Genomic DNA, 72,089 nt, shown 5'->3' with positions numbered 1-72,089 from the left:
CTATTTTGTCGTATTAACTTTTCTTTAAAGTAAGTCTGACAGTTGTATTTCCTTAGAAGACCCAATTGGTCTGACCAGATTTCATATTAAATATGGAGTCAAACGTTTTACACCTCAACACAACAGCACAAGAAAAACTAAGTTTTTCCATATCTATAAACTCTACCATATTTCACCTAAAATTAAGTGGGTTCAGGGTTCAAATGTGTGATTACTGCATTTACAGTTTTAAACACAGCTCAATTGCGAAGTCTGCTCATCTTCTCAAAAATGTAAACGAAAAGGCCTATTGTCCCAATCAGCTTCTGATTATTCATTACAGAGATCTATGGACATTCTTTCATTACCCAAATATATTACATATTTTTTTTCATCTGAAATGGGCAGGATTATGTAAAATAAATAAATAAATAAATGACTTATGTGCACTTACCAATGCAAACTGCACCTGCTCGGTCCTGAAATAATAGATACATAGCTCCATACATACTACTAAGGGGTGTGTGTTTATATAGATATATATATATGTATATATATATACATATATGTATATATATATATATATATATACATATATATACTATATATAGTATATATATATATATATATATATATATATATATATATATATATATATATATATATATATATATATTTGACCTTAGTATGTACATCACAGTTTTGCTGTATGCAGTATATAACTAATCAAACTCTCAGCTACTGAAGAAGAAGGAGAGATGCAGTTGAAAACTCCACAGTAAGAAAGTAAGTCAGTTGTTGCTGTTGTTGTTACCCCTGCGCACATCCTCTTCTAGTAAGTCAAGAGCAAAACACACATCTATATTAAACATTCTAATAAGACATAAATTAGCCACCACTTTTATTTTTCTTTAAACACATTTAAATCTTTACAGTGTGTCCTCTCTTTCCCTCATTCACAATCAATCAATCCCCACTCTGCCCCGCAGTTAGTAGGAAATAACAAATTCTGAAATAATAGCTTAAATTGAAGTATTACTTTAATACTTCAATTGAAATAACCTGGTTCCAACATTTTGAAAGGAGCAGGCTTGGTTGCCCAAGGCTACACTGTAATGTGTGAGTGAAAGTAGATGGGCTGTCGCTTCAGATTAGAGAACAGTCTCAGTGTGCCTTTGACGGAGAGGCAACAGGGGTAATGGGAGGTGGAGGGGATTAGAGTTCATAAAAATCACATATGAATGGCCAACAATGAAAGATGTCATTTTCAGCCCAGGGTACACAAACCAGTCTGAATTACACTGTGTGTGTGTGTGTGTGTGTGTGTGTGAGTGAATGTGTGTAAATACTGGCACACGGGGGAAAAACCTGCAACGGTATTAGAGATTTTATTTGTAATGCTGCTCTCCTACATCTGCATAATTGCATTGTTTTCTGTACAATTCAAATGATTCAACAATCAAGGATTCTGAGCTTTGAGAGAAGGCTCTAGGCCCTGTGCAGGTGGCATCTTGACATCTTAAGCATCTAAGATTTGACAAACTAGCTAAAAATACAATTTCATGTCATTTAACCTTCTAGTCTGCCACCCCAATCTTGGCTGCAATGGTTTCATAAAAAAAAAATAGCAGTGTTATTTTTTGTAAATGAAAGGACATAGGTTTCTTGTTCTCACTTACAGTTTTTTGTTTTTTTTTCTTGAATGTACACATTCAGAAACATACAGCCTCTGATTACGGGGTCAGAACTGTTCCATCAATGTGATTACAGATCATCATAAGGCAATCTCGATATCCTAAACTCATGAATCTATGCGACCAATAACCATCCTTCCAGGTCAACACGCCCTCTCCTCTTTCCTGGAAAGCCTGAACCAGCTGAGAGACAAGAGATGATGACGGATCGTTCAGTAGCATAGATCTATAGTCTTAGTCATAACTTTTCTTGTTTTGACCTCACTCAGACTGTGATCACTGACACTCGATGACAAGGACAATCCGTGTCACAAGAAACAAAAGGCTCTACTCCCTCACATCCTTGCCTCAAGGCTGAGAGCAGATAGGTGGTGCAAGGGATGTCACAATGATTCTGCAAATTCTGGAAAATGTTTTAAATGGGGATGTCCTGATCAGGTTTTTTGTCCCTCCCGATCCCAATCCAAGTCATTTAATATTTTGTATCTGCCAATACCGAGTCTCGATCCGATAACTAATGTTTTCCTAGATAATACAGCTGCATTAGGGGGAAAAAAAAAAAAAAGTAAACACAGTCAGTAACTTAAAAATGTCTTTGGCTCTTATCAATTCCACTTAGTGCAGCTTTGTAGTGAAACTATAACACTCAAGTGAAGAACATCACAATTCCACTTAAGTGGTGTAATAGCTCATTGTAACTTTGACATTTACAGTTACAAAAATACATATCAAAATTCCACTTGGTTCAGCATTATAGTAATACAAAAATACTTGAACAGAAATCTCAATTCCACGTAAAAGTGGTGTAAACAGCTCAACCTGTCACCTGTCAGAATCAGAATCAGAATTTCCTTTATTTGTCCAGCAAAGGGGAAATTTCTTCATCAAAGCAGCCAAAGGACAGGGTATTGTAATAAACAACAATAATATTGAAAGAATAAACAATACAATAACAAAGTAAGAAGAAGTAAGAAATACAAAATAGAACTCTTATATATATTGTAGGAACACCAGCCCTTATGTCTCCATCACGAGGCTCTGCTCCCTTTCCCCATCCTCTGACCTCTCACATCTCAACCACAAGACAAGACTAATTTAACAAATAAAGCATATCTGTTTGACTGAATATTTGCCTCTTCTCCCCCCTCACAAAGAAGATGAAGTCCTTCTTCCTCAGGCCAAACTATGGCCTCTTCTCCCTATAGATTAGGACGGTGTGTTGCTCTTGCTATAAACAGATCATTGGAGACGTTTTCTTATCAATTTTAACGACTTACTACAATAGAGTCCTCTCTCTCCACATCAGATGACAAGAAGTGGGGGTTGATGTTGGTTGGGGTAAAGATGACCCAGTCCTCCCCCCTCACAGGCCAAAGCGTTTTACGACCCTGTCTGTGACATTCCAATCTTTGCTGCATCCCAATCCTATACTCATCCACATTTCAATATGTTCTGAATAACTATTAACTACAATTTCATCTTCTTAATTTTATCAGATTTCCAAATAGCCAAGAAAGTCATACAGTAGATATTTTCCATGTTATTGTCAAGCCCAAATGAAGTCTATTACTTAATGAATTTGGGGTTTGAAAGAAACCAGCCCCACCTTTGCGATGGACACAGACTTGCATATCATGATCGTCTTTGTGTGTAGTGCTTGTGTTATTCACCAGTTACATGTCTGATATGTTTTGTTAAGATAGAACTACAAGGAATATCTATAAGTCCTTGGTCCTATTGTGTATTGAATGCTTTATGGTTTATGTTGTATACTATTGTTTTATGACTTAATCATGTTTTTAATTCTTTAATTCTTGGATCATATTCATGTTACATCTTTTAACGAAGACAAAAATTCGACTTTTAAGATGGTAAAGTTTTTGGGAAGTTCAAACACGATTTTGAAACATTAAAGCAATAGTTTAGTTAGATTAAAGTGTTGTGGGTCTAAAATCCAAACACAGAAGGAGTATTGTCAGCCAGTCCCACCCCTGTTCTCGGTGTGCCTGCTGTAAGGTCATAAAAACAGAGAAGATGCTCTTCTCTTCGCTTACTCTTCTCTTCTCTCATGCTGAGGCTTCGCTCTCACTTTCGGGTCCTGACTTCGGTCAGGACTTTGACTCTTCACTTCGCTTCTTCTCTTCGCTGGTCTTCTCTCATGCTGAGGCTTCGCTCTCACTTTCGGGTCCTGACTTCGGTCAGGACTTTGGCTCACTCTCTCTCTCACTTTTGGGTCCTGACTTCGGTCATGACTTGGAGTCTTCTTCTCCGGGCTCTCTTGCCCCCTGTTTCTCCTCCTGACTCCTTCTCTCTTCCCTTCTCTTCACTTCTTTATTTTTAATTTTAATTTTATTTTAAAGTAATCTTTACTTTTATTTTTGCAACAAGCTCTAAGAAAGCGAATTGAATAACTACTTTAAGTGCTCTACTTTTATCCAAGTCTTTAATAGGACAAATTCTTTTCTTTTTGATTTTTGATTTGATTTTAATATAACTTTAAAGTATCACCGCCTGATCCAGAAGAAGTTGAATTAGTTAAAGGATCAGAACTTAAAGAACTTAAAGAACCACTTTGAAACATCAAAGAAAAGTCTTTTTCAAGACAGTGATCATCTGATGAAGAACGTTGCAGTCCATCGTCTGCCTCAGAAGCCGTGCAAGGAGTCTCCACAAAAGGGATTTTGTTCCCAGCCGAGATCGACTCTGCCCCCAGCGCTCCCAAGGCGGAAACCCCGCTGGGCCTTCGGACCAAGAGTCCCTCAACAGAGTACCGGCCTTCCCTCTGGCTACTGGACCGACGCGCCGTGCCGTGGTCCAACCCAGAACTCTCAAAGAGACCAAGCTTCAGTGCCTCCTGACGCCCAGACAAAACAGGCTGAACGTCTTCATACAGTTGGATCCACACACGTGAGAATGAGTGGTGTCTAAAATTCTGACTCCTGTCTAAACTTCTGACTTCTGTCTAAGGTTCTGACTTCTGTCTAAAGCTCTGACTTCTATCTTATAAACTTAAGAAAGTTGAGGTTAGGGTCTCGTTAGTATTAAAAGATTACTCCCGTTAAACTTAATATATAAAAACCCGACCCTTTAACTTTACCATCTGCCAACGGTCACGTGATTTATTTATTTCTAATTACAGTCTTTACCTTTTCTGTTATCTGTTGTTCGTCCTAAAATTGTCCGTTCATTTATGTTACCCCAAATTATTTAGTCAATAAATATATATAATCATTTGTTTTTGTCTGGAACTTAATTTTGATGTGGAGAATCGATGGATACGTGCAAAGAATTCACTGCTTCAGAATATTGAGATTGAATAAATTGATTTGAAATTGATACTCTAGCTGCCCAAGTCAAACTTGTACAGTTAGATGTTTGGAATAGTTCCCTCCAGCCTATTCTAGTAAATCAAACAATGGAGGTGGTGCCCCTTCTACGAGTGTAAAATTAATCACCAGTGATTAATGACCTTGATTATCAAGCAGTGATAGTCCCCTACATTTATATCCATGGTGCCGTCCACGTGAGGCCCATAGCCTACCTACCTGTCCTACAAATTTGTGGTGCCCCGTGTGAGGCATAGTTGATTACCAGTGATTAATTAATTACCAGTAATTAATTATCCCTTTTTATCAAAGTAGTGTCTCCTACAATATTGTATATAAATAATGTTTATAATGTTTAACTGTTAACAGTGTAATTGTAGCGGATATCGGAATGTTCAAAATGAAGTGAAGGTTCTTGTCAAGCATCGAGAATAGAGAAACTTGGTAGCAACAGCAGCCAGTGAGGAAAATCAAGTGGCATTTGCCCTCCAGTAATCTAGTGGATTGTCTGATCTTGGGATGGTTTGCTCTGTAAGGTAAGTCTGCACCTGATCAACCGCTGATGAGGTGCTCACAGACCCTGTCTCCGTCTCCCTCTCCCTCCAAGATCTTGTCAAAGACACTGTCCGGGCTGCTGCTTGCTATGTTTTGACATGGTGCCTTTTTCCCAGGCTCTGTCTCCTCTGACACTTCACTGGGGGTCCTCCTTACCCCCATCTTCTCCAACTCTTGAAAAGAGCATCCTTAGCAGGCTTCAGGTTGTCTGACTTGGTGAAATACCTAAAAACAAATGAATGATGTTAAGTGTCCAACCATTAACAGAGCTAAATCTACATGAAAATAAAAATAAAAAGGATTTGGCTTAAATGCTGTGCTGACTTACATTTGATTCATTATAAAGTATTATATTTGATTCAAGGTAAAGTTTAGATTCCCTGCCTGAGCCCGAGCCCAACCCGGCCCTTGATGAAGCATTTGTGTGTGTGTGTGTGTGTGTGTGTTTAATAACTCAAAATAATGACTGTATTTCCAGCTAGAAAACGCGCATCTCTCTCCTCCCTCCACGTTGTTTGTGTCGCTGGGTGCATAGACATAATATGCGTAGACGCCTCATGGCGTGCTGGAACATAATCCTGCATCGCCGCCATCTTGGTTGGGTCACCTCACTCTAGGCTAGCACCTGAGTCAATCGGAATCAACAGAGAGCGAGCAACTATGCCCGTATTTTGTGCAGTTTACGGTTGCAATAACCGGCGCAGTATTGTTACCAGATCGCGGGGGATTACCTTTCACAAGTAAGTTTTTTTTTTTTATATATAATTTTTGTGACAGCGCCCTGTATCATAACTAAATCTCTGCCGTTTGTGACCGTGTGAAAATCCAGTAAAAATTTGGGGAGTTATGATTATTGTAGTTGGGGATACACCTTCCTCAGTAGAAATAAATGCAGGGGGGGGGCGCATTGGGGACCCAGCCCAGATGGTGGCAGCGCTGACACTTCAGCTCCAATAGGCAGCGTCAGTCTATGAGGCGTCTACGTATATTATGTCTATTGCTGCGTGGTGTTACACCTGAGTGTTCTCGTGCTGAAAACGTGACTTCTCGTGCACGTGATTTCTCGCGCACGTGACGTCACTCCCCAAGACGAAGAAGAAAGCAAAAATATATATTTTTACTAAGGAAAATTACAAAAATAATAGTAACGCACATTTGGTACTTAAGTAGAAGTATAGATACTTGTGTAAAAAATTACTCTAGTAAAAGTAGAAGTACTGATTCAGCTCCTTTACTCAAGTAAAAGTAAAAAAGTACAGGCTCTGAAAAAAGTAAAAAGTAAAAAATATTTCCGTCAATGATACACAATACCTCTTTTGATAACTCAACAAAACGAAAAGTTCTTGGCACACAAAATAGGAAAGTTTTTTTTCCTTTATTAAGAACCTGCACAGTTGTGGTACAGAGAACAATAAATAAATTACTGGTCTGTTTGCTGCAAGTTAAATTTCAGACAGAATAATCAAGACTGAATTGACCAGAGGTCCTCATGAGCACCTGGATAATTCAGCTTTATAACAGCTTTGGTACTCTCAATACTATACTTAACATATTACTTTTAACAGAATTTGTATCTTTTAACACTTTATATAGAAAAACTTTTGTTTTGACAGGCTTAATTTACGCCAATGTGCAAATCAGTTTTCCATTTCAGCAACAGAACTTAAAACATTATGATCAACATGGAAACTAGTTTAATCAAGTTGTTTTTCTTTGTGAGATATTCACTCATCTCTACAGGAATCCCAAAATTATTTATTTAGCCGATCTGGTTCTCAAAGTTCTTTGAATCCAGGCATGTACTTTTGGGTCTGAAAATCAGTCCTGCAGTGCTAAAAAGCCTCTGGCAGGCAGCTGAGGCGGGTGGAGCTGTGTTGAGTTTCAGTGACACGTTGCAGACTGCTGGGAAAGATTTCAGGGCATCCATGGTATCATTCCGGGCAGGCCAGGTAGGACTCTAGCTTGGTTTCCTACAGTTTATGCTGCTTGGATGGGCCTTCATCTGAGGTCGACTTCCTAGGTGGGTGCAGTGAGGTTTTTGTATCACTCATAGTGACTCACGTGCTTTCTGTAGGAGTGACAATACACACATATAAGACACAGACGTACACAAAGATAAGAGAAAAGTGCTTCACCTGACAGAATTGTTAGATAAATGTTTAACATTGTCTTTGTGCGGAGTTGACGTAGATGTTTAACAACTACTGGCACACAGGGGACATTAGCCTTCAGACCTTTCGGCTTAAAAGCCTTTTCTGACGGAAAATGTATTTATTTTAACCTAAATCACCATTCAACCCCTAAACCTCCCCAAGAGGGGCTTTCTGGCAGAGAGCCCTGAAGAGTAACATCTCACAACAGTGGCAAAACGGCAATTAATTGAGGATTATTGAAAAGTTGTTGTTTTTTTTAAGCGAGCGCTAGCTAGTGTTAGTGCTATAGTATCAAAACAATGTGTTCCCATAGCACTGCTAACGTTGTAAACTGGCCTACTAGAAATGCTAAATGAGCTAATGATAACAACTGAAAATACACCTTACCTGGGTGTGTTTATTCAGATTTGACGGAGAGTTCTTAAATGCCAGAAGCTCGTAGTTTTTAGGTTGGCACAGGACACAACGCATTCGCCATGAATCATTCTTGAAGCCGACAACCTCAAACAGTTCTCTTAAATAAGGTCATGGAGGGGAATGTCTTGCTTCTGATATGATGCGTCGTCGTTCCCTGGTTGGTTCACTTTCTTCCTCCATGTCGCTGCTGCAAGTTTTCTCTCTAACATAACCTGTAACTCACGGCGCTTCTCTCCGTGGTTGACTTTCCCTCTCTAGGTAGTTACGTCTTACGTCGTGTCGTCAACTGCGGAGGAAAAAAAAAAAAGTAACGAGCCTGTTTTGACAATGTAAGGAGTAGAAAGTACAAAAAAAAAATTTAAATGTAGGGAGTAAAAGTAAAAAGTCGTCAGAAAAATAAATACTCAAGTAAAGTACACATACCTGAAAAATCTACTTAAAGGTGAAATATGGAATATGAGCTGAATGCCGCCATCTAGTGTCTCAAGATCATAGTCGCGACAACAAAAAGGTAATTCCAGCGGTCGGGTTGCCAGGTTTGGACAGGGCAGGAGGATTGAGCCGCCTCCGTTTCCTCCGTTTACTGGCTGTGGAGGTCGATGGGTCACGATCAGTATTCTCACATCTAGGATCAACGTGACATAATGAAAATAAGTATAGCAGAGGAGTTTGACCGACTGGTAACGTTAGATAAGTAAGCAAGCGAGTTAGCTTACCGATCCAGGAGAAAGTTCGCCATTTCCGCACGTGTTTTGATGCCATGGAAATCCTTTACCTGAGTCCATCGAGCGTATGCTTCACCGATATTTACTCTGGTTTTTGCTCTTCTCCGGTCACTCAGCTGCTGGGACAGATAACGCACCGTTTGCTGGGGCTCTGAAGAGCTTGCAGACTCCGCCATTTTACCCAGTGTCAGCCTAGCTGTGCCGAGCTGTGCCGAGCTTTGCAGAGCATTGCCGAGGTCGCAAAATTGGCAACCCGCAATGCCAGCCGCTATTTGGCTGGTACGATGTAAACAGGAAGTCATTGTCGTACCCGTCAACATTTCTTAAATTATTTATTTCAGACTAAATATAATTTTTCAAGGAAACGCATTACTTTTAATCTGTGCCCCTCTAAACGCCCCGTGGATGTATTATTTTTGAAAAAATATAGCTTTTAATAAGCATATTACATATTCAACCTTTAAGACAGTAACAAAGTATTTTTACTTTGTTACTTGCCACCTCTGGTAGTCCCTGTAGATTACTCGTTACTGAAAAAAGTGGTCAGATTAGAGTAACGCGTTACCGGCATCACTGATTGTGTAGTTTAAGTGCAACACGGAGCTTGAGAACATCAGTTATAACAGCCCACGCATTAAAAAAATGTAGGGTTTAAATCGGGCTCGGGATCATTATTACAGTTAATGTGTCGGGCTGGGCCGGGCTCGGACACAACGTGCACGGGCTCGGGTCTTATGGATGTGCAGATCATGTCTATATTGCGTCCGTCAGTCCAAGACCAATTCTGGACCTCTTCACGACGTGCAAACTAGGTCCACAATTTGGACGTCTAATCATGACCCCACTTGGACGTCAATATGCAGTTGAACATTTAAACGTCGGGCTAGGTCACTTTTTTGGACGCCTAAGACAGGTGCAGGGAATTGACATGATGTATGTAATTTATTTTTTTATTTATTATTATTATCATTATTATTATTATTATCATCATAGGAGTAGTACTAGTAGTGTGGACATGATTATTTTGTGATTAAACATTATTTTTGAATAAAAGTAATGTTATTGTTTGTTTACATTTTCCTGTTTTTCTTTTCTAAAACAGTGTAATTCTGTTTAATACAAATATATATACAGTCAACGCCATTTTGATTGGCTGAGGCATTGCGTCATTACAACGTACATCCTAATAGCCACTCCCATTGGCCCAGGTGTTTGTCTTCGTTTGAAGCAATTGGCCGCTCGGCTCTGTGCACCGTTGACCTATAGCAGTCCGAAAATCAGCGTCAACTAAATTGCAGGTGAGTTCGGTCAGCTCATAGATCCATAAGTTAATTTTATGTTCATTTATGCAGCTTTTGAACACAGCCAACTTTGTTTACAATGAAGCCGGCGAAAAATCAATACATAAAGTGACGCGCTTGAGCCGTGGGCTGTTACCGGACCATCGTCGGCAACAGGAGCCTCCAGTGTTAACAAGCAGGAGGGCCATTGTGGTGAGCAGGGAAGCGGGTGTTAGCAGCGGATGTTTACCGCTCGTCGAAGTTAGCATAAAGCTACCTCATCACAACGGCCATCATACTTGTTAAGTTACCGGTCAAGGCTTTTTTGTCGATGACGGCCGTGTATGGGTCCGCGGCTCCAGCGCTTCACTCAGACTGTAGTTATTTTTCTTTGCGGTGCTGCTGCTGACAGAGACATGCCTGCACTTGCTAACATCCGGGACAGCTAATGGGGCTAGCAGCACAACAAAACAAAGCAAAGCAAAATACTAATATACAGGCGGGAGGAGGGGGAGCTTCAGACACAACCACGTGGGGGTTCGCAGCCAAATGCATAACAATTTAGTGCAATGGAGTACTGAGTTAAGTATTGTGAAGCTTTAGTTGGGTGTTTCTAAATCAGTCTTATCCTTTTGTAAGGTGGTGTTTGGTCCTCTTCGCCACAGACTCCAGACACAGTTTAACAAGTGACAGCGTTCCTGAGACACATGGTTTTGATTTTGACACTGATGTGGACTGTTTGTCCACTGACTCTGAATATGAACCAAATGATGATGAAGCTGAAGTGATCAGCAGCCTTGAAGATGACCTGAGACAGTGGGCTACAGACAAAGGGAATGTGTGTTTGAAAATTAACGATTTAAGTGTGGAGAAAAAAAAGCCAGATTTTTGTTTATTTTCACAAGATGAATCTGGTAAGCCCTTTAATTTTTCTGTGTTCAGTTAGATTTTTACCCCAGTGTTCACACTTAAAAAATAAATAAATAAAAATATGTATATGTGTTTAATTGTTTTATATTTTGATTGTTCTTATATTTGTACATAGTCACTCAGGACTAACCCTATTTTCGTAGTACAGACCAAAGAGGTGTAATTTTATTAATTGTATTTTACCAAATTTTTTTCAAACTTAATTGCAGGTTATGCAGCCTGCTGTTAAGAAGTAGTAGCCTAGTAACTAGTATTTCTCAACTGAATCCTGGAGATTGGATAGTGATTTATTATTTTTAACAGCATGCCCCCTTCTGAAATGGGACTACATTTATGCATAGAAACTAGAAGCAGAACAGTATAAAAACAATTTCGAATGTGTTCTAATTTGACGTTGAAATGACACCCACAAAGACCATATTTGGACTAGAAATAGCTCCTGTAGGAGGTACTGTGGATGTCATAAATGGACGTTAAGTGTACGTCGAAAAAAAGACGTCGTCTGGAGTAACAGTCTGCACCTTGAGGTGACCAAAATTAGACGTGCAAAAATGACTTGGGAAAGACGTCGTTTGGACGTCTCTCTGCGCAGTGGGATCCCCTCCCCCCCTAATAGTTAAAATTTATATGGCCACTACCGTATTGACTCGAATATAGGACGAGGTTTTTTTCGATGAAAATTATGTGGAAAAAGTGGGGTCGTCTTATAATCGGGGTCTAACCGTTGACGCATGCTGATAGTTGTCTGGGTCGCTACACGACAGCAACAGCAGAGGGCGCCAGCTTATTGTAGAGACGTCAATGACACTGTGGCTGGGGTTACCTGTCAATCACAGCGCCAAACAACTTTCAGCCAGCAAAGAAATATGGAGTTACAGAGTGTAACGTCCGAAGATGGCGGGTCCAAAAAGATCGTCTGAAAACGCTAACAGTAAGAGAAAAGCTTATCGTGGTCCTCTAAGCGGCTGCTTCCAAGAGACTGACAGGAGGGTATGTGAGTTTGTTATTGAGAATGAATTTTGGTTATCAGAGTCTTTTTCTGAAGTCTTGAAAAGAGGGGCCGTCTTATAATCAGGGTCGTCCTATATTCGGGTCAATACGGTAATTCACATTTAAAGCACTGTAACAATGTAGGGTAGGTAAGTAGATTCATGAGACAGGAAGACGTGTTAGTGTCTCATAGTGAATAGTAGAACGTCTCTGATGATAGTAAGCCATGGTAGTGTCTCATCACAGAACCATTTTAAGACCTCACCTGAAGCCCTGACAGTCCAGCTGTTGCTTCCCCAACCTGCACTACATCTGTACTGGGTATCTGAGCTTCCTGAATGTATTTAAAAATAATGCATCAATGAATAAAATGTAGACCTTATATGATGCATTACACTTGTCAAATTTATTGGAAAGAACTTTCGAACAGTACAGGAGTAGCCAAGGTTTAGGCTTTATGGAACCCACGTAGTTTATCATTCAAAAAGAGAAAAAGAAAAACATCTCCTGATAAAAAATGCTAGTGTAAAAAAAAAAAAAAAAAAAAACATCCTTCAATTTCATTGATGATATCTCGTCACAGAACTGTTTTAAGACCTCACCTGAAGCCCTGACGGTCCAGCTGTTGCTTCCTCAACCTGTACTACATCTGTTCTGGATTTCTGAGTTTCCTGAATATATTTCAAAATAATGCATCAATGAATAAATTAATACATACATTTTTAACATTTGTTTAACTTATCAGAAAGAACTTTTGTATGTTAAGGGAATAGCTAAGGTTTATATGGAACCACCTTTGTCATTCAAAAAAAGAGAGAGAAAAACAACTCATGATAAAGATGCTAATATGAGGTAAAATAAAACCCAGACATCCTTTACTTTCATTGCTGACATCTCATCACAGAACCATTTTAAGACCTCACCTGAAGCTCTGACAGTCCAGCTGCTGCTTCCTCACCCTGCACTACATCTGTACTGGTTTCCTGAATGTATTTCAAAATAATGCATCAATGAATAAAATATCATCTTTATATCCATTACACATATCAAACTTATAAGAAAGAACATTTGGGTAACATTTGAAGAATAACATCTTGACAGCAATGCAAATCCAACATTTATTTTCAAAATAACAAGCATGATGATGAGATTCATAGGTTACAACTGCAAGGCATCCTAAAACAAAGAACTGCAATGCTCATGCCATCTTTATTCCAAACAAAATTGCTAAATGACATTGTCAACACTTCACCTGAAACTCTGTACCTGATTCATCATCAGCCTGCTCTACATCTTCATGTTGCTGTTTTTTTCTGTGTGCAGTGATTCAAAGTTACTAGCCAGTTACTCACTAGTTTAACCCTTGTAATTGTTAACATTGGTTGAAAGACTATAGGGGACACAGTTAGCTTTATTACTCCCCTCGAAAATTCTACTTAACACCAGTTATGTTTTACACAGTAGAAGACTGGTGATATTACGCTAGGCTAGCATGTTTGCGTTTGTGTGGGACCGCATCCGCTTGTCTTCAAATCGACCGGCAAACATAAAGAACCCACAGCCAGTGAGCTTTAATATTAGCCTACGTTCACTACACTAGAGCACAGGGCACGTCAGAAAAATATCAAATCAAATCAATTTTATTTATATAGCCCAAAATCACAATCACATTGCCTTAATGGGCTTGACAATCTGTACAATGAACGACATCCTCTGTCTTTAGACCCTCAATTCGAGAGAGGGAAAACTTGCCATGTTGATGGAAAAAATACCCTTTTAACAGGGAAAAAAAACGATGGAGGAAACCTCAAGAAGAGCCACAGAGGAGGGATCCCTCTTCCAGGACGGACAGACATGCAATAGATATCGTGTGTACAGAAAAGAGCAACAAATTACAGTTTACAAGTTACATTAACAGAGAGTCTGATACTAATAATATGTAAAGTGAGTGGATCCATGAGACGACTGAGCAGGATGAGGCTTCAGCAAGTGGTGCCCGAGCTACACGACCTCCTGTCCACCCTGGTGACCTGGAAGAGGGCAGGCCACACAAGATAGTTAGTTATAGAAAGAGAGAGCCATCAAGATTTACAGAAATATGGATATGAGGAGATAGTGAAACAGAGGAGAGCAATGATCCAGCAGAGCCCAGGGTGTGACAATCCAGATCCGGCAGTATTTCAAGGCAGCTGGAGCCCAGGAAAGGTAGATGGTCTCAGGGGCCCGTGGTCCATCAGAAGTGAGCCTGATTGAAAGAGAGGAGGAGGAGAACGATGAGGAGGAGGAAGTTATAGAGAGTGTAAGAGTGTTTTGAGTTTAGATTTAAAGGTGTCAACAGAGCCAGATTGTCTGATTGACCTAATTTTAGCTATATTGCGCAGGTAGAAAGTGATCTTGGTAATTTCTTTGACGTGCTGATCAAAAGAGAGGGTAGAATCAAAAATTACACCTAGATTCTTGACGGTTGAACTTTGAGAAATAACACAGTTGTCAAGAGTTAAGGTCACCTGATCAACATGGTGTCTCTATCTAGCAGGGGCGATGACCAGCATCTAAGTTTTATCCGAATTCAGGAGCAGGAAGTTTTCTGACATCCTTTTCTTCACAGCGTATAAGCAGGTCTCTAATTTTGTGATTTGAGATGTATCATCAGCTTTTATGGGCACATACAGCTGAGTGTCGTCCGCATAGCAGTGGAAAGGTATTCCATAACTCCGAATAATTTGGCCGAGAGGTGAAATATATAAAGAGAAGAGCAAAGGGCCCAGAACAGAGCCCTGAGGAACTCCATACTTTACATAAGCAAAAATTGACATAGTACTATTGTAAGAAACACATTGTGTTCTATCGGACAGATACGTTTTTAGCCAGGCTAGAGCCAGGCAAGGAGAGGCCAAATTCACTTTCAAGTTGGTCTAACAATATGCCATGATCTATAGTATCAAATGCAGCACTGAGATCCACTAACAGAAGCACTGAGGTAGAGTTAGAGTCTAAAGTAAGTAAAATGTCATTTACCACTTTAGTGAGGGCAGTTTCGGTGGAATAACAGGCTCTGAAAGCTGATTGAAAAATAGTTCTCTACATATGCTTAATACTATGAATGACTTTGGGAAAAAATATTATATTCAATGCATTATGTAAAAAAATGTAATTCTTATATTAAAACATATCAAAATATTGGTAGGGACAACTCTGTCTTTCCCAAACTGTGGTTGTTACTTGACCCCATCCTATGCAAACTTACACCCTTGATTTGATTTAATCTAAAGGAAAACGGGCATATCATGCTTAAATGTACATTATTTACTTGGCTTTTTTTGTATTTGTATTTGGAATCCACCAAAGTTGCAATTGAGTAGAGTGTGTCAGTCTAAACCTGGCTGAAGCGTCTACCCACTGCCTCTAGGAGGGTGCTTTCCATGGTCTTGACTCCCTGGTCAGTGGTCTGCTCTCGAGAAAGGACACGTTTCAGGACGGTTATGGCAGGAATTACGTCAGCTGTAGTTGCAGTTTCTGCACTCACAACCCTTGTCAGCTCCTCAAAGGGAACTAAAACCACTACTGTCTTCTCCATCAGTGCATATCGGTTCGCTGTCAGTGTAGCTGGGAGGTAGTGGTCAACAGCATACACACTTAAGGGGTGCTTTTTGCTCCAGTAGGCTCTGGATCATGTAGAGTGTGCTGTTCCATCTAACTAGCAAATCTTGCTGTAGATGCTTGACAGGCATCTTCATTTAATTCTGGATATCTTTCAGGTGTGAGTAGGCCTGTGGTGAGTGTTTGATATGGCCTACAATCTTCCTTGCAATTAGCAAATGCCTCTGTGATGCTGTGCTGTGATAGCAGACCCTTGTGTACAGCCAGCTTAAGTGTGTGTGTGACGCAGCCCACACTTGGTACCTCCATATCTTCCATTGCTTTTCTCATATTCCTTGCTTTGTCACGTTAAATTACATAGACCCGTTGCTTTTCTATTTCCCGCGCATTCAGCACCTCCCCGGTTGCCTGTTTAACATGGTCTGCTGTATGAGATCCATGAAACGTAGCTACCAGTGTTTGCTGTTTCAGTGCCTTTGCCTGTGTTGCTTGAGTGAACTCATTGTGTTCCTTTGGGTGTTTGTTCTTTATGTGCCATATCAATTTGTGGTATAAAATGCAGCTCTTTTGTTACCCCTTCGCGAAAGGGATGTATTGCAAATATTACACGTTGCCGTTTTTCGCTTTCTAATTTAAAGTATTTCCACACGGCAGACATTTTATCCACAGGTGTGCCAGAGTAACTTTTAGCGCGCGTCTGTGTCCTGCCACAAATTGTGGTCCATTTACGACAGCTGACGTAAAAATGATTAGGCTTGGGTCCATGTTCAAAATTGCCGACCATGATCAGTGAAAAAGTGCTCATATCGGCCCCGACACCGATCCTGGAGATCAGACGTCTAACATCATCTTGCAGCTGCAGATTTCTGAAAGGGGGAACAACCCAGGAAGTTGCCACCAAATTACCCCAGACTTGGATGTTCTGCATAAAACTGACCGCAGAGATAGTGTTAACATAAGAGAAATACACTGGCAGCGTACACCATAATGGGGCAAGGGGCCGTTTGTGAGTCCAAGAGCTACTGAAAAAAAGTGGAGTACCTGATTGATGGGGCAAGTGGCTGGATTTTCCTGCCTTGCCTCTAGCTTGCACTCTGCATACTTTGCCTTCTTCCTGTCTTCAGCCTCCTAAAGGTGAATTCTAATAAAAATGACTTTTTCGGAAGCATCAGACTACCAATTCTATCTTTAGTGTTTGTCTAGTTTGTCTCTTTGTTTAGTGTTTTAGTTGCTTTCGTAAGTCAACCTTAATTTCAAGTAGGCCAGTAGGGTGGCTTTGCAGCTCATAGTGATTCTCCCAAGCCCTGATGAAAGCGATGGTCCTTGTTGGGGCGGAATAGCTTGCAGGGGCAGATCCTATTGTAGATGGTGTCCAATATGGACAGGGTTAGGGTTAAGGTTAGGGTTGCCTCAGTGGGGAACCATGCATGATTGAGAATTGCATTTCGACCGCAACTAGGCTACCTGTGTGAAGGTGTGTCTTGTGACTGACCTGCTTGTCTCTATTCCTGCAGTACTATCTAAGGATCACCATTAACGAAGCATAAACAACATAAAAACACATAATTTTGTCATTTAAATGCTTTTATTATGAAACATTTTTACCAGCAGTATCAAAAACATGACTCCTGAAACAGCTGAAAGCAAACATTATGAAACAGTAAAACACAGTAGCTGTTTGAAAGTACAAACAAGATAAGAGAATCTAAAGAGATTAATTTAGAAGCTACAAAAGTACTGAGAGCTGAACACAGAAAAATATTTTTCTCTTAGGTTTCCTGCAGAGACAAGAGTTGAATATCAATATGCAACATACAGTTGTTTGATGGAGAGATGGGTGCTTGCCATAGGTTAGCTGCAGTTGCTAGATGTCACAACATCTGGCATCTTGGCCATACTCCGGCCATACTCCAGAGCAAGGCTATCGAAGGTGGGGCCTGGCTCAACTCGGTATCACAAAACTACCGATAGAAAAGCATATTAGTGTGGTTTGGTTTGACTTCGCGGCACCTTCCTTCCAACAATTCTTCATTTACAGGCTGTTGATGGAAAAGTTCAGCTTGTTGTTACACCAATAGAGTGAGACGCTGCTCAGGCTCTGAGTTATAGTCCCAGCAACTTGGAGGGATGATCCTCCTCTTAAAGCTCTCCACTGTTGAGATTAGGACCTAACCAAGAGGGCCAGAGAATATCTTGGAGGATGCCAGCCTTAAACCAGGCTTTATACTTATCATTACAAGATAGTGGAGGACTTTTGGTCACAGCAGTTTGAGCAAAACTCTGCAAAACAATTTCAGACACTTGTAGCCAGTGTAACTTACTTTGACCACTGATAATAGGGTATTCAGTACACACTGTAGTTGAAAAAGAAGAAAAAACCTTAATATCACAATTTGGTAAAAAGGTTGTGAGGACCCAAATGCAGAAACACACGAGAGGGGAGCAAAGGGCGAGCTTTAATTAACAAAAGCTGAAATCCAAAAAAACATATAATCCGAAATCCACAAAGAGTAAAACTAAAGTAGCAACACAAAAAGCTTTAAAAGAGTACAAAAAAGTACAAAAGTACATAACGCAGGATAAGCATTTTGTCTTGTTTTCCCCCTCGCCCTTTTTGTTTACATTTGGTTACTATAGTTTCCGTTCCTCATTTCCGCTACACATTGGGGTGGTCCGGTACAAAAGCAATAGTCCGCCCGCCGGTTCTTCCTCTGCGCTCCCATCGTCACCTGCGTCATTTCCGGGTCAGAGGTTGTGTGCCCGACAGGTATGGCCACACGCTGCTTCACCTCTCTGCTCGTTTTATTTTGAACATTATGATCAAGGCATTTGCATTGTGTTGTAGGGCAATTGTGTGCTGCTCCGTGCTCTCTGTCAATGTGTGATCCTCTGTGATTATTTGGCAGTGGTAAGTGTCATCTCTCTCTCTCCGTTGCGGTTGATGCTACTAGGTGGCTAATGCTAGTGTAGTCAGAGTTAAATGCTGGCGGCTGCCTGGAGTCCTTTTTCCCTCCCTCCTTTTGTGAGTGTGTGAGTGTCTGTGCTACTAAAAAGGTATGTAGCCTATATGGTAACACGTAACCTCATTATTTTAATATACTTAGCCAATGCTAATGATGATTTTACTCAATTAGGTGTTTCGGTAGCCACCTCATTGGGCCGCTGCTGCTTTGTGCTTTGTGTTTACTACGTTCATACCATTCATATTTGCTGCTGCTGCATACCGTTACGGAGTTGTCCTGCGACCATTGGAGGTTTTGCCGCCACGTCATCTTGCACAGGACAAATGGTCAGCCGCACGCAGCGGGCCGGGCACGATTATCTTTTTATCGGGGACTGGTCCCCCTTATGTTGAATGAATGAGTGTATGAATGTGTGGATTCTGTTTCATTATTTTTGAGTGTGTGTTTGAGTTCATTCTGGATTTTGTTTATGTAATTCTATTTTGTAAATGTTGTTAATTGAGTTATTTTGTAAATTAGGTAATTGAGTTTTGTTTTCTTTATTTATTTCTTTGGTTATATTGGGCAGTTATTTGATACATTGTTTAAGCCTGTGATCTGTCCGTTATGTATGGTTTTGTTAGGTTTTCTTTCTTTTTGTATGTGTGCAACCCCACTAATTTGTTATTTCCTCCCTTTTCAGTTGCTGTAGGCCGGTGGTGGCGGTGCTGGTGATCTGGTGGTGGCATCCTACCGTCTTGTCTTGCTGTGTCCCTGGGAGTGGGTTTTTCTTCTCTAAGAATGTGTCTGCTATGTGTGCCCGGTGACTTAAGTTTGTTTCTTTTTTTTGGTGGATCCCTCACCTGCACTAGCCTTCTTCCATCCACTTCGGCCTCAGCCCTGATTAGGTTTGCCTTTCATTTGTGTGAATGAGTTTTATTTGTGACTTTTAAGAACATATGAAAATAAAGTGTATTTTAAACTTTGAACCACGGCTCTCGCCCTGGGTGAAACTCCCAGGGTGGCGCTGTTGAGCTCTTAGGATTATTATTATTAGTATTTTCCCTTTCTCATCTTTCACCTCCTCCTTGCCACATACACTCTGTGTGAAAGTTTCAGATAGGGTGAGGAGTGAAATTTCGATGTGCTCTGATGCACCTCCGGAGGAGGCATCAGAGGTGCAACAGACTTTAATATCAGCTGGCAACAGTAAACAGGTAACATTTACCATTTTAACATTTTTAAAAACAACAAAGAAGATGATGGCTGGAAACTGGGGAGACAACAAGGTTCACAAGCTCCTTACTTTAACAGAATTTAACAGTCACCTCTCAGGGATTGTAAAGGATGGCCTGTTGCTGGAAAGGCTGGCGAAAAGACTCAATGACCGCAACTACGCAAGAGACAAATGGCAGGTCACGACCAAGCTGAAGGCTCTAAGGAAAAAAATCTCCCTCCTGCAGCAGTGGCATGGCCACAGATGAAGTTACCAGCCTCGACACTGTAGGAACTGTTTTCTGTAGAGGCACCTTGCAGTCTCATCATGTCTTCACCTGGTAAGGAGAGGCGATGTTTGCCTTGCAATAAAACTTTCAGTTGGATGCGTTCCAGGAGATTCCCCCTTTATTATTTACAACTTGATACCACCATTTGTCCTCTTCCCCCCCTCAAAAGAAAAGCACTCCTCTCTCTCAGGTCAATCGAGGCTCAGGACTCAGGAATCCGGGATCCAAGCATCAGCAGTAAGACAGAGAACTGTTTTGTGACAAAGATGTGTTATAATTGAATGTCCTTGCAATTGTAAATTAGGTAACGAAGGCTGCTGGTCTATGGCCATGTCCACACGTACCAAAACATTCTTTTTTCCCCCCCGTCTTCCTTGGCATCGTTTCAAGAATATTTGTGTCCAAATGGATCCATTGTAAATGACTAAACACGCTGTAGTTCAATATTCCAGGCCTATAGGTGGCACTTGGAATTCACCAAAAATGGAGAAGAAGAGGCCGAGCATGCGCATAAAGCTTGCGTGCTGTATACAAACAGACAGTAGAAAGAGGACGAAAAACAGAACAAAGTTCTGTTTTTTGTTTGTTTGTTTTTAATGTATCGTTAAGTATCACCGCCTGATTCAGAGGAAGTGAATTTAATTTAATTCATCTTGTATGGAGTAACGACGAAAGATCCGCCAAGTCAGCGTGTCATCCTGCTGTCAAGAAGTTAAATTAATTTACGAGTCAGAGCTTAAGAACCACCACTCGAAGCAATGAAGAAGAAATCTTTATTAAGACCATCATCACTGATAAAGATGTTGCAGTAACTGGCTGCTTCAGAAGCCGTGCAAGTGGTTTCCAACGAAAGAGAGACTTTTGTGCCAAACCAAGACTGGCTCTGCCCCCAGTGCTCACAAGCGGTGACTCCCCGCTGGGCTGTGGACCAGGAGTTTCATCAACAGAGTACTGGAAGAGCCGCGACTTCCCTCTGGCTATCGGACCGAAATTGCGAGCCCACAGTCCGGCAGTGCAGACCAGAGAGGAGACCAAAGCCGTGGACCTCCCGACCCTCCAGACAAAGTAGGCTGAACGTCTTGCACACGGACGTAATTTTGGGGGGGGGGGGACACAGGGGACATGTCCCCTGCACTTTTTCAATAGGCCGTTTATGTCCCCTGCAGTTTTTACTGTCCAAAAACCATGTTACGCTATAGTAAACAGAGACACGTCAAGCACTAGGACCAAGCGGAACACTGCCACTCAAGCAGGAGCCTGTTTCCCTGAGTTAAGACCCGCCCACAAGCTCCTCGATTGGCTCTGCCGTTTCTTGTGTGATTGGCCATCCCCACTGTCACTCCGTCTTTCTTGCACACCGGTCTGCTAGTTCCCCAGGAGTCCTTATTAATCTGCCACTGTACATTGGGCGTTTGTTCTGCCTGGGTCATGTCCGCTAGAAGGATTGTAATATCAGAGGTTTCATTTACATTAACATTTGAATTGGTGTCCATGTGCGTATGTGCGTACGTGATCTGTGTGTGTGCATGTGTGTTTGGTAATTAGGCGCAGCCAGGATGTCAAAGTGTAAGTTACCATAAATTACCAAATAATAGCTGGGCGTTTATTTGTTTCAATCACTTAACAGACCAGGCGTTTATTTGGGATCAGGCATTTAATTCAATAGTTGTGCGTCTTCTGCAAGTGAAGTTGTTGGGGCGGAGGAAACGATTCAGCCAACCAGCACTTGCTGCAAACTCCTCATCTCTGCTGTCACTCACGGTGGCGTACATTTGTTTCGCCATCACCCTGATCATTTTGTGGGACACTCTCTCTTGGCGTGCCTGTTTGCTGATAACTCATTCCCGCATGTTTATCTCAGGCTCCTCGCTAGCCTTCTTCCTCCCTCCACCAGGCAGACGCTGAAGCTCAGTTTTATTTTTTCGCCAGTCTCTCACTCTGTTGGGGTCGACAGAGAAACATCTAGCGGCTGCTTCTCCCGAGTTTTCCTCTGCATATTTTACAACAGAAAGTTTAAATTTCAGGTCATACTTTTTATTTTTTTGCTGCACCGGAGCCATGGCGATCATCAATGTGATACTGACTGACTGAAAGCAAGCACAATACATGAAAAATGAAGAAGAAAAACGTGCAGTGTCAGTGGTCACTTCTTCTTCCTTGATTAAAAAAAATAAATAAATTAGATCCGACATTTATTTGGAACCGGAGGTTATTTACCAAAATATACACCTGCATCCGGCGTTTAAAGGGGACCCTGCGGTTAATTGAAACCCGGCTATTATTTGGTAATTTACGGTACTCAGAGAAATGCGTTACATCCATCCTGTAACACCTTCACTGGCTCCCAATAAAGCAGCATTTCCACTTCAAGATCCTCCTCATCAATTACAAAGCTCTCAATAATCTTGTAAAGTGTCTTTGAGTTTTATTGAAAGTGCTAATAAATAAAATGTATTATTATTATTGTTGATAAAAAAAGCTTATATTTAATGCCAAAGAGATTAACTTATTTTCATGTATTATTTAAATGTTGAAAGGCAGCAACTGTTTAAAAAAAAAACACCAACAATGAAAGATTTAGGGAAGAAATACAGTAAAACCTCAGATTACAAATGTGATTTTATACATCCAAACTCATGAGAATTGTGAAACTAAGTTTTTCCTCTATAAAATGAGTTCTGTTTACCATATATTCCAAAAATAAGTGTAAAATTGGTGGTACTGAGTTGAAGTGAAGTTGACTAACAAGGTGAAACACAGAATTGGGTGATAATGTTTTGCTACATGCTTCACAACCAGTCAAACCAAAAAAGGGAACAGTAAACTTAAAAGTAGCAATAGGAAAACTATAAGAACTACTAGAAAACACAGTGAACTGAAAGAGGTGGCGTTTTAGTAAAAATACTTGTGTCCCCCCCCCCACCTCTGAAATCAATCTTTCGTCCTTGGTTTTGCATACAGCTGGATTCACACACATGAAACATGAGTTGGTGTCTTAGGTTCTGATTTCTATCTTTTGAGATTAAGAGAAATTCAGGTTAGGGTCTCGTTAGTATTAAATTGGCTTCCACCCAACCCATAATTTCCACATCTGCACATTCATCACATTTTCTGTTATCTTTTGTTATTCTTTCAAAATTGTCATTTAAATTATTTACCCTGAATTATGCAGTAAATAAACATATTTAACCATGTGTCGTTGTCTTTGCAGGTTTGTATTTAATGTGGAGAACCGATGGAAACTGTGTAAGAAGTGACTTATGACTTATCACTTATGATATGATTTTGAATATATCAATTTGAAGTTGATTAGAACTGGTACAAGCGAAACTTTTCCAGTCATATTTGGTTAATTTCCTCCGGATTATTCAAGTAGATAAAACAACAGAGGTGGTGCCCCATTTACGAGTGTGTTATTAATTGCCAGTGATTAATTACATTTATTACACCGCTCGTCTTAATGCTGTAGAATGCTCCATTCACTTGAATGGGCCTTCCCAACATTCGGCGGTCAATTATTTTCGTATAATTGACCCCTGCTAAGCATATTTGACCGTTGTCAAGGAAAGTGGCCTTTTTGCCTCTGATTCACGTATTTCGTAGCACTCCGGACTACTTGCGGAGCAAAGATTTTAGAGCGCGGTCACTTATCACCCCAGCGTCTTCGGCTGTAGCACCTTCAGCTGATCTGTAGCCTACTTCATACTGGAAAAAATGTACTCCTAGATCACTTGTATGGATGAGTTTCACATAAACTTTAACAATTTTGGAAAATGCAGTGATTTCAACTCTTGGCAAAAGGCTGAGTTGTCATCACCTGTCAAGAAAAGAAAAAGAGAGGAAAGCAGCGAAGAGGGATAAGCGAAACGGCGTTGGTTTGGCGAACTATATTTCTCTGCTGAAAAACACTATGAACGGTAACAAATAAATTGTAAAAAGACACACTGTGTCAAGTTTCTTTTCGTGTTGGCAAGTAACCGTGTAATAAGCGGGACATTAACCCGCCTATTAAACAGTTACTTGCCAACAGTCATTATTGGGAAAATAAGTCCCGACAGGACGAACCGATTCGCGCTGGGGTCTGATTCGTCCTGAAGGGACTTATTTTCCCGATAATGACCTCCGTTCTATACAATAATATTACTTATTATAGTAGTGCATCTCCTATAACACCAATGCCAGTAAAGAAGGGGATCCCTTTCATGACAAACCAGGTGAAACTCGTGTTTTTGTCACGTGTTTTTCTCTGTGTTCTTTTCTATGTGTTTGCCAACAAAGGAAGCAAGACTGGCTACACCTTGAGAGAAAAAGAGAGGCAGAGAGGGGGGCACAGGAGGCTGCCAGACAGGAGAGGACTGGACAGATTAACGTGTTCAATCATGATTCAGTGTCTTCTTGTTCTTGTGTTTTATGTTTTATGTTGATATTATGCCCAGATCTGTAATTTCTTGCTTTTCAGTTGCTCCTGTGTTTTTCCTTCTCAGTGTTTTTCTGTTCGTTCCCTCACCTGTCCTTTACCTCCTTACTCCACCTGGTACTGATCCCTCTATTAGTGTGTTTGTGTATATAGTCTTTGTTCTCCCTCAAGTCCTTGTCAGTTCGTTCTCCTAAACCTCTGTCTTTCTCAATGTTACTCCGTCTGCGTTACAGGTTGTTTCATCTTCCCCGTGTTCCCAGCTCTTTTTTGGTTTGTACTTCATGTAGTTTTTTTTTTTTATTATTTGCTCCTGCCTGCTCTTGTTTTGCCCTGGTAGGTTTCTTGTTTGTGTTACTCTTGTTTGGTAATTGATTTGTACTTGACTTTCGTTACACTTTGAGCTTTTCGTTGCTACTTAATTTTTTGTCCTTGTTACTTGCTTTTGGTTTATCTGGATTCCTTGGTTTTTGTATATTCAGCTAAATCTTTTGTTTTCCCCATCCTGCCTCTTGTGTGCATTTGGGTCCTCATGTAGTTTTGCCCATAAACATAACATGTTATGGAACATGTTATTCAGTACCTAGATAAATAACAATGCACATTTATCCATTTATGCAAATTTGAGCTTTTTTATGTATTTTACTTTTGGAGGAGGACACAAATTACATCAAATGAGCAAGCTGCTCACAAAATAACAAATCATTAAATTTGAACACTGTTTCTATGGGCAAATACTATGAAATGTATAGATCTGGTCAAATTCTACAGATGCACTGTACCCCAATTAAAGCGTTAATTCTGAAACGAGTACAGCATTTTATGCAGCAACGCTTTTATGCTTTTGCTTTGTTAAGTATAAATAAGCCTTGTGATGTTTTTGACCCAATAGAAGATCTGTCTCTACTGTTAACAGTTCACAGAATGGAAACGATGGCTTCACAGACAGCCTGATGGCCATGTGCTTGTGCATGCTGATGTGCAACTTGGTCAGGCTCAGGGAGAACAGGTTGTTCCATGTTCCATTCTGGCAAGAAGTGTTCCTTGTTTAGTTCACGGACACTGTGTTGAACACAACAAGCAACAACATCTGGCATATAAGCAGTTGAAATGTATTTTTTCTTGGCCAGGCACCTCCAGCGACCCTTGAGACGTCCAAACTGTTTTCCACCACCATCCTCGCCGAACTCATGATAGTTGAAATTACGCTGCCGCTGATCAAGTGCATGGTAGCTGAAGGGGTAAGCAGGGTCTCTGATGATGTGGACATGGACTACCACTCCATTAATGTTGATGGATGTGGGCAGAGCAATGTAGATGTATCAGTAGATGCATATCTGTGAAGCAGAAAAACACATGAACAGTTGGTGTATAGCTTGACATAAAAAAAGCCTATGTTGCACAGGCCGTAATCCTTACCAGTAGATGTGGTCCACAACAGTTTGAACAATGGAGTGCGTACCCATCTGAATGTTTTAGGCTTGTTCATCTTCATCTTGTCGTTCCACAAGCTCCAACACAAAGTCAAATGTGTTCTGCGACATACAAAAATGACTCCGCCACTCAAAATTGTTGGACATTTGTCCAGAAACGGGCCTGTGTGGTCTCCACCTTAACCACATTCTCCTTGACCAACCAAACATCTTTTTTTGTGGCTTCTAAGGTCCGTACACCTTTCTGCTTGAAACTGCTCCCTGCTTCTCTTCAATTGCTCATCCAATGTAGATCTGATAGTACAGACACACAGCTAACTCGAATCCGCCATTGTTCGCATCATGTTGTAGAGGATAAAGAGCGACTTTGCTTGTGTTTGCATAATTTGCACAGCCAGCAATACCATATGTGGCGAGAGGCACTAGGGAGGGAAACTCAGGGGGTGAAGCCAAAACACCACCTGGGGACTTTCAACCCCAAGAAACCTTGAACCCCGCATATAGGTTGGGAAATAAAAGGACACACAGGCTCTTTACTAATAGGCAGAGACGTGTTATTTTAAACAATAATCAATATAAACAGGGGTTGGATATGCTGAGGGAAAAAACAGGTTCATGAGCAAATGACAAAACTCTAAAAATCAGTTAGGCGTATGAAATTACTTTATTATTACACTTATTTATGTGTAATAATAAATGATATTATATGTGAAATAGCAGAATGCAAACTAGATCTAAAAATGTGGACAAAACAGTAGTGTTAATGTTCAGTTAAACCTGAAAAATGGGAAACTAAAATTACCTAGGTTCACTGCAGTTAAAATACATTTAAAGCTAAGCCTAGTCACCCCTCATGCAGAAAATTCTCGGTAAGGGCAAACAGGGATTCCTCACTGCCAGCCACAGCAGAGACAGAGCAGGAAGCAGAGGTAGAACAATGGCACACGGGTGCCTCATAGCTTGGTGCTGATTAGTGAATTTGTAGGAGGAGGAGTTGGGCCAAGGCTGCATTCACCAACACTACCCTTGCTCTTCATTGAGGGGAGTCTATCCCACCACACATGGCACCGAGTTCTGCCATTACACAACACCAACACCGCAGCTCCCAACACCTCCTTTCTCCGCTGATTAAGGACTCAACCATACACCTCATGTCAACCTTTTTTTGTTCTTGTTATTTATTGTCTCATGAACCCTGCACATTGCACATTTGCACAGGCAAAAGTATATACATATGTATATATATAATATATATATATATATATATATATATATATATATATATATATATATATATATATATATACATATTGCATAAGTCATGAACATTCAAGGACAGTTACTGTATATAGATTGTTTGACTTTATCCTAAAATGTTTTATTATATTTTCTATTCAAATTTTATTCTTTCCCTCTGTACTAATGTGTTACCTGCAAATGTCTCCCAAGTGGGATCAATAAAGGAACATCTTATCTTATCTTATCTTCTGTGTGAACAAACAAAGGCGGAGAATTGGCAAACCTCCACTGCAGAGATAATGCAGAGTATCTGTGAGAAAACAGCTGGGGAGACACTGGAGGAAATGGGATCAGGTGAAACAAAGGCAAATCAGACAAGAGAACCAGAATGAACAATCTGTCAGTTTCAAAAATTCATATATCCACTTGTTTTCACTGTTTTGCAAAAAAGTTTGGGTTATGTGTACTATGAATGTAGTTTAAATCTAGAAATGATTTGGTCTTGCTTAAAAAACTGAGTGCCACAGATCTTATTGAATACGCCTTCAGAGCTGAGAGAAGATTTGACTGTAGATGTTCACAAAAGGATTATTTTAATTTCCTTGGAACTTTTGTACATGAAAGTGTTGAAATTCATCGCATAAATGAAAAATTTAAATATGTCATATAACTCCGTCTTAGTTTGTAATTTTGGGAAATTTTTCACTGGCTGGTTTAATTTCATCTGTTCCTTTGTATGTGTGAGTCGAGCTGCACAAACATTCAGTCACCACTAGAGGATAGTGCTCAACTGTAGAAAATGTGTGTTTAACATCTCTAAAGTGGTGGAAGGAGCAGTCTGTTGGTTGTACACAAAATCATCTTTAGTGACCTGTAGCACTACATCTTTGCAAATAAGCAAGCCCCTTTATGCAAATATTCCTGTTTGTTTTCAATAGCGTCTGTGTCAGAAACAGCTGGAATTGAAGTGTAAGGTTTCCTAGTGGGGTAGTATCTTTTTTAAATCTGATTTAATCTCTCCCAGAACAATTCAAAGATATTTAGGCTTTGGGTTTTTATGAATATTATTATTACCATTAAGATGATCCTTACTTCTGAATTTAGAGAAACATTAATTAATTGTTGCATGCTATACCAGACAGTTGCATGCTATCCCCAGAAAAAGACAGAAACTTCCATTATAGGGCACGAGCAAAAGATTTAAAGATACAATTTCACCACACACATGTTAATACAGTTAAGGTTTACATTTATGTTGAGGCTTCCTTTTTGTCTTTAGGTCACATCAGCAATGAGCTGACTGAATAAGCAGTTTGGGGTCAACATGAACTGCTGAAAAGTCACAACTAGTGTTAAATAAAGTTAATAAACTTCAAAAGGAAAGTTGTAGTACAAACTATAATATGGACACTGTGGTACACAGAATAAAACAGATAAAACAAATAAACAAGCTGATGCTAATAGATATAAATAATATAAATATATCACAGTTTTACATGCTGACATTCAGTCATGTTTGATAGCAGTAAGTAAGCCTAGGCTTGGTTTTGTCTAGAAAAAACAGTCATATGTGCCATGTTTAATAGCCAAGATGATAATCCTGTTAATAATTTTAAGGTATTTATTTCTCATTGTTTTATAAAATATATATTACACGCACATACAATTAAATAAACAGATATCCAAATACTGAAACAAATAGTTTCAACATTTCACCATGGACCTGTTACTGCACTCGAAACAGTGAACGCACCGACACTGAATATCTGACGCGGTGTTTTACGAGCAGTACTTGAAGGCAGCATTAGAAAATCCTTCAATCATCGGCCCGCGTTGATCACCTGACCTATACTCAAAGTCACGTGACTGATATTCCATCTTCGCCATTTTGCAATGTGGGAGAGAGGGAGGCCACTTTTTTATGGTTAACGAATAACACAAAGCAATTTTATGTGTTGAGGACAAAGAGCGTCGAGCCATTCCGTGTCAGTGAGTATATTTTCATTCAAATACAGCCATGTGCGTCTCCGTCACTTATTAACCGAAAACATCATTAAAATACCCTTGTACAGTCGTGTGTAACTGCAAGCACTGTGAGAGACTCGTGTGGTGTCTGTCACTGTGTGTGTGTGTGTGTGTGTGTGTGTGTGTGTGTGTGTGTGTGTTTGAATAGCAGGCAGCAAGCTGTGAAGCTAGCAGTATGTGTCCTGTTGCCTTTCTCTCAATGTTCGTCTTTTTAATTCCGTATGAAAGTCTTTAATTAGAGTCGTAGGAGCTCCATTCTGTCAGCTAACATTAGCCTGAGATTTGGGACAAGTGGTTATTCGATGCTTCGGTGTGAGTTGAGAGGCTGCGTTCAACTTCATCCTACAGGGGAATGAAAGTGGATGAAATATTTTTAGATTGTGACATAGCAGGTGCTCATCTGAGACTGGTTACAGCCACATGATGGGGTCTATGGAGAGACTTCCCTGATCAGTCACATTTAACCTTATAGAAATGTGCCTAATTTACCACAGAAAGCCTAGCTGTAGTCTGTGCGAGTAACACACTTTACGTTTTTTGACAGTGAGATGTTTGTTGTGGCATATTTACATTGTTGGGATGAGAGATTTTAGATAGAAGACGTCCCATTATTCTTGACTGAATTGTTCTTGGGTCCAGTGTTTATAACTCGAGGACAGTTTTTGTGTTGCTCCACTCCTTTTTTATCCTGGTTTACAGCCAATAGTTTTTGGATGAAATAGTCCTCCAAATTTGTATCCTACAGTTATGACATATTCATACAGATGCAGAAGTAGGAGAAAGAGGAAGATGATTTGTGGTCAGAAAGTAAGAAAGCGGAAAGTGTTGGATTTCCTGATATGAAAGGAATTTAACCACATGAGTTGTATAATTTATCTCAGCGAAGTCTGTAAACAGATGCACATGGTGCTGTTTGAAACCCTGTCTGTGGGCCAGCAGTGGCTGAGCTTATCAAGAATGAGTTGACCTATCACACTTATCATAGTGGTCATTTGGGCTTCTTCCCCTTTCCTCCAAAAAGCCAATCCCCTCAGCCGTCTGCTCCAATGTCAGTATGGTCAATTATGTATTTGTTTGTAGCTGGAAAAAAAACACCCCTTTTTTACTCAACAGATTTAATTAGCGGAAAATGCAATTGATAGAACCAGTAAAACACCCTTTTCAGTTGCTTTAGCTATATTTACTGTGTAAAGCTCTAAATGCAAAGAGCTAAATTTACTAGCAACATTCTTTTTTTTCACAAAGAATGCTGTGCTTTTGACAGGGGAATTCCAGCTCAGAATTTGAATGTTAACAACGTTAAAAAAGTAATATTACAAACTCGCAAATATAAAAATCTTTCCATAACAGCATTACTGAGCTGTTCTCAGGCCAAAATAAGGTCCCCAGAACAAAACACAAAGTAAAACAGTAGGAAATTGTGTTGTCCTTTAAGGTCAGTTTGTGTGTTGTGTGTTTCCAGGAGGTCCATATTTCTGTATTATAAATCCTTATTTTGATTGATTGATCTACTTTGAGATAATGGATTTTTTATTCTCATGAGTTGTAAGCGATAAGCATCAAAATTAAAATAAAAGAAGGCTAGTAATATTTCACTTCATGTGTAATGAATGTAGAATATATGAAAGGTTCACATTTTCTTTTAAAAAGTAATGGAGAGATGGAGAGTCCTTTTATATTTAGTGCCAATACTGAGTCCTGACTTAGGCTTAACTAATATTTTCTTGGATAATACAGCTGCATTAAGAAAAAAGTACCTGCATCCAAGCTGTTCCATAATATTTCTTTTTATTTTGTTGAAACAAAGTATACTTTCATATGGCTCTTTCTTATTCTGCAAATGCTATTGCAACATTTGCAAGACGCAGCCCGTGCTTGGTACCCTGGATTCAAAAACTCCAGATGACGAAGAAAACCCTGTTCCTCTACCACGGAGATGAGCTGGTTATCCAGAGCGATTGATTTAATAACCCTCTCTGTAATATTTTATTGTACCAAATGAGTAGTATTAAATGCAGCTTTTTTGTTACCCCCTTGCACAGCGGTGCTTTCGCTTTCTACTTTTAAGTTATTTCCACACTGCAGACACTTTATCCACAGGTTTGCCAGAGTAACGTTACGTGCGTGTGTGAGTTCTGCCTCAACTTCCTAGGGACATCCCTAATAATTAATTTATTATCTAGGTCTTCTGAATATGTGACCAAATCTACTGGGTCAAAAATATACAGTAAATGTTATATTTGATGAAATGTCCTTTGGCCAATTTCACCTTAATTAGGTGCATTCACAAGCCTCCTGTAGGCCTTGGCTGAGTTCTTAACTACTCCACACAACAGAAACCGTTAAGTTCAACTACATTTGTTGAACAACTTGAACTTGTTTCTTCAGCATAGTCTACAGCCTCTCAGCTCATGTTGATGCAAAACACATGACTGTGGACACTGACACCTGTCTTCCACCAGATTTTTGGTGGTTTTTGGTTGACTCTTGACCATCTTGACCAATTTTCTCTCAGCAGCAGGTGATAGTTTGTGTTGTCTACCTGATTGTGGCAGAGACACTACTGTGCCATGCACTTTAAACTTGCAAAGTTGTTGATCTTGGGGCCTGTAACTGCTTTGCGATGGCTCCAAGTGACTTGTTCAAATCAATACTGCCCCCTTTCAGATCAATGCTGAGATCCTTAGAATTTCCCATTGTAGTGTTTGTGGCTGAGTCTAATGGATGTATCAAACAAGCCCTATTGAAACAGGCCCTGAAAAGTAATCAGCTGGAGAAATCACTGGAGCTCAAGACTGCCTTGATGTACATCGCTTCACAAGTGTACACTTTTGACCACGACGAGCATATTGTGGTTGATACAGAGCAGAAACTCTGTCAGTCATTATTTTGTCTATGAAAGCAGTATTTACTGCAGTGTTACATCTGACTCGAGACTGAATTATTTATAGAACAGTAATACAGTTTATGCATCAATGATTCAAATTCAGATACAAACACATCCATGTACACTATTGTGGTGGCCTCATTAGCTTACTGTGTGATGTATTACAGCCCCTCCAGTAGTTTGCAATGTTGCAATTGCCAGTCCCCATGAGTTCTGCATGACCTTCTAATTTTGTCCAAACACCGCATCATTACTGTGATTGGATAAAATTGCAGATTGTCAATTGTCAATCCACATTCTGTGGAGGGACTGGTATTACCTTGGAATGCAACATTTTGGCACAAAAGTGTATAAATAGTATTTTGAAATAATGGTATCCATATCAGTTGTAAAAAAAAAAAAAAGGAATGCACCATTTAGCAGAAACCAGTTAACACACTTATTTCTTTGTTCCCTCCTGTCTGTCAGGTCATGGAGGAGATCAGCAACGTAGCTGTGCTTATCACACACTCCTCCAATGCTGCCGCCTCCTCCTCCTCCATGCCATCAGCACTAGGATCAATTTCCCAAACCCAAACACAGCAAGTGGTTGAGGAGGACACCTCACAGAGTTTTCAACAGAAACAAGCTGCAGATTCTCTTATCCAGGTCATTGAGAAACTCAGCAAAATTGTGGAGAAGCGGCCCCAGCGCCGCTGTAACTTTGCAGGACAGAAAAGAGCTATCCAACATGCTGCTGCTCTGGGGGGTGGAGGAGGTGTGGAGGTGATGAGGGGGAGCAGGGGAGGTTCTCCCTTGAAGAAAATTAAGAGGAACTTTAAGGAGCAGGAAAGTGTAGAGGATGTGATATTAGATGGCAGCATGGCCGAGGTCGCTCTCTCTTCACCTGTGTCAGGTGACAGTAACAACAACATCACCTCCATGGTAACGAAGGTAGCCAACAGCCCCAACAACAGCGACCACAAGAGAACAGTAACATGCTATCAGTGTAGCCTGTGCCCCTATCTCTCCCAAACACTGCCCCTGCTGAAAGAGCACCTGAAACAACACAATGAGCAGCACAGTGACCTCATCCTCATGTGCTCCGAGTGTCGCTTTACATCAAGAGACCAGGGGCAGCTGGAGGAGCATGTCAGGCTGCACTTCAACAATGATGACAACCTGAAGAGTAATCCTACTCTGTCGGATACCTACATTGAGGGCATGGACGAGGTTTTAAGAAAGCAAGATGTGGACTGGACTGGGGACAGTGACAGTATAGGGACCGAGGTGATCAAAGGCCCAGTAGACAGTTCCAAGGAGCTAACACAGAAGAAGAAATGGTATAGCTATGAGGAGTATGGATTGTATCGCTGCCTGATCTGCAGCTATGTGTGCAGCCAGCAGCGAATGCTCAAGACCCATGCCTGGAAGCACGCTGGCCTGGTCGACTGCTCTTACCCCATCTTTGAGGATGAAGACGGGATTCTCACAAGGAGAGAGGCCCAGGCTGCAGCTAACACTGTGGGAAGCAGAGAGGACATAGTCGTTCTTTCTCCAGTTCCTCAAGATAAAAACCTGCAAAAGCTCCCCACTGCCTTCAAGCTCCAGCTGTTTGCTAGTCCATTGGCTGTTGAGAACAAAGGGGACATATTGACTCATCCGATTTCTGATCTCAATGAGAATCCAAAAATAGTAGCAAAGGAAGAGGAAAGCGAGTACCCCATCAAAGACCTGGCCTCTGAGGAGCCCATGGTGGAGGTCCAGGTGACAACAGAGGCAGAGTCTGAGGTAGAGATTGATAGTCACCATGACAGCACCTCTATTACAGACAGCTTACTTTCATCAGCTCAGAAGATTATCAACAGCAGTCCCAACAGTGCTGGCCATATCAACGTGATCGTAGAACGCCTTCCTTCCGCTGAAGATTCAGGAATGGCAACTAACCCTCTCCTTCTCAGCCCAGATGTGGACAGGGCCACGAGTATACTGGATCCAGAGGAGGAAGAGCAGGATCATGTGATGGCAGTGAAGGATGAAGTGAAATCTGGCTCCAGTACAGGTAGCATTGCTGACAGCCAGCCAGAAGAAGGAACTAATATTAAGTCCAGTGTTGCTGTAAGTAGTGATTCTCCACGAGATGAAAACATCCCCCCTGCTGGTCGCAAGAGGACACATTCTGAGTCCCTCCGCCTGCACTCTCTGGCTGCTGAGGCCCTGGTAGCTATGCCTATGAGGACACCCGAGCTCACCACCTCGAGCACCAAGGTAAATCTGAAGACCTTTACAGCCCAGGCACAAAGCCAAAACACAGGCCAGAAACTGGTAGAGGTGACTGCAGCTGGACAGAAGGTTTCTGATGTAGGGACAACAGGCCTGATGGACTTGGAGATTCAGAGCAAGGGCAGAGAGGAAGATTTGCAGTCCCTGGGTCTTGGCGAAGGAGATGAGGAGGGCCCTGCCACCAAAGCTGGCATCAGCCTGTCACTGCTTACTGTCATTGAAAGACTCAGAGAGCGCTCAGACCAGAATGCCTCAGATGAGGACATCTTAAAAGAGCTTCAGGACAACGCACAGTTCCAAAATGGAGCCATGGCAGGTGTGGTCACAGGGAACGGAGCTGGGAGTTACATGTGTAGCATCCCAGGAATGGACGGGTTGGTTGCCTCTCCTGATGGTGGTCTAGTGGACTACATCCCCAGCAGTGACAGGCCATACCGGTGCCGCCTGTGTCATTACAGCAGTGGTAATAAAGGCTACATTAAACAGCACCTTCGGGTGCACAGACACAGACAGCCGTATCAGTGTCCTATCTGTGAGCATATTGCCTCGGACAGTAAAGACCTGGAGAGCCATATGATCCACCACTGCAAGACCAGGATGTACCAGTGCAAGCTGTGCCCAGATGCCTTCCACTACAAGGTGAGGAGACTTCAAAGTTCACATAATGCATTTAATTATTATGTCAGATGTAATCGAGCAACCAGAATATTAAAATTGTGTAAGATTTGTTTTATTATGTTAAGGGGTCTACCGTTACGAATTGCACTAACCCAAAGTAGTGCTTGTCAAATCCATCAAATATCTCCTCATGATCCACTATCAGTTCTCTTCAGTGTGCTGACAAGAAAATCCAGTGTTCCTACACAGCCCTGATTATGTAAATTATAAACAAAGGCCAAAGAATTACCACCCTACTCCTCTGATAGGCTTACCCTCTGTTTTTTTTTTTTGTCCTAACCCTAACCAACCATTACTCTCCCCGCTTGAGCCTAACCAACCCAACCTTTGAGTACTAGCTAATGAAAGGAGCAGAGTAAATTGGTAAATCTGGCACATGCTAATATTGCAAAGAAGGAAAGATGACTTTGAAACAGCTAAAGAGGTGAAAATAAGAACAAAAAATTCAAAAGAATCGTTATGATCAGGCTAAGGTGAAGAGACGTGTCACCAGTGATAAGGCATTCCAATGGTTGAGACTCCATACAGAGTTGAAAGGCATTAAGATGGATGGGTAGTTTGCTCTGTTTCTCCATGTTGGGTAGAATTAGTGTTGCTATGTTTTCCTAACCTAATGTTTGTGACTTGTGTGGCTGGTAAAATTGAATAACTTGGCCACATTCACCATTACTTCGTTTTTGCCAAGATATTCTGTCATTATGATACCTATATTTTGCCCCATACTTACAACTGGCCTTCTACAGTTCTGAATGTCATTTCGGCCATGCCCTTTTTTTTTCTTTCTAAAAATACATATTACAAAAATGTTTAATGTGGAATAAAGATATAGATTCAATTAGAGTGAGGAATATAGTAATATACACCATAAGATGATAACAGCTTTTGACATGTTCAGTGTGTAGTTATGTTGTAAAGCTGAAGCAATTTATCAATGAGACATGTAGTCAATGGACGGAAGCATTTTGATCTACTGTTATTTCTTTAAGTGAAGTATATTGTCTGGTCCCTGCGTCTCAAATATGAGGATTTGAGGCCTTTTAGTTTTCATGACAGTGAGCAAATTCATGACTTTTTGACTTTTGTTAGAATAAGATAAGTGGTTTGACTGTGTTACATCTGCTGTAAGCATTGTTTTAGCTAACCTTTCTGTCTGTATTGCAGATAGCAATCCCCTCCCCTTCCTTCTAGGGTGACTACTCTTTTCTTTCTCTTCCTGTCTTTTTCTTTCGAGGCATTTTTTTCTCCCCTTTCCAGAGTTTTCTTTTCTTCACATTCTTCAGTTATTATAAGTTACCATAAGTAGTTTTTCTGCATTTTGTTTGACTACAAAAGTATTCACATTTGGCACATTTGACAACATAAATGGACACATCCGTATTTGTGGTGTACCGATCAGCCACAACATTAAAACGGCTGACAGCTGATGTGAATCATATTGATTATCTTGTTACAATGCAATGATCTGCTGGGAATGTGCTATCTGTTGTATGTGCTAAAACAAGTGTGATCCATGGACGCCCAAACCCCCCACATAATGTGTAGGACCCAAAGATCCATTAAAAACATCTTGGTGCCAGGCACCACAGAAAACCCCCAGAGATCTTATGACCATGCCTTGACCTATCAGAGCTGTTTTGACTGCAAAGTAGAACCTGCACAGTAGCTGGTTTTAATGTTGTGGCTGAATGATGTATATCAGCTATTGGCCAATACCAGCCAATAAAATTGCCTGGTTGCAAGGTAAGGCAACCACAGAAAAACTGCTATATAATTGAGGGTGAATTTTAAATGGTAAATGCCAATTGAGAGCAATCAGAAATCCTACAAGTTCATGGATTTTCTTGTGCTGCCCGCAGTCATATCCTGGCTCCCTAAATTGGCACTCAGTCATCAAAACCTGTCAAGAGATAAGTTAAATTACCTGTGTGAAGTGATAGACCTTGTTAGTAAAAGATGAAAGTTGGAAGAGCCAGCAGTCACAGTGTGCCTTGGTTTGATGATACAGGCAAAGGAGAAAACTATTGATTCCACTGCTATCATGGGGCTCCAGCAGAGATCTGCAGCGAAGATTATTCATCATTCATCAAGTTTATCATATTATCCAAAAGATTCAGGAGTTAGGCAGAGAAAGTTTCTAATCGTGAAGAGTGAAGGCTGGCTCACTAGTGAATTAGAGGGCATGATCCTAAACGGTGCATCACTGAAGATCACTATGTGTTAATCAACACTCCACTAAATGTCCATGGTTCAGATATTTCAATAAAAAGCAATAAGGCTCTCATCGCAGCCTCAAATGGCCCGTTTAATTGAATAGGTAACCCATTTATTTATGTATTTCATATTGTCTTAGATGAAAAGGCTCTATTACTTATACATTAACACTCCTATGATATACACAGAAAATATCATGGCAGTCTTAACTTCCAATAATTACTACAGCTCTCATTTACTGTGATGGAATCAGTGGAACACATACTACTTTGTCACTTTGTCTTCCAGAGTGATTACGATAGATAATGGCTGGTGACTTTTTTCTTGTTTTAAATGGGGCTTATTTGATACACCCTTTAGACTCAGCCACAAACACTACAATGGGTAAGTCTAAGGAGCTCAGCAAACAGAAAGCAAAATCACCTGCTGCTGTGAAAAAAATGGTCATGGGTCAACAAAGAAACACTAAGAAGAAGTCTGCAATGAATTGGAAGCTGTTTGAAGACAGGTGACAGAGTCCACTGTCAAGTGTGTTGCATCAACATATGAGCTAAGAAGCTGCCATGCAAGAAAGAAGCCCTTGCACTAGTCACTGCACCGTAAAACTCGACTGAAGTTTGCTGATCACATGGACAAGGAAAGTTCTGTAGTCGGATGAAACAGAAATGTCTGTTTTGCCAAAATGAGCAGCAATATGTTTAGAGGAGAGAAGATTAGATGTTTACCTCAAAGAAGACCATACCTACTGTCAAGCATGGTGGTGGTACAGTGACATGTGGTTAGGTTCATGACTGGTGAGGCACTGACTGGAGTCGGATGTAAAAATATATGAACCCAATTATGAACCCAAAATAGTAACTTATACGGTGGTACCTTGACTTACGAGTGTCCCAACTAACACATTTTTCGAGATAGGAGCTGTCTCTCGGGCAATTTTTCGCATTGAGTTGCGAGCTAAAATTCGGGTTACGAGCCAGCTTCAGATACCCCACCACTAAGTTGGCATAGCGAACGCCACAGTGAATGCTGTAACATCCGCCCAGCATCCCATGTCTCACTCGATAGCTAGACGGACATGCATAGGGCTGGGTATTGTTAAGAACCTCACGATTTGATTTGATTCAATTCTATTTCGATTCTTTAGGTCGCATTTCGATTTAATATCGATTCAATTCAATATTGATTTAAATGCTTCAATAGTCGATTCTGTAATAAGTAGTAGGCTAATAAACATAATAAATTATAAATCATTCCTTTAGGAAGTTCTAGTTCGAAGTGAAATGTAAAAAAAGGCACACGATGTGTTTAGTTATAAATTAGTGAAACCATAGTAAAGCTGAGAAAGTGCCATTGTTTCTGGGACTGCATGGTTCATTTTTGTCCGACATAAACATAGACATAACCGTGGTCCCTCTGCCCTCTGGCTAGACGCGAGGGGGTAAAACGTTGACACTGAACCCCCCTCCCTCCCTGGAGGAGAGTGGTACCAACGGGCTCACGGTGCAGTGGCCAGGGTGAGACCTGCGGCGCTGGGAGTTTCACACCGCTCTCTGAAAGAGAGCCACCCGCCTCGGCAGCTATGACAGTGTTTTCACGGCGCATCACCCTCCGACCCTCGAGCGAGGACGCGGGCAGAGGATTTTCTGAATTGATATTGAATAGGGAAAAAAGTTATTGCAGTGCATTATTTTTACCCACCCCTAGACATGCACGTTAGCAAATTGATTTGATATACGAGCTCCGTCACGGAACGAATTAAACTCATAAGTCAAGGCACAACTGTATTTCAATTTTCTCTGAGTAGAAGAAGAGCATGCAGCGACATGCGTTGTGCCTATGGAGCTCCACACTGCCCCCTATCAGTGCGGCATGGTACTTTCTGCGTCACCCTGTGCATTTTCACTGCACCTTTATGGCCGATCAGAAAGCCTAAATATGTCACACACATTCATTAAATATATTAGACAGACTGTGGAACCTCAGCATGTGTTGCACATGTGTAATCAAACATGTATAATGGCAATATAAAGAGAGACAGCAATGTGCATGCACCAACTGCCTGTCAGTCAGTGTGTGTGGCACAGCGCCGTCAGATGTGAGGCACAGCTCGTCGTTGCCTCACCTCACTGTTCTTTCATGTATTTGAACAGGAAATGCGTAAATTTAGCGAATTTCCTCCTCTTAATGAATGAATTAGCCACAGCAAGTTTTTTTAAATTTCCCAAACTAGCATCGAAAGTGGTAAAGCAATGGCAAAATTAGGCTAGAATTGAGGTTTTAGAATGGTCTTCCCAAGTCGTGACTCGAACCCCATTAAGAACATGTGGACTGTGCTGACCAAACAAGCAATTTACTTGAACTTCACACAGTGCGTTTACATGACACTCAAGAAAACCGAATTACTGCATTAGTCTGACTATGAACGGATTTTTAAGATGCATGTATACACCTTAGTCTGACTAAAATCGGACCGGATCGGATTTCTCATAGTCGAATTACACCACGTAGATTATTCGATTGAAAGTCGCATTACTCCTGCATGTATACGTTTCCAGCAGATCAGATCGGATTTTGCGTTCTGCGCAGGCGCGAGATTTTTCCCCGGGGCCGTGAGCCGGAAGTAGACGGACGGCAGCGGCGGCGGCGTCTTTCCTCCGAAATCACCGCAAGAAAGAGCGCCAGAGTGCACCTAGTTTGTGTAATTATCATGTACACCATATACGAAGTGTACAAAGATGTAGCTTCGTCTCGCTCTTCGTACGCCATCTTTCTTGAATGCCGAGGCAGCTGGTGATGTAAAGAGGTCAGCTGGAGGTGCGCCGTTAACACTAGTTGAAATGGGTAGAGCGCCACCTAGCGTACCGGGGTATGACATGCTTTCGGCCAGTAATTCGATTTTCTCACTGGCATGTATACTCGGATAATTGCAGTTGTCCGATTGAGCAGCATAGTCGAACTATGACTGTAATCTGACTAAGCTGTGCATGTAAACGTACTGACAGATACTTTTAATAGGTGTAGTTAAAAATTCAGCCAGAAGCCTGCCAGAAGCTTGTTGATGGCTATCAAAAGCAGGTAACTGAGATGAAAACTGTATACTGTATGTATATTTTCGGACCCATAATACATCATGATTTGAATCAAACATTCATGAATATTTTCTGTGACAAAGTAGTATGTGGTCCACTCATTCCAACACATAAGAATAAGAAATTGTTACAAGACTGCCATGATATACATTTTCTTTACTTGGTATATGTAAACTTTTGACCATGACAAGGTAGTTAAGATAAAAATCAAACGTCCGATAGGGCTCAGTCTGTTTGGATGACAGGTGCCAAGTTGGTGGAAATTTGTGTGAAATGCTGTTTTTAATGTTAACTGCATATATCGTAATTTTGTGTAGATATCTGATGGTGTCTGTTATTTCCTTACTTAGAGTCAGTTAAGAAATCATGAAAGGGAGCACCATAGCTTCACCAGTGACATGGCCGCACTCACACCGGTCACTGAAACCATGGCCAATGTTGAGGAAGTTGAGCGGGTAACAGACGAAGGTAAGATTTGTTTCTATGACCTCAATATCTGCTCAAATGTAGAAAGATATTTTGATATTTTTGTAGATGTTTCAATTCATAGCTAACAACCGTCAGTTTCCACAAAGTGCCTTGTGATTTATGTCAGTGTTCTTAGAAGGTTATTTGTCTTTTTATGTTGTGCTCTGTTACAGAATGTGGTGTGCCGAAGATGTATAAATGTGATGTGTGCGACTACACCAGCTCTACATATGTTGGGGTGAGGAATCACCGACGGATTCATAACTCTGACAAGCCTTATCGGTGAGTTATAAAAAAATAAATAAAATAAAACTTGTAGATATGCACCACTATCATCTTAGTACAAATACTAACACCATTCACTGACCATTACAATTTTATTGTTGTCCTCAGGTTCTGAGTGAAGTCTTTGAATTGAACTGATTCAACTTAAGGCCTGTAAAGCATAGTCCCCTGGTGATGGCTTTGGGTTCATTAACATTTTGATTTTTTTCCTTTAATAACAAAAGATAGTTTAAGGAAACTTCATTTAGGCATGCATTTTCTTACATATCCACAGTATAGGAGTACATGAAGGAATACATATGTATGGTGCAAAGTAAAGTTTTAAAGCTTCAGCGATAAGAACATCTGTGTTAAACATTCTAGATATGGACTGAATTGGATGATGGCCTGATTTTAGTTAACAATCAATTGACTGAGGCGTAGCTGCTAATTCTGCACAGTGTCTCTAAATCTTGTTTATACTTAAAGTTCAGAGCGAGACTCTTGCATAACTTTAACCATAACTAACTTAGCACACCGCCTCCATTGCTTTTGGATCCATGCTTGTGAGGAATAAACAAAAACATTATGTCCGACAACACTGGTATGACTTACAATGCACCCTTAATTGTAAGGATTGGAAGACATTTTGATTTTAAGGGAAAGTAGGAAAACTGGGCAAAATTCTGGTCATTTGTGATGTCTGTTGAACAGCCATTAAGTTCACCGGTAGCACGTTGGTAACACTCACCTGGAGAGACGGCTTGATGAAACTTATGTAGGCTGCAAGGAGTAATGAGGGACTCAGAGCAGCGATGGTAGAGGGACAGCTACAACGTCCGCTAAAAAATTCCAAAGGGGTTGCATTGGTTTCTGTGTCTACTGCAAACGTTACAATCATGATTGGAAACGGCCAAATCCACTGGCCAGATTTTTACACAAATAAACCTGCCCTAACAAGGGTTTAGGATACAGCTTCACATCATCAGTTTCAGGGCCTGCAATCCTTTAAGTTTTAAAAAGCACAACTGAAATGAGGTGCGTGGTTAACTTGTTGTCGGTAGATTCAAGTGAACAGAATATCTTTTTGAGTTCACTAACATTTGTATTTTTTCTGTTGTGTTCTGTGTTGCAGTAGTGATAGTGATCAGTGAAGATTTTCATTTACTGTTTCAGACATTGAGCTCACCAAATAGATTCCAGACAGTGAGACTTCTTAAGTGCTTGTTCTCATGCAAGAGACGTCACTTCAAGATGTGCAGGAGCTTTACTTGTCATTTTAGAAAGGTACATTAGATGGCAGTACATGCCCAGTAAGTAAGTATGCTCTGACCAGAACTGTGATCTCAGCATAGGCACAGTCACAACTTCTCACTCGACACCCCCACTATGTCTCTCTCCATACATGCAGTATTAGCACTCGGCCTTTGTGTTGAAGCTTCCTTGAGGTGTGAACACATACGGGTGTTTGCGTCAACTTTCTTAACAGTATGCTGTCGCCTTTGTTCTAAGGTCAAATGTACAAAAATACACAGAACAGGATTTCTCTATGCTCTGGAAAAGGTCAGATGGCATTGAATTGTTGTTTTCTGACCACAATGGTCAACTGTCATGTTGGCAGATGATATGAAGGCATAAGTAGGAGTGGAAACTATTGGATGATACAGTTATAAATAATTTAACAAGTACAGTATGTTCAAATGGGGTTAAAAAGATTATCTTTAAAATCTTTGGGCAACAAGCTAAATGTACTTACTGTATGCGAGTTGTACCTCTATGTCTACTGTACATATATATTTTACCATTGTTCTTGTGCTCTCATGCTTTACTTTAAATTAAATGTTGACATTTAATTATACTCTTTTTCCTTTTGCACATTATGTTTGTGGTCCATCGAGCAAAGCTGAAGTTATAATTTATTCATACTGCAAATGATGACCTGCACATTACAATGTTGTAACATAAGAAACATTCACATCTGAATTAAATGTCAAATCTATCAGAAATATGTTGTGATCTGTCGGTCTTACCAGGACCACAGCATGTTTTCTCTTGTTTTGGTTCTCTACTATGGCACATTAGATTTGAAATTAAACTTTGAGGATTTTCAGCTGTAAGTGCCGTGCAGATGGATAATGACAGGGTTGCTGTTCTTACCCAGTTTAGATTAGAAACCCTCAAATTAAAGCTTTAAAATTAAATATGCCAGTGCACACTAGAAGCTGTGAAAGTTGCATTATAATAATTAGTCAAATTGAAGTAATGTATATGCCCCAGCAGGCAACATTTTCTCTCTATGCACCTCAGATTTGGGTAGTATAACAGTAGTATGTGAAGGCGAAGCACTAACTGAACCAATTCTGATATTCAACCTTTCCTTCATGTGTTATTAACAGCATTGTAATTGGCATTGAGTGCAGAAATGTCTAATTTGATTATGTTACATGGACTGAAGTGCCATTGATATTCATTCCTCTCGCTCACTGAAATCAAGTAATTAAAAATGTACTCCTCTGTATGACTGTAGTAATGGCAGAAACCCTGCTTTTCTTAATTTGCGAGTTGAACTTTGGAAAATCTCTCAGGTGGTAAGGGTCATGAACCTGTTCTCACTAGACCCAGTTGGACAGATAATTATTTTGCTTATTTTAGCCACTTGCAGTAAATGTAGATGATGATGAAGAAGAAGAAAAAGAGAGAGTATCACATTTACATAGAGAAGATGTTAGGTACACTATTACTGGCTGTTGGTATGCACCTAATAGAATAACACTTCTCTCAGATAATTATTTATATTGATATATACTGTGTAGTAGTGTTGGTAAGTGAATGTGAGAAGTGTGAGCTTCACATATGGCTTTACAAGTGAGCTTGTAAATTGTGTTTTAATGAATCATTTAAATTCAGGCTTAGTTATTGGTCAGCTTTGATTGTATAGTGTGCTTACTGACAATTTGTAATTTTTAAAAAGGACATTGTGTTTTTTACCATTATCATGGTATGTTTATATTAAAGGTGGAATTGTTCTTGTTTTCTGTATTATTATGATGCGTTATTCTCAGGAAACACAGCAAATTGGAGATGTACAATATATGTTGATAAATTATTGGCCGAAATCCAATGTTGGTACATTTATATTAGTGGCCATTAATCAGTATTGGTTAGATTAAAGTCCCTAAATAGAGTTGATAATACGCAGCGAAATTGCCTTCATGTACTTAAGTGCAGCATGTACACAGTCTGATACAGCAGGTGGCAGTATGCACCTTTTTTAAGTTGTTGTGTTACACCAATAAACACTGTAGAAGGAGGAGAAGAACACACATGTTGCTGATACGCTCATGACAGAAAACAACCTAAGTAGACCCAGACAGTGAAGACTGTTTGGTTGCTTGTATCATCTGAAAAAAATCTACATCATGTCATACCTACAGCAAATGTCAAACTATCACTTTTAAGTACACATTAAGTCGGTTGAGAAGATCGATCACTCTTGTGTCTGCAAAATACATATGGCTCTACAATAAGCAGTTAGCCAGCTGGCCCAATCCTAAAATAACATCTGTCTACCAGCACCTCTAACATTCACCTACTAACATGTCACATCTTGTTTGATGGTAAGACCACCAAAAATAAAACAAATCGCACACAGAAATGTCATTACTGTTCTATTAAGTTCTGCACTTTACATTACTGTGCACACTTTGTAATAGTCATTTCTAACCAAAACATAGCCAAATATATTGCTTCAATGTCAAGTAATTGCCCTCTCCTAATGCCCAAAGCTGGAAGCAGCGAAGTCTTAAAATTTCCTTCAGGCAAGGTCACTTTATTGTGAAACTATCACACCGTAAGCCATGCACCAGAGAGCCTAAAAGAGTAATAATGTTAAAATGTATTTGTAAAAGTAATTAATAATTTGTTTTAGTTTAATAAATATTATATTATTTAAACTAAAACATTATATATTGATTAATCCAACAGTTTTTCTCAGTTGAAACGTTTTCATGCTAAGTCTGTTTGAATTTTTGATGTTGTTCATAAATTCTTTGTCTGGGTCAGTCAAATCTGTAAGCCTCTCATTATAAAGTGAAACTCTTGTCTGTTTTTGTCTGGTGCTGTATTTTAATACAGTGGCATTGACTGTGAGATGGGTTCAGCCTCTGTTTGCAGACCTTGTATAGTATTTGATTTATTTATGTTATATATACTTGATATAGTTTACTATTACTGAACATGCTACCAAAGTATTGTATTTTATTTAATGCTTTATTACTTCTGCCAAGGAGGTTATATTTTCACATGCCTCTGTTTCTTGGTTGGTTTGTCAGCGGGATTACAATTCAAAAAGCAGCAATGTCCGAAGTGCAGCAAAGTAGAAACATTGTGATTTTCTGAAGGGGCAATTCCCTCTGTTTTGCTGTAAATCCTTGATCCTTCCTTCAGGCTACAAGTCTAAAGAGGCAACATGAAGACCTTACAAGGCCGCTTGTTAAACCAACCACTCTATCTTCATGTTCTTCTCTCCATCTGCCAGGTGCTGTAGCTGTGATTTTGCCACCACCAACATGAACAGCTTAAAGAGCCACATGAGGAGGCACCCTCAGGAGCACCAGGCCATGCAGCTCCTGGAGCAGTACAGGTGAGAAACATCACACATGCATTCACTACTGAGTTGTATGATAGCATGAATGCTGCAACTCTGAGGTGAGAACAAAGAGCCAAAGGAAGTTTCTCGTTGTAAACCTTTGCGTTCAAATTTATGCACTTTAATGGTGCCAACAGCCTTGAGAAGTTGACTTATGATCCAGCGTTAGTGTTTAGTGGGTGGAAAAAGTGAATGAGGCCGAATATTCTCTCCTTAAAATGTTAGATATGCTCAACTCTGAGCGTGGCACCAATCGCTGATTTCCACTTCACTGAATGCTTGTGCTGAATTATACTGTCATCAGTGCCTGCAGGGCTGGAATGCCCATGTTTCCATACAGTAACAATATCTGACAACATCATTCTTTTTCTGTTAAAGGGTCACTTGAGTTATATATTACTGCACTTAAAATGTAGTACAGTGGTTTGAGAGGGACCGATTTAAAAAAAGGAACCTGTTTATTTGTCTTTGTTGATACCAGAGCAGGTACCAGTGAGTCAGTTTGGACCACCAGAAGCAGGTTGGTCTGGGTTTGGCCCAAAAGAACAAAACTACACAGTCAAACACACCAGTGTTTATTAAAACCAAAACAAAAGCAGGCAAGTTAGATGTTAAACCATCATTAGTATATAAAATGGGTCAAGCTTTAAAAAACCTGTTTCTTTTACCTCCCTTAGTGCAACTAAAAATATCATTGGACCCTCTGACTTTCTAACTCTACTTGTAATGCAGTCATTGTTTTCTAAATCTGTAGTCTCCTTGGCCAAGCAGTGATAACCCTGACGATGTCTTCAGGCTTATCACAGCTTATTTTCTCTGAATTGACAAGACGACAATCATTTTCACAGGCTCAGTAGTACACCCCTGACAAGTTAATTATGTTCAGTAGTTGGCGTTCCCCTTTAAAGGTTCCATGTTCACTCAGTCTGCAATAAGAATCCCTTGATTTAAACTTTTTCTCTTAATACGATTTAGAGAAATATCAGTGGGATTTTGTAAAAACTGTGAATTTCTGAAAAAAGAAAATTCTATCTATGTGCCCATGTAGAGGTTAAAGTGAAACTCTCACCAAATTGCAACCAAGGCTTTATTTGTGATTGAATATGAGTCAAACCTTCGGGTAAATGCATAATTATGACGAGAGAGGCACTTTTAAGATTTACCGTAGTTTCGTTTTCGGGGAACGTTAATTTTGAACGGGAGTGCTAGGGGCAGGGATATGATGGCATCAAAATCGCTATTTTTAAAACACTAAGAAAAATTGTGCATTTACACGAAGGTTTGACTCATATTCAATCATAAAAAAAGCCTTGGTTGCAATTTGGTGAGAGTTTCACTTTAATGGGTCAAAAATCGAGCCACTGACAGTTGGACTACCTTTTGGTCACCAAAGGGAGCTTGCCTCTTTGTGGTGATTAATAGTCCCTTTATTTTGGCATCTAAATTTCTGACTTGCATTCGAGCATTGAGCATGAACCAAAAAAAATTCTCAAACACTTTTTGTAAGAAATTTCATAAAGTACAGAGACAGATGGAAACACACAGTAAGAATCAGTCCATTTATAATTCACCAATTGTTTTGAATTTCCAGGCATTCTCTCACTGATTTGGGTTGCACTGAACCACCTGTCTATTCAATTCTATTCTGTGTTGTTTCTCTGCTGGTGTTAAACAACAGGAGTGTCTGAACAGCTGCTCTGTCCAGAATGAACATCTGATCACGTCTTAAAGACAATGATGACAACTAAGCATGTCTATTTTTAGGGGATAAAAATACCATCCAGTGGATAAAGTCACTTTTCAGGATTTTAGATTTTGCTCATTGTGATCAAGTGAAGTTTCACCTCAGCATCTCAGTCTGTAGAAAGCTATACTCATACTGAGAGTGCATTTTCAGAAAACTTTGTAGCCTAGTACAGTATTTTACATATGCTCAACAACAATGGCTGGCTGAGAACTTGATTTTCCTTCTTTTTTACAATGATAGAGGGGTTTTATGATTAACCTGTTCTCACAAGAGCTTGTCCAGTCAGCCGTCATAGGTGAAGTGTGCTTGAGTACTCCATCCTAAATGATATTTGCAACTTTGAGCATTTCAGTAGTTAATAAAGACACGATCCACAACTCCTTTCAATTTGACAAATTACTGCACGGTGCTCTGTAAATCCCATTTCCTCTCTGCACTCTTTGTCTCTGCCTCTCAGCTCAGTGTCCCCTGTGGAGTATAGAGTCAGAATGATTCCTTTTGATAGAAAGTAGGAGAAGGATTAGTAGAACCTCACTATGCATACTAGATCGGCCTCAACTTGATCCGCTTTCACTCTGCTGCTTATTGTGTCTGCTATGTCTCTCTTATACTTTCCTCTCTCTTCTAGGTGCTCTCTGTGTGGCTATGTGTGCAGCCATCCACCATCACTCAAATCCCACATGTGGAAGCACGCCGGAGACCAGAACTACAACTACGAGCAAGTGAACAAAGCCATTAATGAGGCCATCTCCCAAAGCAGCCGGTAAACGCATAAACTCAAGAAGAGTGGTTTCTGCACTTTGAGTTTATTTCAGATTGTATATCTGTATTTGCAAATATCTCCCGTATATTCACAGGCAGTACACCATAGAACCATAACTTCAGGGCTTTAGAGCTCTTATATATAGTATAGCTAAAGCTGCATTATGTGCTCTTTTCACTTAGTGTTGTTTGTTACACTAGCTGTGGCCCACCATTTATAGCCCACATCTTTAAATACAGTATTTTATGTCGATCTTAGGGCCCAGACATAAACATCGATGAAGTAGTTGCAATGGAAACTGACCAGTGCATGGCCTCATGTTGCCTGTCTGGGCCAAAAAGCTGCACTTGAACACACCACGAAGACAGCCACAATAACTTAACTTGTATACTCTGCAACTTACATGGGAGAAAATTCCTCTCCATGCCACAAGTGGCAGTATTCTGTATTAATTATTGAAAAATTGAAAACTAAAGACTCAGGACTGCAAATATATGAGAGACAATAAACTACTCTTGTTAATATAGCTTCTTTGATAAAAAGTTAAAAATAAAAAAGGTAACTGCATTAAATGGGTGAAATCATGGATACATCGACAGCTTCAGACTTCTGTTTCTCTTCTCGTTCACTGATTCACTTGGCTGAACTGCCTATGAGGGCTAAGGCCAAGGATGCAAAACACGTTGCTACAACTAGAGCCACAAATGCTCACAGACGATACTAACATCAGACCATCTGCCTGGTGTGTCAGCACCACCTCACACGTGTTAAATAGTGATTCATGTACCCTTTCAGTGAAGGTACATTTTTGCATAACTTTGACTTAGGCACTAATACAATTAAAAGAGGTCCTACATCCAGATAAAAGTGGTTGAAACTGGGAGGGAATTGATCTAGTTTATTAAATTTTTTTGTTAATTTAACAATGTACAATAGTTACTGCACCAAAGAGCTAAAACACATTTTTGATCTTGTCTGTAGTCCCTGAGTTGAGGCAACATTCAGCAAGCACATTTCTAATTTTAGTAACCATATACAATAAAAGAAAAAGGAGACTGTTTGAAGACATTTAAACCAAGCAGAGCTTCCAAAAATAAGTAAACAATCAATACATGCACTCTGTATTGTTGTCTTGTTGTCCTCTATTGTACAGATGTTTCTAGCCTGTGAGACCTCCCAGAACAACAAATAGGGTGAGCAGTTAAACAATTAAAGTGGATTCCTTTTTGACTCACTGACTAAATATTGTATAATATTTTTTTTACAGCTTTTCAGCTAATTTCAAACTTGACCTTTAACAGGTTTTCATCCCTCACGGTACTCCAATAACTGTTAGCTGTCTAACAAATATACACTGCATCATAGGGATTCTAAGATCATGGGCAGCAACAAACTTCATACATCTATCGACCAACAAATGCCACAAACAAAAATAATGCACAGATGATAAGAAATATTCCTCTATGAGCTAACACTCTCATTTAGTCTTGCTCCCTCTCTTGCTGTATTCTTCTGGGTAATTCCATCCTTTGTTTCCCCCAGAGCTCCTCAGAAGTTGTCTGCAGTGCTGGAGTCAGGGGCAGAGAGCCCTGCAGTCACCCAGACCTCAAAGCACAAAGCAAAGGGCCCAATTGAACCACTGCCAACACCCACATCTGCAACAACGACGACAGCTGTGGACAGCTCAGGGAGCCTGCCCACACCCACCACAGACCCTTCACAGTGGCCTGGTGACACCCCGAGCCCCCATGGGAAGGACCCCGCTCAGCTCCAGTCTCAGGCCCAGAGCCAGCCACGCACAGGCCAGCCACCTATGGAGTACTGTGTGCTCTTGTTCTGCTGCTGTATCTGTGGCTTTGAGTCAACCAGTAAGGAGCGGCTGATGGATCACATGAAGGAGCACGAGGGAGACATCATCAGCATCATCCTTAACAAGGAGCAGCAACAACCAGAAGCCCCACCAAGCCTCCAGACAGCAGAGTGAGCTGTGCCCTCAATGCTTCTCTTTTTATTAATGCCCACCCTGCACTCTTGCTATGATCCGCTGCCCCCAGAAGTATTTCATTATGTTTCTTTACCCCTGGTTGTAGTGGATATCCGCTGTAACCATTACACGTACACTGTATCTGAGTTAATTGTCATCGGAATTTTCTGTCAGGTCGGTGTGGTATAAAAGGTAACAACTGTGAGACTGCAGTAACTACAAGGCACACTCCTTTAACAGCCGTAGAGAAAAAATATGAAATTACTCACCTTGTGGCTGATCCTTTTTCTTATTTCTTTCTTTTCTTTATTTTTACACTTTTCTTTCTATGTTATAAGCCGTTGATATTTATGTCAAATAATTTGACATTAAAGAGACACAAAATGTGTCTGCAGGATAGTAATTAAGTTTTCAAGGGACAAGCCCGAGCTCTAACCCAAGTCTGACTTTTCACTATACAGGGACAAGTTCATACCTCACAAAACCAATCAATCCCTCACCAGAAATGGACAAAAAAAAGAGTAACATATTTTCTAGTCTAATTCATATACTGACCATGAGGCAGCTCTTTTATTGCTACTGTTGTATTTAATGTATTTAATCCAACACAGTCGAGGCTTGAGTAGGTACATGTGCAAACTCACAGCATGTATCACAGCTTGAGTTTATTTTTATGCATGTTCGTTTCCGTTATACAAATTTAAAGAGGCAAATTATCATTTTAAAACATTTTTTGTTTGTATGAGTGACTGTAATTTTATTCGTTGGATCATTTATAAAGCCGTGTCTTGAGAGGAGAAAGTAATAGTTCTCAAAGGAATGGAAGTTGACTAGGGCAGGTAGAAATTGGTCTTTGATCGACTTGATTGTAATCTACTGCCGAAAGAGGTATTGGTATAGGGCATGTCGACAAAAGGAATGATAAAAAGGGAAGATGGCATAGGTTGGACTTTAATTTTAATTGAATGGTGCCTAGATATTTTAAAGCAGGGATATGTTTTATTGAATCAGACACGCCTGTTTTCACTTGTGATTGTGGTGCTCGACTCACTTTAAAGGATAAATTCACCCAAAAATGAAAATGTACTATATGCTCACCCCCCGGCTAAGGTAGGGTGAAGATTCGTAGTCTGCAAAACATTTTTGAAGCTTCAAGACAAAACCTTAAAAACAACAAACATTCAATGGCTCCATCCAATATTATCAAACCATCCAAAATCAAACGTCAGTCACATGCCTCAGTTGAGAATGAGACTCAAAAAGATGTTTCTCTTACAGCACAGGACCTTTTAGGATCAGATCTTTGATGTAGCTGCTGAGCTAAATGTCACTTTGGAATCTTAGAACCCAGAGACTTTGGCTGCTGTGAAGCTTCAGGAATGTTATGTGCACTATGACACTTTCCATCACCATGGGGATGATACAATAATGAATATTCATTTTTGACTGAACTTATCCCTTTAGAGTTGTCATGGAAGGTATAGTCCATCTTTTTTATAGCCCATGCAATTGATGTTGTATATAATACCATTTTTATAATAACTTGTACTCTTTTTCTCAGTGTTTTTAAAATAGAAAAACTTTCTAGTATCAAACACAACTTGAAATGACTGCTGTCTACGCTAACAAACATGCCTGAAATAAGAAAACATGGATGTAAAAAAAAAAAAGTTTGGAAGGCAACGTGTATTTGAGGTTTGTTGTTGTGACTGGAGGCCGGAGTGTGATGTATTGATGAAAAAACTCATCACAGTTAGGTTAACTTGGATTTGAAGAATTATGAAGGCTGCATGTTTACTGTGATGGATTGCCTCACTGCGTTGAAATTATTTTTTCATACATAAAGGGGAAAACATTTAACCCTAACCTCTGATATGATGCTGACTGTGCAGAAAAACAAATGTTAGGGAGCACTGGCCCAGATTGAATTTGACTAGTCACCCAGATGGATGTTAGTAACAACTGAAATATTCTTTGCACATTAATATTTATTTAAACTGTCATAATGTCCGATTGCAATGCGAACAAAATGTGCTTTCGTGTAGATAACCAGAGATCTCTACAAGGAAAAACATTTCTTGTTTCTGCTACAAACGCCAACTGCCTGAAAAACCCATCAAAATCGCATCAAAATGTTTAAAATAACAGAAATGTAAACATGGATAGAAGATGAGGTCAAATAACAGATTATTCTTTTAAAACAAACACTCTTTACCCATCTAATGTATCATGCATTCCAGTCATGCAGGACATGCTGTGTCAAGTTAATTCATCAGTATGCCATCCCTCTCGTACATCCACACAGACAGAAGCTGAGGAAATTAAGATAAAATGGAATATCCATAATTCATGCCACCCTTCTCTGCCCGACGTAACAGCTTGAAATTGTCTGCGTGTTTGTAGGGTAGTGGATAAAACAAAATTAAATCGCTATCTGGGAGACCTGTTACCTGGCCTGGTATTCTCATTATCAAAGCACATAATTATTGTCTGGCTTTTAATTTACAACTCTATGAGGCAGAATTAAGGACGGTCCTATGTCTGGATTTTTAAAAAAAAAATGAATTAACAGTGTGAGTTCAGTGTTCCTCTTGTCTGATTAACATGGCTTGCATGTAAATGAGGAGTGAGACTAAAAGACTGGGCTGAGCAGTACCACACACAGACACAACGCAGCCCTGCTCTGTCTATCAGACCTATTACTATTAATCTGACAGTTTTTTTATGATTTCACACTATAAATTGATTCTGGTTAAAGGCTCCCTGTGCCATATTAAACCTCTATAGAAATGTTTTTGTTATGACTTGGTCTGTGGGTTGGTTGTCACGTGCAGAAGGGGCAACATGGGTGACCTGACAGACACTCCCGTCAATGTCTCCACACTACTCCAATGTGCCACAGGTGGCACTAATGTCAAGGATTTGCAGCAATGTGCCTGCAAAGATGGATGTAAACAAATTGGCTTTGCTTATGTTTTATGAGAAAGTAAATGCAGTCCAAACATTTGCTAGAGCTCAGAATTTATGTTCCCTTTGTTCATAGGCCTCATTTGCACCACATGCTATCATTACAGTAAGGCTGTTGAATTTTTAGCCATGCCTTTTTTATAAACCTTTTTTCCATCTATGGTGTCAAATATAAGTTAGCATTAGCAGTGTTAGGCTAGAAGGCAACAACAAGCAGTCTGGTCATCCCAAAAGGTTGATAAACTTAGTTGGGAGTGAAAACAAAGGTGGCAGTAAAATTGCTACCCAAACTGCAAACACCCATCACAGTTTACAAGCAGACCTCCTGGTTCAACTGACTCACTGCAACTTGCTGTTTCGGATACGCTCCTTTACGGCATCCAAGTAGTAATGAACTCTCTGAACTCAGTGACCGTGCAGTATATTTGATCATTTAGAATGTCAAAATAACTTGAAATCCAAGCACTGCGGTGTCAGTCAGAACATGTACCAAGGCCTATTCTTCTGAGTTACAAAAAAGCTAATTATATTATTTAAAGCACAACAAAATTATTTCAGATATTTTCAGGATTTTAGCTTAGTCACCAGCATGTGAAGACAAAAAAAAAATTCAATCAAAATGTGTTGGAATAACTGAAAAGTTCACCCAATGGCTGGGAAATGTAACTTGGGTCATTTCCTTGTGGTGGATGGAAATGGGTCAAGTGGGATTTTGCAGGCTGTGATACATCCCATTTGATGTCACAAATTGAAAAGTGTGTCAACACATACAGCAGACACTGCAAGGAGGGAGAGGATGTGTCTGTTTACCTGTTTCTGAGCAACTGTACATTTGTGCCATATTTGAAAGCAAAAATGTGTCTTTTGTTTGAGTTTATTGTGCCTTTGGTTCATGGTGTTGTGTTGAAACTATCATTTTAAACTCTGCCAAAACTTCACTCAGTTATCACATGTACCAAGAGAGCCATACTTTGATTTGGGCGCAAAATGGTTGAGGCAAAAGTCTTGATATTTGTGAAGATGCTGGGTATTATTTGAACGCCTCAGTATATTTTCCATAGATCCAAATCCACAACGAGGTTTCATGCAGCAATTTGGGGGACATGGATAAAGAACAAAGAATGTGAATCTGTCTTTTCTCATATTACTAGCCATTTTAACTACAAATTAGCTCAAACACTTGGTACTGTATTTTAAGTGTGTACATTTTGTAGATGAAGACTGCAGAACCTTAAAACTGACTTAAAAAAAAAGGATAAACTCTATTTTTTGATGATCTTGTAAACAAATTAAAATAAAACAAAAAAATGAACAATCAAGTTAAGAAAATAAAGTTTCTGATTTAATTTAGGCTTTGATCTTATTTACTCCCAGTCTATTTGAGGTAGCTGACAGTGTTAAGCTAAATACAGCTAAATGAGCTGCATGTATTTAAACCAAAGGAGGTAGAGAAGATTTAACATGTCTGTCCTCATCGGTGTATTTTTTCTCATGTTTTGTATGTTCACCATGGAGTTGTTTCAGACAGCAGTGTGATGCTTGCTTTTTGTTTATTTATTTTTAAAACATCTTAGGCTTTATGATATCACTACTTTACCATTGTATTTTTTGGTAATAAAGACTGAGAAATAAATGACTGCTCTTTGTCTCTGGTCATTTTTGTTAATGTATATTGTTGATTCTTATCAGGAAAATCGACCCAAGATCTCATCAGACTTGGTATGCATAAACACATTACAGAGAGCCCATTTAAGGGAGAAATATGCCAAATTTTCGGCTAATAATTATGTTTGGTGTTACTACTAGAATAGTTTTACATCCCTTAATGCTTAAAAAAAAAAAAACACGAAAAAAAACCCATCAGTTTTCTCATATTGTCCAGTGCTGCAGCAGTCCTCCGTTCTCCGTGTCAGTTTTAGCTCCCGTCTCTTTAAGCCCCCCTCCCTAATACTTGGTCTCCTCTGATTGCCCAGCTCACACATGCCTGAACCAGCACTGCTAACAACACCAGAGCAGCTTTGCTAAATTAATTCTTACATGCCAAACCACCTGCCGGGCATAAATCATTCAAATGTGTGACCCTGTGACATAGTGTTATCTCACAAAGTCACAAAGTTAAGGCAGGCTGACGAAGCGTTTCAGGAGCAGTGGTTTCTGTGGGAAAAAGGAGCTCCCGTTGGTGCAGACTTTGACCCCTTTAACTTTCAAGATCTTTTACAATGCACAGGTCGCTATATATAACTCTAATAGAAAAGGAGAAAAAACTAAAAAAGCACACTAGGTTACCATTAAGGATGCAGATATAGACACAGTTAACACAGATTAAAGAATGTAAGCACAAATGTATGATTATATATAGGTAAGAGCTAGATTAACCTTTATTACACTGAACAAAAATATAAAAGCAATGTTTTTGCTCCCATTTTTCATGAGCTGAACTCAAAGATCTAAAACTTTTTCTATATACACAAAAGATCCATTTCTCTCAAATATTGTTCACAAATCTGTCTAAATCTGTGTTACTGAGCACTTCTCCTTTGCCGAGATAATCCATCCTACCTAACAGGTGTGGCATATCAAGATGCTGATTAGACAGCATGATTTTTGCAAAGGTGTGCCTTAGGCTAGCCACAATAAAAGGCCACTCTGAAATGTGCAGTTTTGCTTCACTGGGGGGGTCTGGGAGGTCAGAAAACCAGTCAGTATCTTGTGTGACCACCATTTGCCTCACATCTCCTTCGTATAGAGTTGATCAGGTTGTTGATTGTGGCCTGTGGAATGTTGGTCCACTCCTCTTCAATGGCTGTGCGAAGTTGCTGGATATTGGCAGGAACTGGAACACGCTGTCGTTGTTACGTTGGGCTGGCGTGCGTTTCTCTCTCTCTTTCCCTGTGTTTCTTTCTCTTGCAGGTAGCGCTCCTCCCCCGTTAGCTGAGCAAACCTGAGCGGAATCCGGGCTCTGGAGTGGGCGGAGGTGTTATAAGGGCCAGAGTACAGCGACACAGGGGGGAATGACACACGAGCAGCAGCACACTGGCGGAGGCTCTTCTCCTCCCGTTTCCTCCTGGCCTGATGGTTCGAGCCAGGTTACGAAGTCCGGCAACCAAGACCTGGGCAGCAGAGGCTGACTCTGGGGACGTGGAATGTCACCTCTCTTGGGGGGAAGGAGACTCCGTGGTCCTACTGGGGGACTTCAACGCGCATGTCTGCAATGACGGAGATACCTGGAGGGGCGTGATTGGGAGGAACGGCCTCCCCGATCTGCGATCTGAACCCCAGTGGTGTTCTATTATTAGACCTTTGTGCTAGTCACAGTCTGTCTATAGTGAACACCATGTTCGAACACAAGGATGCTAATAAGTGTACGTGGTACCAGAGCACCCTAGGTCGAAGGTCAATGATCGATTTTGTGATCGTATCATCTGATCTTTGACCGTGTGTTTTGGACACTCAGGTGAAGAGAGGGGCAGAGCTGTCAACTGATCACCACCTGGTGGTGAGTTGAGTTCGGTGGCAGGGGAAATCCCTGGATAGACCTGGTAAGCCCAAACGAGTAGTGCGGGTAAGCTGGGAACGTCTGGGGGAGGCCCCTGTCCGAGAAGCCTTCAACTCCCACCTCCGAAGGAGCTTCTCTAGCATCCCTGTGGAGGCTGGGGATATCGAACCTGAATGGACGATGTTGAAAGCTTCCATTGTTGAAGCTGCAGCTGTGTCCTATGGCCATAGGGTCTTAGGTGCCTCAAGGGGCAGCAACCCTCGGACACCGTGGTGGACACCGGTGGTCAGGGAAGCCGTCCGACTGAAGACGGAGTCCTTCAGGGACATGTTGTCCCGGGGTACTCCTGAGGCAGTTTTGGGGCACCGACGGGCCTGAAGGGCAGCAGCCGCAGCCGTGGCAGAGGCAAAGCAGCGGGTGTGGGAGGAGTCCGGCGAGGCCACGGAGAAGGACTTTCGGGCAGCGCCAAAGCACTTTTGGAAAACTGTTCGCCACCTCAGGAGGGGGAAACGGGGAACCATCCAGGCTGTGTACAGCAAGGATGGGACCTTGTTGACTTCGACTGAGGAGGTCATAGGGCGGTGGAAGGAGTACTTCGCTGACCTCCTGAATCCCACTCAGCCACCTTCTGTAATGGAGACAGAGCTGGAGGATGATGGGGTATCATCACCGATTTCCCTGGGTGAAGTCACTGTGGTTGTCAAACAACTCCACAGTGGCAAAGCCCCAGGGAGCGATGAAATACCACCAGAAATGCTGAAGGCTCTGGGTGTTGAGGGGCTGTCTTGGTTGACACGCCTCTTCAACATTGCGTGGGGGTCGGGGTCGGTGCCGAAGGAGTGGCAAACAGGTGTGGTGGTCCCTCTTTTTAAGAAGGGGGACCAGAGGGTGTGTGCCAATTACAGAGGTATCACACTACTCAGCCTGCCTGGGAAAGTCTACTCCAATGTGCTGGAAAGGAGGGTCCGGCCGATTGTCGAACCTCAGATTGAAGAGGAACAATGCGGATTCCGTCCTGGTCGTGGAACAATGGACCAGCTCTTTACTCTGGCAGGGGTCTTGGAGGGGGCCTGGGAGTACAATCTCCCAGAGTCCCAATCATCCCGGGGGACCCGTTCTGTGGGAGGTGCTGCAGGAGTATGGGGTGAGGGGGTCCCTTCTGAGGGCCCTCCATTCCCTATATTCTCAAAGCGAGAGCTGTGTGCATATACTCGGAAGTAAGTCGGACTTGTTCCAAGTGGGTGTTGGCCTCCGCCAGGGCTGTGCCTTGTCTCTAATCCTGTTTGTGATATACATGGACAGGATTTCGAGGCGCAGTCGTGGTATGGAGGGGTTACAGGTCGGTGTCCTTAAGATTGCATCACTGCTTTTTGCAGATGATGTGGTCTTGATGGCATCATCGGCTGTAGATCTACAACGCTCACTGGATCAGTTCGCAGCTGAGTGTGAAGCGGCAGGGATGAGGATCAGCACCTCTAAATCTGAGGCCATGGTTCTCAGTAGGAAACCGGTGGATTGCCTACTCCAGGTGGGGAATGTGTCCTTGCCCCAAGTGAAGGAGTTCAAGTACCTCAGGGTTTTGTTCACGAGTGAGGGGATGATGGGGTGTGAGATTGACAGGAGAGTCGGAGCAGCGGGTATGGTGTTGCATGTGCTTCACCGCACGGTTGTGACGAAAAGGGAGCTAAGCCGGAAGGCAAAGCTCTTGATCTACCGGTCAATCTTTGTCCCTACCCTCACCTATGGTCATGAGCGATGGGTCATGACCGAAAGAATGAGATCGCGGGTACAAGCGGCCGAAATGGGTTTTCTTCGCAGGGTGGCTGGGGTCTCCCTTAGAGTTAGGGTTAGAAGCTCAGCCATCCGGGAGGGACTCGGAGTAGAGCCGCTGCTCCTCTGCGTGGAAAGGAGCCAGTTGAGGTGGTTCGGGCATCTGATGAGGATGCCACCAGGGCGCCTTCCTAGGGAGGTGTTCCTGGCACGTCCAACTGGGAGGAGACCTAGGGGTAGACCAAGGACCAGGTGTAGGGATTATATCTCTTCTCTGGCCTGGGAGTGCCTGGGGATTCCCCAGTCAGAGTTAGCCGATGTGGCCGGGGAAAGGGAAGTCTGGAGCTTGCTACTAAAATGGGAGCAAAAACACGTGTTGCATTTATATTTTTGTTCAGTGTATATTCATGTGAGATTGTTACTACACAGGTGGTGAAAGACTGCATTGGAGTGCAATACTAGATTAAGTATTGTATGGATAGTTAATGACTCTACATGTAGTGGTGATAGTTAAGTATTGCAGGGTTAGCAGTAGACAGGAGTTTTGTATTATTTGTATTTTTACAGAATACACACTTGTTAAGGTTTAATGAAGTTATCCTGTTTTTTGTTTTTTTTGCTTAATCTGTATTTAATATGTTTGGTAGTGAGGTAATTCAAAAGGAAGGGAAAGTAATACATTTACATTACTTTAATACTGTGATACTTGGTTAACATTTCCAATTGCATTTTTTGAACAGGTAATTAGTAACTGTATCAGAATATTTTTTAAAGTAACCCAAACCTGTGAACGGATCAACTGTCAGAAAAAAAGAAGAACAAAATCAAACATGGAAGTAGTTTCACAAACAAAAAAATCACAGGGGCTTAAATCAAGAACTGTGGTGCCTATTCAGTCTCAGAGCGCTGACAGCAATTCAGGAGGGATACCATCAAAATTGAGGCATTTGCTTTCTGGCATCAGACCAGGACCATCCTTCAGCTCCATCACAGAAAATAACAGACTCTAATTGTGCTACCTGCTCAGAGAAATGAGATGAATGGTAGTTCAACGGACTGTTAGATAAACTTTTTTTGTATCAGTGACCACGAGGCTCAGATGTCTATAGTTGCTTACAGCATTTAAGGGAAACATACTTCATATGGGAGGAGAGAATGCATATATCACCAATTCATTCGTAGTGGTACTAATGGATGCAGAATGTTATGACTCAAAACCAAGGCAAGAAGTCTTCTCAGTGTTATCGTAGTCCCTAGTGCTCTGATATTATGAAAATGTGGACATTTCTGATACATCTGATAGATACATCTGATAGATCTCTATATCCTGATATTTTTTCATCTAGCTCCCTCTGCCTGTCATAAGTGAACTGGGACTTTATACAAGTTTCAAGTTTGTTCTGAAGTCTTTGCTTATGTGTTATACTCAGATATAAAGAGTATTAAGTACAAATATCACAAATATACACCATGATGTTATCCACAAAATCTGTGAGTTGACATCTCACTTTGATTAAAAATGTATTAAATCATCAATTGGGGGGTAAAATCTGTATCGTGTAAAAGAGATCTGTTGGTGGATTTCTTGAAACAAAGCAATGTCAATGTTTTAATGCCTACATTTATGTATATATATATATATATATATATATATATATATATATATATATATATATATATATACATATATATGTATATAGATATATATACACATATATATATACATATAGATAGATAGATAGATAGATAGATAGATAAATAGATAGATAGATAGATAGATAGATAGATATGAAATCACCTGTGAGGAAATATTTGGGGTTCCCAGTGATCTATGTCAACAACGTTCCCATTTTCGACAAGAAAATTACAGTTTGTAAGCTATGCGCCTGTAGCATACGTCCACAGGCAACATAAATTGGATTTACGCATTCATTTAGCATACTGGAACCATGCTATGAACTGCCAGCAGGTCTCATCTTACCACAAAGGTGTTGCACTCCATGTATGGTAATGTGAAGGATATAGTTATAGGAGGTCTGAGCAATGCAGATTTAGTGGCTTAAACGTCAGATTGCCGGAACCTTCAAAGCAACGCTGAGCTACATGACCAGCACAACACACTACATTAAATGAAGAGTGCGAACTACAGTTACAACAAAGAGTCACTAGATGGCAGGTACCCTCTATGACTTCTCTTCTTTTGGTTTACTGTTAGCTTCCACTTGACTGGTGAAACAAGTTATTGTTATATTTATATTGTTTACAAATTATTTAAATTGGAAAATAAGGTCTTAGTGTGGTACATTGCAAACAAATAATTGAGATTATATTGCTCACAACACCTGTAAACATGCAGACCATCTTTTGAAAATTAGATGAGTTATCATGGCATAAAACCAATGATCCTAGACTAGATTAGTCCAAAAATGGCATAGCCATCTGTGCTTAAAGGAAATTGAGAATCCAATCAAATCGCGACCTCAAAATAAAAAATCAAATCAAATTGAGGATTTGGAGAATTGAGAACCCATACTTCTACTTCTCACTTCCTCCTTTTCAGCCATAATAATTCAATTTTTGACCCATTACTTTATTTTGTAATGAGGAAAAGCTCACAAATGTGTTGAAATCTTCCTAGTGAGCACCTCTCATTTGCCAAATAATCCTTCCAGCCCACAGGTGTGGCATATCAGGAGGCTGATTAAACAGAATGGCTTATGATTGTGAAATGAACAATTTTCAGTTCACAGGCAACATCTCTAGTGGACATTTCTGCCATCAGCATGCCAACTGCACACTCCCTCAAAAGTTGCTAACCCCATCTTGATATGACAGACCTGTCAGGTGGATGGATTATCTTGGCTAAGGGGAACTACTCATTAAAACTAATTTTAACACATTTGCACTCAAAATCTGAAAAAAAAAAATACTTTTTACTTTTTTCTTCACAGAAGAAGTCTTTGACCTTTTACTTCAACTTGGGAAAAATGGTAGCAAAAGCAAAAATGTTAATATAAGTGTAGTCGATGGATACAGTACATCCCAAACTGTATTCAAAGCAAAGACAAATCTTTATACTGATGCATATTTTTGATAATTTACTATGAAATATAATAACTCAAGGACCCTCAGGTCCGTGATAAGCCAAGCTTGTACCATCCATTGCTTGACACACAAACATTCACACCCACATGCAAATTCTCTCATTCTGAAAGGAAAATAAAAATCTGTTTCTGTAATCCCTTTGCCTTTACATGAGACCCTGACTACACAAGCATGAAAAAAAATCATCCCAGTCTATTCATTTCTTTACACGATCCAGTATTCTACCTAAACCTTTTAAGGGCCCACCATGAAAGTGGAGATCAAGGGGGGGAAATATGAGGCAAAGAAATAAACAAGGTGAAGACAGGGTAAGTGGTTGGGGAGCCCTAGACTCGGTGGACTCAGGGAATCTCACAGCCAGTCGGGTTAAGTTTTTCTAGTTTTTTTCTAGTTTTTCTTGCTCTGTGAACCTTGTTTGTGTTCCACTGAGTGAAAAAGGCAGAGGATTTCTGAGTCCAATTGGGCACCCTGGGAGAGGCAAGGGTCAATTTTGATGGACCATCCTCCAGCATTCTCACATTTTGCTTGGAATATCAAGACTAAAATTAAAAGAAGGAGGGAGGAAGAAGGGACAAATTCAGACTTGGCGCAAGTGTTCCCACAAGGAAGTGATGCAAGAACTACGTAAAGGGCCAGAGTCAGAGAGCGTGTCCATTAAACAATCTGTTTTCTTCTCCACTAATCCTTCTTTCCTTCAAGAGTCGAGCCAATTTATCTTCTTAAATCTCTTTGATAATCTTCAGGTCTTTCATGTTGCACAGTCTCGTTTCCATCTGAATGCCCTAAGCATTCTCCCACTCGACCTGTTTACTGTCCCAGGGGGACTCGTCAAGACGGTACAGTTTGTGAATGTCTTTGATTGCTGTGGGTTGTTGTTGTTATATGGTTGTGTTCATGTAGCAGAGAAGAGGCACATTTATAGGATCATTTTCAGACCACTGTGTCAACAGTTACCATAGCAACTACTGTATTTCTTTTGTAGAAAGTTCAGAAGTCACAATGAAAACTGTCCATAGCAAGGTTTGTGAATTACTAACCAGGACACTATTACTGTTGAATTTTTCAAATGCAATTTTTTCATTGCTATGAATAATTGCACTCACCTCCATTGTACTGGTAAATGCAGGAATCTCACTGACGAATATCTCAACCAGGGCACATAAAAGCAAAGTTATCTGCAAAGTAGATACGACTAGAAGTAAGAAAAGTAAGAAAGTAAAACATAAAAAGGGTGCAAGTGTGCGTGTGTGTCTCACTTCCCTGAGGAAATCGATTCCTCTATGGAAGTGGGAGTAAAGTGGAAGGAAAAGTGACATCAACCTGGGATGGGCAATAAACCACTCTGTGAGTGGAAGAGAACAGTTAAACATCCCATATAATTATAAACTCGATTCCATCTGACTTGGCCCCTTTTCTCACCTGGCGCAAATCTTTTATCACAGTTATCAAGGAATGATATGAGTCACTCCCTGTTGTACAGCCCAATCAGCAGTTTATGTCACAGTAAACCATCAGAAGATATTGCTCCGACATTGTGATGTTGGCACCCCTCTGGCAAAAGACTTATGTTGCTTTGTTCCAATCACATTTCTTCCTCACCAGTGTGTTTTGGCCAACTCGAAAGGAACAGCATCCACAAATACAAACAGCATACATAGGGTGTTGGCCTGGCTTCGATCTGTGAGTCTTGGAAATTAATCTATAAGGAACATGGAATATGAGTCTCATCATTGTAGTAGTTTACATTATACCTAACCAAACGCAGTGCTGTTCTTTGTCATCTCTCCTGGACGTAGTTGTATCAGAGCTCCCTCACATGATTAGACCTTTAGACCTCCTACCTTTATAGGTTTCTGTGCGAATTTAAAAATTATATTAAACCTCTGGCATTTATTGACACTAAAAAAGTAACAAATGGGAAAGCTGTACAAAAGATCTTTTTAAAGAGGAATGATGAGTTGTTTTGTACCTTTTATTTCTTCCTTCTCTTCTTTACAACCCCAAGAAAATTTGATTTGCAGTCAATATTATACTGTATTATGTTTCATGTCATGTCATCGTCTGTAATCGCTTAATCCCTTTTTCAAGGGGTCTGTTGCTGGAGCCAATCCCAGCTGTCTCCGGATGAAGGCACGTGGACAAGTCGCCAGCTCATCGCAGGGCCCTCAGGAGCAATTTGGGGTTCAGTATCTTGCTCAAGGACACTTCAACACGCAGCTCAGCTCAGCAGAGCTGGGATTTGAACCAGCGACCTTCCAATCACTAGCTGACCTGCTCTACCTGCTGAGCTACAGCTGCCCTGTATTGTTTCTATCCCACAAAAAGCAGTACATGTTTGTATATCTGATTGTATTTTGTATTTTTTTTTTTACTAATTTTTAATAAAGTTAATTGAAAAAAGGTATAGAGTTCCTTTCATAAGGGACAGTGTACAGTACTCTGACAGTAGCTGTAGTGCTTACAGTTGTGCTCATAAGTTGACATACGCTGTCTTTTTTGCCATTTTTCAGAGAATATGAATGATAATACACTTGTGGTTAGTGGTTGGGTGCAGCCATTTATTATCAATTGTGTTTGCTCTGTTTAAATCATAATGACAACATAAACTACCCAAATGACCCCGATCAACAGTTTACATACCCTAGTTCTTAAAACCGTGTATTTTCCCCTTTAACATTAATGACAGCTTGAAGTCTTTTGTGGTAGTGGTGGATGAGGCACTTGATTTTCTCAGATGGTAAAGCTGCCCATTCTTATTGGCAAAAAGCCTCCAGTTCCTGTAAATTCCTGGGCTGTCTTGTGTCACAGCTGGCTCAAAGCCATGCCAAATTATAGGAGAGGACACAAGAAGTTAAAGTGAGGAAATCATAATTCATTGAAGCTAACTAAAGAAGAGGTTAACACAACACAGACTGCTTTACATCACAGGGGCACATGACAGCGCGTCTGCCACCAGGTTACCAGACCCCTTAATATGATGTATGTCCAAAGACAAACGACATCCTCTGATTAACCTCTGATTAGGACGCTTCAGAGAGTTAAAAAAATGGATTATGGTCAGTAAAGACAATGACTGGCATTCCTGAGCAGGGCTGGACTGGGACAAAACATCGGCCCTGGCATTTTTGGCTTAGACCGGCCCCTCATAATTAGTGGAGCACAACCGGGGAAAAAAAACCATAACTTTTTGCCTTTAGGCTTATTAGAAATCTACAGTTTATTATTACTTTAGAAGTCTATCAAATAACCATTGTGGAAAGCAAATAAGTACATTTACTCAACACATAGTTGAGTAAAGGTATATTCTATTTCAAGCATAATGTATCATCGGCATCCTAGATCTCAGAAGTTTAGCATCTATTGTTAACTCTACCACTTTTGTCTGCTCTGTGTAGTTCAATTGATTATCTTATCCTTTTTATTGAAATCATCTCTAATATGTATTTTCTGAATTTCCCTGATATAGCAGCTCAATTCTAATTCTTCAGGTTAAAAGTTGCTCCCTTTAAAAAGCTATAAAATTGTTATATCAGGCTAAAAACAGGGCTGCTTTATGAACTCATGCAAAGCAACTTGTCTTAAAAGCATTTGACAGATCTACTCTTGTTCTATGTGGGCAAACCTTTTGCTAATAATACTTTTATACTTTTTTTTACACTTACTTTAGTAATGCTTAAATTGCAAAGCTTTTACTAATCATTTAGCAGTTTTAAAATCTGTTTTTTAAAACATGTTTAACCACAGCAGGGGTACTCAAATACAAATCTTAAAGGGCCACAAAGATTTTTTTCAATGACTCAAAGGTCCATGTATTGAGGTTGGCCAGGCCACATGCAATAATACTGTAATATTCAAAACAAAATGTCCTTTTCATTCTAAACAACAAAATACGAACTAAAATAAAATGTAATTTCCATTTTAACATAAATCAAAATACATAGTTGAATATTTCCTCTTTTTGTTTGCCTTCAGACATTGTGTCCATCAGTTCATCATGCATTATTTTATTTCATTGTGACATAGATGTGACAAGAATCCTGCTTGCAGCTTGATATGACGATTTCAGTGCATTTATTTGTGTTGTGCTTATCTCTGAATTTTGAGGAAATGTCTCTTCAAAATTCCTATGCTTCATCTCATAATGCCGTTTCGAACTGGAAATCTTCATCACAGCTTCTCCTGGCATATTTAATCCCTTGTGGATTGTGGCGCAATGACTCTTGGGTATTCTGTTGATGTTGGTGTAATTATGATGCGTGAATGTGTTTGTGAATAAGATGATATGTAAGATGGTTGTGGGTTAATTCACGTCATTTGTTCTGTGATTAAATGATGTTGAGTTTTAACAAGGATGATACAAATTTTGGCACCGTGAGTGAAAGGGTGTTTGCAGGGATGAACTCCCCGTCCATTACGCTACAGGTGATAATGTATGATGAGACTTGCTAAAACTTGTTAAACAACCTAAGTGTGTGTCACTGCTGCACTGTCAGATCCGTGGGTTCTGTCCTGGTCGGAGGGAGAATGAATAGAAATTTTAAGTTCCTACTTCTATGAGTTGCTGATTCTCACTGTCCACTTTAATATAGCAGTTCACTTGGAACACGCCATTTCAATCTCTTGCCACCGGCAAAATGTGAATACTCCGAATGCTCCGAAAACGAAAGTGAACGTTAAAAGTTGCGATCGCAGCGGTGAGTGACCCAGCTGTCTTTGTAACGTTGGCATGGAGACAAGTCCTGGTGTACACGTGCTGACCCAAACAAAACACATGGTGAAGGAATAACAGTACGGGGGCCACAAACAGGAGGCCGGCGGGCCGGATGCGGCCCGGGAGCCGCCTATTGAGGACCGCTGGCATAGAGGGTTGCTACTCATTCAAATTACTATGCAGCCTTTCAACACACCTTTAACCTAAATATCTAAAATGCTATGATGGAGCCTAAAATAGACACTTAATGCTCATCCAACACTTCTCAGCATTGACCGTTTGCTGTTTTATCAGTGCCGTGGCTGCCAGATTTTGAGAAGTACGCAACACCAATTAATATTGATACTAATCAATCGCCATTGCTCATCATTATCATGTAATTAGAGTTCTCAACGGGCCTGAAAATTACAGTCCGAACCCGACACAGCGCTACACAACCGCATGAATTGTCTGCCGCCCCCCCGTTAACACGGCCAGAGCCCGCGGGTCCGGTTGGGTTTGTCGGGCCGGTCCAACCCGTTGAGAGCTCTTCATGTAATAGAGCTAACGTTCCCTCCATCACCTCACAGTCCCTGTATTAACGTTACTACCTGCTTACCGGCTGTACTACACTGTCCCTGTCAGTCAGCGTCTCTGGCTGCTCTTCTCCTACCCGCTGCTGCTGTCTTCACCTTCAACCTGCTGTTACTGGATCATTGCTGTCTCAGAGGACGTGGAGACTACAGCAGCCCCTCCAGCGAACATGTCTGTGATTTTAGTACATTCTGCAGCATCTACAGTGAGATTCTTCTCTTAGCACGCAACTTCTCCGCACCCAATTTCTTTCTCTTTGGTTGCTCCATGTTGTCAGTCCTCGCGCTCAACACTTTGAAACTAGCAGAAGTTACAGGAGACAGCGCAGGGAGGGGTGGGGCCGCCTTCGTACTATATCTTGATTGGCTCAGTTCACTGTCTATATTGAAGACGGACCAATGGGCCCGCCCCCTCAAAATTGTGCACTTATAAAAAAAAAAGGAGGGCTGAGTGAGATTGGATTAGCCCAATGTCCTTCAAGAAAATCAACCAATGGTCCATCGCTGTCGATAAAAATGATTAATAATAAAACTTTTGGATTAAATTATGAAAGCCCGGCCCATAAATGTGCTTTGGCCCACCGGGCATTGCCCGGTATGCCAGATGGCCAGTCCATGCCTGTTCCTGAGCCAACATACACTCCAAAGTGATTCAAGGCCCAGACTAAAGCCAACGTCTCCTTTTCCATTACAGAATAGTTCAGTTGATGCTTGTTACATTCCCCTGACCATCAGACAGAATCAGTGATGCACTGGCCCCGACGTGGCTGGCATCCACATGCAGCTTGAATGGCTTGTCCACCCTGGGGGCGGCCAGCACTGGAGCACTACACAGGAGGGCCTTAACGTTCTGGAAAGCCTGCTGACAGAGAGACCACACATATTTGACACTGGTTTTTTAACAAATCAGTGAGGGGGGCAACCACAGAAGAAAAGTTCTTACAGAACCTGCAGTTATACCCTACCATTCCCAAGAACCGCATTAGCTCCTTTTTCGTCATTGGTGTGGGAAATTGCTCCACAGCCAACACCTTTGCCTGCACTGGCCTGACCTGGCCCTGTCCCACAACATGTTCGAGGTATGTTACTGTTGCATGAGCAAAATGGCATTTTGCTCGATTAACTGTCAGGCCGGCTGCAGCCAAACGTTCAAATAACTGGTGAGTGTGCAGGACATGACTGTTCCAGCTGTCACTGTAAACAGCCACATCGTCTAAATAAACAGCACAACTGTCCAAATCACCAACCACCATATTCATTAACCGCTGGAATGTAGCTGGAGCATTCCGCAGGCCAAAAGGCATCACCTTATATAAATACAGGCCAGATAGAGTGACAAATTCAGAAATTTCCTGCGTTCTTTTTGACAATGGCACTTGCCAATAGCCTTTCAGAAGGGCGAATTTACTCACAAACTTCGCAGACCTAACCTCGATGCAATCACCCATCCTTGGAAGTGGAAATGCGTCCGGCTTGGTGATACTGTTGACCTTACGAAAATCAGAGCAAAAGCCGGGGGTGTTATCAGACTTCGGGACAGGCAGATATGGGGAAACCCGGCTTGAAGATGATGGTTCAGCAATATTCTTTTCAAGCATGTACTTAATCTCTGCATCTAAATACTTACGTTTATCAGCAGACACACAATAAAAACGCTGCTTGATCGGTTTTGCCTCCCCCACCTCTATGTCATGCTCCAAAAGATGAGCCAAACAAACTTGGAAACCTGCTAAGAAGCTCAGCCAACTCTACACATTTGACTCGTGCAACAAATTGTCCAAGGTGCCAAGCGCCTCAGTGTTCTTTAGTCGACCACACAACAATCCCTGACCAAAACTGTGAGTCTCTCAGCCCGCTGATCATAAATATGCTTCATTTTCCCCTGAGCTTTGGCCAGTTTCTCTCTTGCCAGTTACCCTGAAACATACAGCCTATGCCTAGACCCGTTCACATAGTCAATCAGGTTTTGTGGAGGTTCACTATTCTTAAAATTGTCCTTCAATACTGCCAACAGACCACGAACAGACAGAATGTGCAAATACCAAGTCAATAGGACTAAACCCGGTACTCTCCAGGGTTACCTCCCTGGCTGCCAATATCAACCACGGTAAGCCTTCCTCCCAATCCTTGCCCAACTCATTGCAAAAGGCACGCAGCAGTGACTTCAGCGTCTGATGAAAACTTTGTGCATGATAATCTGATGACTGAGAGTACTTCACCCGAAGTCGTTTTAAGACTTGAGCAAACAAATGGGAAGAAAAGTTTGACCCCTGGCCACTTTGGACAACCCAGGGAATGCCAAAGATGAAAATGAATTGTGAAAGTGCTCCAACTACCGACCTGGTTGTGATTGACCGCAGGGGATATGCCGCTGAATACCTGGTAGCTTGACACATGACAGTAAACAGATACTTGGCTCCAGACCTAGAAGGAAGCAGTGGACCAACACAATCAATGATAATGTGCAGTCATATGTCTTCCTGACTCCCTGGTGCCCAGATTGGTCAAGGGATACCTGCAGAACTAATCCACGGAACTTGGCTGGTACCACAACCTGAAACAGTGGGTGTCGCACGCCAACCTCATAACAAGGCACCCATTTCCTCACCAGCACACCATTGTCCAGGAAATAGCCATGTGCCCTGTCCTTCACTTCTGCCACAGTGCTTGCGACCTCCCACAGCTCCCTAATGGAAGGATCTGACCAGCGCCGCCCCTCCCTGGCACACATAACATGCGCTGTGCGTAGGGCCCCACAATCCATGGGGGGCTCCATTTTGCGCAAGGGCATTCTCTGCAAATGCGCAAAGGATGCGCATGGCTGCACCGATTCAGCCCGAGGCAGGAGAGAAAAAAAAGAGACAAGTTATCTGACACCGCATGATTGACAGCACGCAGCATCTGACCAATCAGTGGTCAGACGCGCCGACAGGCAGTTGGATGCAGGGGGAGATATGGCCTCCAAACAGCAATATGAATCAGGAGCAAGCAAAAGAAAGAAAAAGTCAAAACAAGAGGAGGCTCGTGCTTCACTTGAAGACGGGTATGTTGTTGAAATAAAAAAGAAAACTTTGTGGCATAAACACCCCAGCTGCTAGCCTGCTAATCATGAGACAGAAGAGAGAATAATTCTGTCTAGATGTGGACTGGAGATTACATTTTCCAGCGGCCTTGATTATCATTTATTGAATGCCTTTGTTAACTATATATACATTCACTTCTGTTGAAAAAGGAGTGGTTAATTGACTAGTTGGTAGTCGTATGTTGACTCAGGTTTATAGCCTATTAATCTATGCTATCAATAGAAGTTTTGGGCTATTTTTATGGAGGTACAACTAACGACACCCAAACCCCTCCTGCTGGGCACCTGCAACACAAAAAGGACAAGCCCACAGCCCAACAGCTCAAGAGGCATGGCTGTCACACTTGCATGAACTGCACGTTTGAGATCTCCCCAAAGTGGCTCAATGATGTTGAGGTCGGGAAACTGAGATGTCCACTCCAGAACCTTCACTTTTTTCTGCTGTAACCAATGACAGGTCGACTTGGCCTTGTGTTTTGGATCATCATCATGTTGGAACATCCAAGTACGTCCCATGAGCAGCATCCGGGCTGATGAGTGCAATTTTCCTCCAGTATCTTTCTGATAATATGCTGCATTAACCTTACCATCAATTTTGACCAAGTTCCTAAACATCAGCGATCCACCTCCATGTTTCACAGTAGGAATGGTGTGCTTTTCATCATGGGGCTTGTTGAGTCCTCTCCAAATGTAGCATTTATGTTTGTGGCGAAAAACTTCAATTTTGGTCTCATCACTCCAAATAACTTTGTTATGTTATATATTATCAAACATTATCAATATATTATATATTACTTTCGGACTCTCTCCTCCTCCTCATCCAGCTGTGTACTGGCAAAAAAAAAAAGTTATTCTAGATGCCTTTTTTAATAGATGACATGAGAAGCACAGTCACCTCAGTAGATGCCCAGGTACAATGGGAATAAACTCTCCCCCATCATGGAATCATGTCATCTGTCCCCCCACCCCCAATATCGCATTGAATCCTCATCAGCAAACAATTACACAGGGCGACTGTGAAAGCAGGCTATTATGACCTTATTTACATTTCTTATTTACAAAGGATGCAGTCAGACGAAGTCAAGAAAAAACTCTTCAGAGATCTTACTTGAGGTGGTTTGATGAAACCTTGACAGAGTCCATTCAAAGAAAGATCCCCTCTCTGCTTATGGCTGGGGATCAAAGAGTAGCCAAACTGTGGCTGAGGGAGGTTTGTGGGAAGTGGAAAAGGCATGGGACAGCATGGTGAAAGTTCTGAGTTCTCTTTCAAGTAAAAAAGTTGCCTGTTAGACCCAAATGAAGAAGCCCCCTCTCGCTCCCCTTCCTTTTGTTTGTTATTTTCTACCCTCTATCTCTATTCCCCATATATCGTTACACACACAATTCCCATATACACTACTCATGTGTGTAAAATAATAGGAAAATATAACAGTGAAATCTCAAACTTGACCATGTACCTCTTGCTTATTACATGGGGACATCATTAATCTCAGTGGGGGAGATAAGAGACCATAAATTAATGTCGGTAAGAATGACAAACACCCAGAGAATAGACCTCTTTCACTGTCGTCATTTTGTCTTGTCATCGCCAAAAAAGCAACTCTAATTATGGCTCAACTCCAGCCGGACCAGCACGTACAATACCAAAACCCCCATAGTGTCTCAACTTAATAGAATGTAAACATCATTAAAGCATCATTATGTGGCATTCTTACCTTAAAATTACAGCTCTATAACCATTTTGATGGTAAAATGTCTTTTGATAGGGTGAATGGTGTCAGCCATGCCACTCCCCTACCACTTGTGTTTGTAACTTCAGTGAGTGGGTGGGATCACAGTGTTACAAACAAGTTTACTTCAAGATTTGGGTCTCCAATTTCTACATAATGTTGCTTAATTTAAGTGATTAATCACATTGTTTTTCCAGTTCTCACTATGACAAGTGGGGACATGTCTGCTTTGTAAATGGTGCATTATCAGCCAAATGTGCAGCCCTTTTTCGCCCCTTTTTGGTTTTGCCACCTGCAAATTTACATTCTGTAGTTTTAAGTTGTATGCACTGCTCAAAAATCCCATTTATGGCAGCTATTTTCATAAAAAAGACCTGTGTTCTACCTGAAATTGCTTTCTAACCTTTTAATCCTTTCAACTTTAGATGGTGCAGACACAGAGCCATGT

The 72,089-nt window shown here is 40.8% G+C and overlaps 1 protein-coding gene across 1 annotated transcript; it reads left to right on the top strand.

The window, feature by feature from the left end:
* Positions 1-29,049: 29,049 nt before the first annotated feature.
* Positions 29,050-54,812, top strand: znf507 (zinc finger protein 507). Its single transcript, XM_030414631.1, has 7 exons — positions 29,050-29,171; positions 32,563-34,995; positions 40,685-40,802; positions 40,976-41,084; positions 45,604-45,708; positions 48,090-48,224; positions 49,767-54,812. The coding sequence occupies exons 2-7, from the start codon at positions 32,566-32,568 to the stop codon at positions 50,206-50,208; spliced, it is 3,339 nt and encodes a 1,112-aa protein (XP_030270491.1). The 5' UTR covers positions 29,050-29,171; positions 32,563-32,565; the 3' UTR covers positions 50,209-54,812.
* Positions 54,813-72,089: the final 17,277 nt, after the last annotated feature.

This window comes from Sparus aurata, chromosome 4 (genome assembly GCF_900880675.1).
Source record: "Sparus aurata chromosome 4, fSpaAur1.1, whole genome shotgun sequence".
Lineage (NCBI taxonomy): Eukaryota > Metazoa > Chordata > Actinopteri > Spariformes > Sparidae > Sparus > Sparus aurata.
The sequence above is the reverse complement of the archived record's forward strand: the minus strand, read 5'-3'. Positions and strand labels throughout refer to the sequence as shown.

Bases quoted from the DNA above. Each gene is read 5' to 3' on its own strand.
- znf507 (XM_030414631.1), top strand. From the start codon at position 32,566: ATGGAGGAGATCAGCAACGTAGCTGTGCTTATCACACACTCCTCCAAT. The intron at 40,803-40,975 runs GTAAGATTTGTT...GCTCTGTTACAG, and splicing joins TGAGCGGGTAACAGACGAAG to AATGTGGTGTGCCGAAGATG. The intron at 48,225-49,766 runs GTAAACGCATAA...TGTTTCCCCCAG, and splicing joins GCCATCTCCCAAAGCAGCCG to AGCTCCTCAGAAGTTGTCTG.